The sequence below is a fragment of the Copadichromis virginalis genome, linkage group LG17 (genome assembly GCF_057382275.1).
Source record: "Copadichromis virginalis isolate Kocher_CV1m ecotype Utaka linkage group LG17, C_Virginalis_male_GT1.1, whole genome shotgun sequence".
In the NCBI taxonomy this organism is placed as follows: Eukaryota; Metazoa; Chordata; class Actinopteri; order Cichliformes; family Cichlidae; genus Copadichromis; species Copadichromis virginalis.
In genome coordinates, this window is record NC_140634.1 from 31721335 (window position 1) to 31793423 (window position 72089).

At 39.7% G+C, this 72089-nt stretch overlaps 1 protein-coding gene across 1 annotated transcript; it reads right to left on the reverse strand.

The window, feature by feature from the left end:
• Positions 1 to 32709: 32709 nt before the first annotated feature.
• Positions 32710 to 54525, reverse strand: gpr37b (G protein-coupled receptor 37b). Its single transcript, XM_085436663.1, has 2 exons — positions 52770 to 54525; positions 32710 to 39447 (listed from the first exon to the last, which is right to left on the reverse strand). The coding sequence occupies exons 1-2, from the start codon at positions 53829 to 53831 to the stop codon at positions 38629 to 38631; spliced, it is 1881 nt and encodes a 626-aa protein (XP_085292789.1). The 5' UTR covers positions 53832 to 54525; the 3' UTR covers positions 32710 to 38628.
• Positions 54526 to 72089: the final 17564 nt, after the last annotated feature.

A 72089-nucleotide genomic window follows, 5' to 3' on the forward strand; every position in this document is an offset into this window, starting at 1 on the left:
TTTGGGAATGTTATCAGAAAAGCTTAAATAGCCAGTTTAAAGGTTCCACTGCTACTACTTTTTGTTTCATGTCTAATAACTACCACTATAAATACTGCAGGAACGCGTGTGCGTTTCATATTTAAATTATGATGTCTGATTGTGTTAGGGCTTCGGTTTGCTCAAATAGCACACACATTGGTGTTGCACAATGAAAACAATGAGAAACAATAAATTAAAAAATACCCCAGAGACAATATATGCTGCAATAGATGACTCATTGTTTAACTGGGAGAATTGAAGAAAAAAGATTAGAAGACAATACTGTGCTTAGTCCCGGACTGCTGACAATAAATGTACACATGTAATGAGTAATTATAGTGAATTAAAAATTTGTAAGTCTTTTTTCTATGGGTGACCTTTCTGTCACACTCACAGAGAGAGTCTGAGACAGATGAATGCTGATCCAGAGGGGGGATAGAAGCCAAGGTCACACCGAGGGCACAGAGAGAAAAGTATGTGGTGAGAGTGCATGGTTGAATGACTAATACTGCTGTATAAGTGCATACACAACTGTCTAGGTGTGTTTCAAGCACCTTTCCACTGTACTCCGCTCCAGTTGTTATTTTTTTTAATTCTATCTTAAGCTTATATTAAGCATAAAACATACACCTAACAAAAGGGATGAACCACTGTTATCACTACACACATAACAAACAACTTAGGGGAAAAAAGCTATTTGAAATGGAATCTTTAGGCACTTTGCTACCAGCAACCTGCTCCAAAAACATATAATTTATATAGTTTAATTTATATAGAAGCAATTCACAGCAACAGTTGTCTCAAGGTGCTCAATATTATATGGTAAAGACCCAATAGTATTAGAGAGAAAAACCCAACAACAGCACTCAGAGAGCGAAACTCCACCCAAAGAGTGAGGGCTATAATAAACCTTGCTTTATTATGTATTTATTACCACATGCTGACATCAGCCTGGTTTAATTACAGTATGATGTCCCACAAGGTCTAGTATATTGTTGTGATGTTTGAAGACAATCCATGGAAAATTGTGTATAAAATAAAATTTACTGATTTTCAAATCTTGTGCAAATTTGACCTTGGCCCCAATTTTCACTCGAGTTGTCATTGGTATCTACCATCACACAAAATTTGAAAATGATATCTTAAAAACTGTGGACGCTAGACTGATAACAAACAGACAGGGAGGGAAATATGCACAGGTGAGATTATTAAGTCAGACACCATCCATGTTTCTGACCTGTGTGGTGTGACTGATTGCATGTGGGTGAAGTGATTAACATTTTGTAATGTTTTGCAAACTATATTTAGGGTGCACACACGAAAATGATTTTGCAGGAGTAGACATCCACACACACTAGTTTGTTCCCAGCCTGCCTCTGCCTCTACAAAACACCACACACACCGACCCCGGAGACAGAGCTCAGCAATACTAGGTCAAGCTGTCCATATGTCATTAAAAATGGATAACCATTTGACTCACTGAGCCGTGTGTGTGTGGGCGTATGTGTCTATTGCTGTGAAGTGTTTTTTATTGGACTGGCACTGAGGAAATAAGAAAGTCCCTCATTCCCTGATCCATTTTCAGTGAGTCATATTGGCAGGTACGAACAGGAGATTAGACTAATGCGTGGGGGGGAGTAAAAGCGTGTGTTTGTGCGTTTGCGTGTGAGTGTGTGTGTGGATTACACGGACCTGTGGCGACTTAAAGTTAGAGGAAGAGAACCTGAGAAAACAAACAGGAGGTTGAGCCGTTAAATGGAGTTTTGAATATGTGCCCAGGGGGAAAAAAACAGAAAATACAGGTGGGTTGCAGAGAAGATAACTCGGATGAGGAGCAGCCATTAAAGTATGTTAAACTCATATGTACGTGTTTGAGTGTTGTTGGATGCCAATAAGCATTATTAAGATGTAAAATTCTAAGCCCTTTACAGTGTCCAGCAAGGGTTCTAATGATATGAATGTCTCGTTAATTATTACTGTGCAGCCAAAAAACATTTCCTTTATCTTAAGACTAGCATAAAAACGCTTGCTGCTGAGGTGGCTAACATACTGCTTGTCATTTGCATTAATTAGTTGTATACAAAGCACTTTTACATGCGCTCAAGGTCCAAATTATTATCCCCTGAGAGCCAAAATACATTTAAATCTTCCATTCAAGTGAATATTAGAAGGGTGTCAACCACTCTGGAAAGTAAATGCTTGTCATGCATTAAAACAACTGTGCAGAGTCTTTACTTGATTTTGTTGTCTGATGACTGCTCTTTGTATTGGAGTTTGTCACACATGAAGTATGAAGTATGACTTTTATTTCACCCAGAAAGACTCCTGGTCTTTTGATTGACTCGATCTCAGCCTTTTTTTGGTATTGTACTGTAACCATGTAATGGAAGGTAACCAGTCTAATGTACATGTAACTGAAGAAGGCCAATTATATTTTATATGTTTTTAGTATTTAAATAATTGTAAATGACTCAGTGCCCTGTAATCTGTCAAATATAATCGCAGGGATATTTGCAAAGTGAATTATTTTCTTATTTCATATATGACCTTTTGATAAATCCAGTTGACAGCCTACATTGTAAAGAAGGATATTAGACATTAAAACACACGTACAAGCATCAGCAATCACATTTTGGTATGCCAAGGGCCGTTTTAGAAGTGAAGCACGGGAACTATATTAGACTGTATTGAGTTTAGCTTGACTGATATTGGTTTTTTAACACTGATACAGATATCAATACCAATACCAATATCCGATACTCTCAGGTCAGCTAGTTGTTTGTGACGTTCCAAATGTTTTTTTTCTTGCTTATAGACAAGTCTCTACTGTTTCCTTTGTACTTTAGTTAACTAATAATAATAATACATTTTATTTGAGGGCACCTTTCAGAAACCCAAGGTCACCTTACAAAAGAAAAAAATAAAAGGGGCAACAGTTATAAAATACGTAAAATAAATTAAAACTGCAAATTAAAATTAAAAGTGTTTTTAGTTTGGTTTTACTTAACCATAACAGCCTTAGATGGCACATTACAGTAGATTTAGTAAACTGCCAATTTTGAAATGGCCAACAGAAGATAAACCATTGACTTTCTGCACTGAGATAAACCACTGTTTGTTTCCTTTGCTCACTGTTAAATTTAATGAACATTCTCTGGGAAGTTTGGGCTGCACTTTTGTTTCAGGCTACGTTCCAGAGGGATCAGCTAGCTACCAGGCCTGCTGCTCTGACGCTTTCATTGCATTGATATTGTCCAAGACTTTCAATAATATAACACAGTTTTTTTTGTGATTCAGTCAAAAACATATGCGGAAAGAAAATGCAAACTATACAATAAAATATGTAAAATAGCACTTACCTTCATAAACGCCGGTTGTTATGGATGAGCCTGGTTATATACTTCAGATAGTTTATGTATATCCCTCTACTCTGTTGCCCACAGTTCAGCTTTAACCTTTATTTATCAGCATAAAAAAGTAAACATAAGAGAGGCAATGCTGGAAAAAGGCTCAGAGGCCACCACTAAAGTACACTCATCACATAGAGGATAGATCCTAGGCTTGGACCTTTGGGACCTTTCCAGAAAAAAAAAAGAGGATCTAAAAATCCTTGTCACGTACCTGCTTGTAAGCCCAGAATATTGTGGATTTTGTTAGTATTCTACTCACACATTGACCCTCCAAAACCCTTAGGGTTAATTTATTTTGGTGCCAACACTGCAAAGATGGTATGTTTTATCCAAGCTACAGTGGTAATTTTCTTTTGTGTCTGTTACTGAATAGAGGGGATGTGGCTGATTTTCCAAATAATTTCAGTGGACTGTGACAAAACAACAACAAAAAAAGAGTCCGCGGTTTTGTAGCTGGCATCAAAATTATAATCAGACTTTTAATTGGACCTTCATGGTGTTTTTTAATGCGCACTGTTTATATTTCTTGACACGTTAATTAATCGTTGCCCACACGGGACCTGAAAGGAAGATTGTGTTTGCTTGCCCTCATTCTGCTCCGTATTATCTTTTCTACTTTCTAAAACATTAGCAATAGCACAATAACAAGATAACAGGCGGAAAAACTAAGCAAAGTGAGAAATGAAAGGGGCAACAGCAGAGTAGCAAGACGGAGACAGTGAAAACAAGAAGCCTGTTCAATCACCGTCTGGAACACACAGCGTCTGCAGGCAGCGCAGCAGGGTCATGCATCTCTCAGCTAAATTTAAATCAAACAGAGTTGTTTTCGAGTTGAAATCAGTGTCTACTGCAAACACTGCACTGCAAAGGAACTTAGGTCTTAAGAAAGAATATTAAAAAAAAATACAGCCTACCTCTTCATTCCTCTAGAACTACGCAAGCTTGTGTCTGTTCTCAGAACAAAATAACCATTCATTATAATGATCTGAGGGGAAAATCAATCAAATGGATTATGCAACCATCACTCATGACTTACATGCAGGATTATGGGAAGCCTTATTTTTCTTCCCAATATGAAGAAAAATATCTAATCTTATGTAATAAAGATAAAACAGCTGACAACACAAAGCTGATCAGTTGGGAGCTTTGTTTCTTTTATCTCAGTCGCAACAATGAAAGTCCACCAACTAGAAACATTGTTAGTTTGAGCACAAATACACAAATTAGAAATTTGTGTATTTATTAAATGACCTGACCGTTTTACCGTATATATTTTGATTAATCATAGCAAGGAAGAGCACTGGTATAACTATTAGCATAAATAACACCCTCAATTCACAACAGCTTTGCTAGTCAGACACAAAATTAGTTATGCTAGGAATGCATAGTACCTGATGCTTAAGGTCCATTTATACTCTGTTCTTGCCCTGGCAAATGTCGCTGTATGACAAAAGCGGCGTCACATCGCCTGGCACAAATCGCACTTTGGTGTTGTTTGGACTGGGTTGAAGACACCAGTGAATAATTTTTATAATATATAAGTACAAAAACATACAGATTATACAGAGGGAGATGTTACAAAATTAGAAAATTTGGAAAAATCCCTGAAAAATAAAAAACGAAACAAAAAAAGCAGCAATTTCTTCACTTCTGGTTTTGACTTCTTCCCCCTCTTGTGTTATCGCCAATGTAAAGGTTTTGTCTGAGCGGTGACACCTGTTGTTTGAGAGAATACTTCAATGAGTCTTGTGCTTTCAGTGCTGGTATAAATGGCACAGAGATGTAAGAACGCCGCCATTTGCTGTGAAACGACCAGTGCAGCGAGCATAAATGGGCCCTTACTCACTAAATGTCCCAAGTTTTGGTGACATACAAGCCAAGAGATCAGTCGATCAGACCCCTAACAACCACATGTTCCTCGGGAAAATGTATGTTCCCCAACCAGTGAATGGTTGCTTGCACTTGCAAGGTGAAATTGGTTGGAAGTAGGCTTCCACTGTATGTTGCAAACTAATTTATCAAATCAGGGTGGGATAGAACAAAGATCCAAACTTTCTTTTTGAAATTTTATTCCAGCATACTATATGTATTTAAATATAAAGATAACCAGACGATACGTATAATCAATAAACTATTTTTTGCACCTTTAAAGTTGGTATTTTTATGGTCTTAAAAATTATACATCAGTGAGTTTCATTTAAAAGTTTTGATCAAAAAATCTGAAATTTTTGGCATCCATCAAAACTGAAAAATACTACATAGCAACATAGTTCAAAGCTGTTTTGTGAAATACAGCAGTCACGATCTGTAATCTACTGATTTGTCTTTGATTTGGGACACAAATACAATCTTTCACTCAGTATTTAGGTATGAACACAAAGCTGACACCACAAAGCAAAGATGAAAACCAGCACAAAAAGACTTTAAAACGATTGCCACAGTGATTCTACTGTAGAAACATGAACAGGTAAAAACAGAGGCTCAACCTGACTGCTTGTCAGTTTGTTACCTGTTGAAGTTCAGGGTCTGGATGCTGGGCTGGGGTTGGCATTCACTCTGCTTTAACATCCCTCTGGGTTCTTGGCTAGCTTAACGTTAGCATCCTGTCTGTGCAAATGCTTGCAAAGAGCCAACTACTACTATGGATTTAGTACATTTTAAGGGCTCACGTTAAGGCACACGTTATGAAACTACAAAGTGCTGTTTATATTTTATGACTTTCATGCCATAGTGAACTTCTAACCTTTTGTGACACACCTTTGAAATATTCAGTTTGTCCTGTGACCCCCGAGCATGTGAAATGTCAGGCAATGATAACAGATTTAGATGGAAAGCACAAAGGCAGACAGCCAGTGAGGTAGGGGAAACCAGAGAGGCAGACAAGCTTTGTCCAAGGCACTGACATTTTAGGGAAGAGAATGTGAAATATTGGCTGACATTTGTGGTAGGGCGAGTGTGTGCACGTGTGTGTGCTTGTGTCCTTGTCGGTGTGCACATACGAAGACAGGAAGCCTGGAAGCAAAGAGAAAGAAAGAGCAATGAGGGAGAAGATACAGCAGACTCGATTGGAGGCAAAGGCATCCTGTTCCTACATGTATGCTGTCTGAAAAATGCAGCTATCGCCCCACTTTGTGCACATATTTTTGACAATTTAAGAGGTTCCTTGTCATGTTCATGGTCCACTGAGTTGTTTGGAAGCTCAAGCAATGTTTGTAGGGATTACAGCTCAGCAGTAAAGCAGAGTACTTCAGTAAGCAGTGCTTTTAAGCTTGTGATATTTTGACATAAAGTTATATTTGCTTTTTACTCTTCTCTTTCAGATACCATCTTGGTAATGTGTAACACTGAGTTACTGTATATTAAGTCCACACTATTATAAAGATAATGACAAGAATCAGTACATTATTTATCAAGAATAAACAGCTGATCAACATGAACTGTATCTAACTTTTAGTTAGTTATAAATATAGTTTGTAGATTGTTTACAAAGGTAGTTACTTAGAGTTATCCTAACGCCTCGTTTACACAGGCCTAAAGATCAACCTGGTTGACCCTCTAACAACCACATGTTGCGAGGGAAAAATGTATACACCCTAACTGATTGGGGAGTGGTTGCTGGAGGGTTTTTGGCAGTTGCAAGGTGTTGCAAATTTTGGTTGGTAGCAGATTAACACAGTCATCTGTAGATTGCACAGAACACACCTACATGTCTGCAAACACTTTGAGCTGTAAAAAGTGTAAAGAAAAAAAAAGATTTTTTTTTTTAAAGTGACACAAACTGAACATGGAGACAGTTAACTTTCAAAGTAAAATGCACACTGTTTAAAACATTATTGGCAGCTGCAAGGGACAGCTTTTACTTTGAAGGCAAGGATATCATCATCTTTGAGGACTTATCATGCATTTATATATTTACTCTGTATAAAATGAGTTTTTAAGTTAATTTCATCTGTGGTGTTTTATACCCTTTTGTGAATAAAAATAGTACTTCAAAGATAGGAGATGAATGTTAACATTTCAGCTATTCAGGATGGCTATTAAAACTAGCTTCTAAAATTAGCTTTCCATAAAATCTAGAATTATAACAAGATAACCCAGAGGACATTGATATTGCTTTGAATTCAATATCCCTATGGCATGATAAATGTAAGAAAACATCCTGACAGGAGAGAAAAAGATGGTCACTGTCCCCTTAACAATGGGACACAACAGCCTTCTCACCTTCTTATAGAAATTACATGCATACAAAATGCAAAACTCTTCCAGGTGCCAAAAGAACAGCTCAAAAAATTGAGTTTTATGATTCATTTTGATGTGTAAGTGGATTAAAAAGCACTTATCCAAATTGAAGTTGAGTGTCGCTTCATGTTCTGCGATGCATGACACTGCATATAACACATTACAATGCAGGAAAGTGCTGCAGGGGTGCCGCAAGGCTTTGTGGGATGTGTGAGAAAACTAGACAGGCTTTTTCTCAAATACCTACAATCTGAAAGGTAAGATTTTGATAGAACCTGACCAACTATATTAATATGTGAAAAAACAAAATTGGTGTAAAAGAGCAGCTGTAATAACTGATTGCTAATACAGGAAACAAGTTAAAATAAACAAGCTTTGTGGTTAATTAAAAACTGTTGAAGCCCTGCAGGCTGTGCTGAAAATGGGGACAGTTGAGCAGGACAGTCAAGGGCAATCCGGTGTAGTCCTCAAAACACGACTGCAACACAAACCAACAGTGGAAAAGAAACAGCCCAGTGCAGTGCAGCATAGCACTGCAGTGAGAAACAGTGAGTCTGTCAAGTGCATTGGCGGTGTTTTGGGAATTTTTTCTTCCTACCTACTGGCAGGTTTGCCTTTCTTTAGGAGATTCTGTATGCTGGCAAGAACAACAAGAAAGTATGTTTCTCTGACAGGGAAGGCAGGGATGGGAAGAGAGAGGGAAAAAAAAGGGAGGGAGATATGGAAGAACAACAGAGAGGAAATCTTATGGGGAGGAGAGGAAAGCAAGGAAGAGAGATGCCAAGGTACCCTGCTGTTTTCTTTCTGACTAGAGGGCACCTGCATTTCCTCTCTATATGCTTCTGTTTTATTACACACACATACACACAGCTTTGAATAGTGGTTCGGTGGAAGCTACTGTAACCTGAATTTTTGACTGTAAAAAAAAAAGCACACACAAGTTCGGAGCCAATGATCGCGTTGTTTGATTTCAGTTTTGTGTTTGTACAGGTGAACCTCATGGACAATTCTGATAAGCAAAGGAGTCCTTACAGTCTTGAGATGCCCCAGTATGCTACTTGGAAGAAAAAAGGGTAAAAAATAAGATAAGAACCAGAAAAACACTGGCTCTTGTCTTATCTTACCCTAACCCTCCATATATTGCATTATCACTGCATAAGCTGATATGGAATACTTGTTAGCAAACAGTTTCCTGTTGTATCATCCTGCAGACACTGCAAAATTTCAAATTGCATGGATAGCGACTAAACATACAGTAATGTGCAAAACTATTGAGCCACCCTTATGTATTTATATTTTAGTACAAATGGACCCGACTTTCTTGTAAATTTTAAAGGGCTCTTGAGCGATAGTTCTTCAGGGTTTTTGAAAGTCAAAATTCAAAATTTTTGTTAGGACATTAGCTCATTTTTCACTTATTTTCAGTCTAGTCCTTGTACTTGAGCATATTCAGAGGAATGTTTGTTAAGCCACTTTTTACTGTGCATAGAAAATATCTTGATGCATGCTCAATCATCCAGGTAAGCAAATCCCATAAGGTTGATTCTGTTCATCTGGACATAGCATTTTTTTTTAACCACTGAAAACACTACATCCAGATGACAAGAATCAACCTTTTGGGATATGAATAGTAAAGGAAACAGGGATGAATCAGTTTTGTGCTCACACATAGCAAAGAACTAATTTAAAATTGTATCTTTTGGCACTTTTGTTACAAGTACCCTGCAGCAAAAACACACCGTTTTTCTTTAGTTGAATCTATTGAAAATGCTAACTGTCATGTATGTTTCCATGTAATTTTGTATATTTCAATAAATAGTTTCACCCTTTTCCCATCTGTCTTGAAAAATAAAAAACTTATATAGAATTGCACTCTAGTTTTTTCTTACTGTGCTCAGTCTCCCTAAGTGAAATATGTACCTCTTTATCTGCTAAATACTTTGCTGTGTTCACCATCTAGCCGGCTAATTGTCCTTTTGAGATTGTACTACACAGTTGATATTTAGAAGACGCAGTTTAAAAAACAAAAAACCCCCCAAACAAACGGGTTTTCTTACAATATTTATTCAGCCTTTACCATCATAGCCTCTTAATGGAGATTTTCTTGGTGCACCCGAAAAGGGAAACACCGTTTTTTCAGAAATGCTTTCATGGGTTGTTTAAGACATTGGGAACAAACAACCAATCGGATCGTCGTGTTTGTGGTGATAATCGAAATCAGCTGCCTTATGCAAGAGGACATGATACTGATGAGAAATTTAATTGAAATAGCAAAGCTGAGCTGTGAAACCAGAACAACAAGAAAGGAGCTGAAAGCTGAAAGGAAGAACTAAAAGGAACTGTGGAGTTTAATGTGTTTGCCATGCCATGTGTGACCATTTACTGCTCTTAACATGCCATTGTGGTTATATATATATATATATATATATATATATATATATATATATATATATATATATATATATATATATCTGGAGGAAATCAAACAAGTGGATGGCACAACATAGAAGTTCCACCTCATCGGGCCAGGACTTTGCAGTCTATTTACACCTACAGGCCATTGGACACTGTTTCAGTGATGGGGATGTACACATCCTGGACAGGGAGGAATGCTGGTTTGAACGGGGAGTCAAGCAGGCCATTTACGTGAAAAGGGAAAGACCATCTCTGAATCAAGGAGGGGGGCCTAAGGGTACATCTGTCGCCATCTTACAATGCTGCGATTGCCTCTGTGAATGGTACTCATGGCCATTGATCAGTGGCCTTTGATCAATGGTTGTTGATTAGTGGTCATGAGAATTTGCATAATTATGATAAAAAACCCAGACATCCCAGCCCATTGTTCCTTCAGTGGTGCTAACTTCAGTCGTTATGCAAATGTACTGTTTATAAGTTTGGGGACACCTGCAGTCAGCTGAGACTGAAGAGGTCACTTGGATGAGTGAGGAAACGTTTCTCCCACTGAAAATGCTACGTCCAGATGAACAGAATCAACTTTTGGGGAACTGTCATAATAATTTCACACATTTCTCATGTAGTTTCATGAGTCTGTGCTATGAGATATAAAAAAAATGACATCACAAATCCTGAGTTTTGCCCCTTTCTTTCTATGGTCCTTCCCTCGTCCTCTCCTTCTGGGGCAACGGTGCCATTCAGTTTGTCCCTCCATCAGCCTCTATCTATCACTGAGGTCTCTGGCTGCCACAGCTTGCAGTCGAGTGGAACAATCATGAAGTCACACCTCAGGAACAGAACGGGCCCCCTCCCGGTCGGCGGTGTCCTTGTGACGCAGCAGGTTAAAGCACAGAATGAATTTTCAGGAGGTTGAGGATTGGAAGCTGGCTTTGTTTGATCCCTTCTTCTCATGCACTATAAGCTCACTTGTTAGAGCAATTAAGCTAAACCCAACCAGCCTATCTAAAAGGATGGTGCTAATTGATGATCAGAACTAGGGACATAAATGTTCCAGTGATGGCAGGAATGACAAGTTCTTGTTTGTTCTCTGAAATAAAGGGGGTAAATTACCCGTTTTCAGATTTGGATCTAAGACTCATCATTAAGTTTACCAGCATTATTCGTGAGTGTTGGCATGATGGTTTTATTAGATGCTGTCTCTGTTTCAGAAAGGTTTTCAAAACCCATACTTTTCACGTCTGTGGGCTCTGATTAGCCGTCTGTCAGACTGTTTATTTCCTTCTCTTCACGTCTTTCTGTCTCAGCTGCAGTAAAATTCTAATCATCCTATTCTCAGCTGCTTTTACCTGCAGATTTGCAGCCTCATTCCTTTCTTTCCCTACCTCGTCTTTTCGGCAGCCGTATCTGTCCACACAACTCAGCTTCCCCCTTATTCTTGATTTGCCTCCCTTTTGTCATTGTGAATTTTGTTTCGGTTCAATCACTTCTCTCCCCCTCGCCTCTCTTCCCTCTCCTCTTTTATCACCAGCGAGTATGTCTGCATGTTAGTGTATATATGTGTGTGTATGTGTGCAGGGAGATGGGAGGGGGTGACAATGTGTTCAGCCTTTCAGCCAGTCTGAAGCCAATCAATGGGAGCTTATCAGGGTGCGCTCTGCTCTGCGGCTGTCTGCAGCCAAATCCGGAGGCAGATAGGACTGAGCTGGGTCTGTCTGGGCTGGACTCTACGGGGGGCGGAGGAAGAGGAGAGGCTTAATAAGTGTTTGTGTGTGCGTCAGACGAGGCAGTTCATTCGAATGCATGTGCTGCCGGATGTCACCAAGAAGAGTAGAGGAAAGTGTTTGTGTCAGTCAGGCAGAACATGGGTTTGATCTACAGTCTGTTTATTCTAGACTCAGGTAGATGCAGTGTGCATTACAACACACTGAACGCTGGTGCTGCTAAGCCTGACAAGCTTCATATGGTCCCACAGCATACTTTCAGTGCATGGATGAAAAAAGAAGTCCTTCTGCTTTGACATGTGAAACAAAAAAATGAAAGCTAGCCATGCCGAGATGGTGGATTTAGAGTAAAATGTGCTTAAATTGTTCTTTTTATGTGAAGCAATTATTTGGAAGTATCAGTTATTTCCAGGAGACCTGACATCATCATGAGAATTCTCAAATGAAGGGGGAAAAAAGGAATCTTCTTTCTTTTTACTTCTCTTGAGTTTCTTTTCCAAAACTGGCACTTAAATCAGATGCTACACAATCAACTGTACAATACATATCAGTGCACCAATACCTACTTCTTCACAGCAAGCAAGAAAATATTGGATTAGATTAGATGCAGTAATTCATCAGGTTAACCACCACTGTCCTATACAGCTGACTATGGTGAGAATAGAAGGATGAAATAATATAAATCACTCCTCCTTAACTTTCCAAATCCAAGCAGCATTACTGACCAATTTGAAATGAAAATACAAACAAGCTGTCTGCACTTGTATAAACTATAAAACATATCTGATTGGAATTTAAATGCTGTCATTGGTGCAGTACGTGGATCAGACATGTCCAGTGCCTGGAGTTTGTTTAAAAATCTTTGTTCTTCTTCTTTTTGAAAGTTGATCTAAATGCCTTTGGCTTTAAATAAATGGACAATTTGGCTTGCTTTGCTTCTTTAACAACATTAACCTCAAGACTCTTTATATAATAAGATAAAATTCTGGTCATTCTAAAGTCATACGTTTCACAAAGGAAGATTATTCACATTTCATTAGCCAATGAGTCTGTCTGGTCAAAAATCTACAGTATTTGAAAACAAAACAAAACAATGGTGTTTTGAAAAGTCTCATCTGAAGGCATCAAAAGAGGACGTCTCTAAAACATTGCTGATGTCGTGGTAACTATGTCCATCTTTTTCATGGTCTATGGTCCCAATAGTGTTTTGCCCTTCAAAGCTTCACATAGATATTGTGGCTAAAATGTTAAATGCAAAGAAGGGCCAGTAGTTATTGTGCGCTGAATGAATGTATGCATGTGTGTGTGTTTCTTTGACTTTGGGGCTGAGACAAGCAGCTAATTGTAAATCTTAGCCATACTGATGGGACAGGGTGAGGCTGAGGTTCTTAGAAACACATAAACACACACAAAACACTTTCACTCCCTGAATTTGTAACACACTTCCCTCCTTCTCCATGCAAAGTGACTCCGCCATCACTGTGGTAATCGCCAAGGCAACAAGTTGCCTTAGCGACTTTTTGTTGTTTTGATTGTGTTTTCCTATTGCCACAGCTTCCTGCTGTTAATTTCCAAAGCAGACTGAGGCAGATTGCTTGAGTCAATTATAAACGTTCGCAATAACAGGCTGTTTCTTGTCTGCACTTTTGATTTACCACCCTGAAACGTTTTATTAAAAGCCAAAGTAATCACTTCAGAAAAATAACCTTGAGATGGAAATGTGATTTTTGCAAGACTGGCTGCTCCCTCGGCATACTGACGTCCACAGGAGACTAATTGGGGTTTCAATTAAAGGTCTACCGCACCAAATGGCTCCTCCTCCCTTTCTAATTAAAACCTCCAACTGGGTAGTAATTGGATGAGATGGAATGGTGGAGGGGTGGAAGGAGGGGAAAGGAGGCAGATGAAGGGATGGATGGAGTATAGGCTGGGAATGAAGGGAGGCTGTGGTAGGAATTGAGAGAGCCAAGGATGGACGACGGGGGAAGATAATAAAAACTGATATGAGGTCTAGAGGTACAAGATAAAATGGAGAGTGGGAGGGAAGGAGAACTATTACAGGCAAACAGGGTGGCTGATGAAGGGAGAAAGAAGATGTAGGGGGAGGCAGAGAGGAAGGGCGTGATGAAGGGATGGGTGCAATTTGCTTGGATCTCAAAGGAAGGGTGATGGGGGTAGAAGAGGACACAGAGGAGAAAAATCACTAGACTCTAATGATCACTCTGCAGGCTCCAGTGTGTATATGCGTATGTGTGCGGAAGGGTGTTGGGCAGTTTCCATGGCGATAAGTGCCGCTCGTTAGAAACGGTCCATCAAGTAGTCAAGCAGCAGGTGTCCATCTGTGGCCCAGCCCCAGACACAAATATATATCAGTCAATCTGTAATTGGTCACAAGCGCGTTATTAGTGTTACCTGTGCCATGTCTATTTTTAAGAGACCAGTAACTGTGAAAGGAAAGAGGTGGAATAAAAAAAAAAAAAAGAGAAGCACTGGTGAACACGCTCCTTTCAAGTCATCTGGGCTCTCATTACATAAAGCCCTTTAAGAGAAAAGGGGACACTGAGAGTGTGTGTGTGTCTTTGCGCCCAAGTGTGCTAGTTTATAAAGTACAACACTGCATTGCTTGTACACTACTTTTTAGATTCAGGGGATTTAAAACTTCCAATCGTTTTTAGTTGCCATACAATCTCTCAATCTATGCTCCCTTCAGCTTACTGTGTATCAGTTATGCTTAGCAACTTGTCTCAACTGTGTAGCCATAACCAATAATCAGCATAATGGTTATAGATACACATTCTTACCAATATTAAAACCTTAAAAATTAGAGAAACATAAAAAAATAAAGAGCTAAATTGGTCACTAAAGATAATGACTGTTTGTTCATTCAAACTTCTGGCTACAAATTTCAACTGTATATAAATTTTAATCTCTTATGCATTCCTTCTCGTCACCTATATTGTTACTATTTATCACTTTTTTTGTGGTTAACTGTTAACTTTCTACTCAGACCTATTCAGGTTCACTTCACTTCATATATATATATATATATATATATATATATATATATATATATATATATATATATATATATATATATATATATATATATATATATATATATATATATATTTTTTTATCCACCCCAATATTAAAGTGTCAGTGCCTGTATTTTAGTAGGGGTGTACCCTGCTTCATGCCCATGACAACTGGGATAAGCGATTGACCCTGAGTTGGATTGGAATAACATAGATGGAAGGACTATAAGAGTGTCATGATTCCTAGATTGGATCTTTGTTTTTGTTTTTTTACTTTCTTAATATATATTATTTTTGGCTTTTCTGCTTTCTAGTGTTTGAAGTTTTGATTTGAAAGATTTGTAGACTGAGTGTTGATTCTTGCCCTGAGGTATTACATTACTATAGCGCTTTTCTACTCTGACTGAGAATGACTGAGTGCTTTTTTACTACAAGCCTCATTCATCCGATCATAGATAAAAGCATTTATACAAGCACAATCTGCGCAAGCATTCATACAAGTTTATTTTAATATACCTGAACACCTTGTGCAGCATTTACATGCACATCATGGGCAACTAAGGATTTAACCTTGCCCAAGGATACTTTGACATGCAGACTGGAGAAGCCACCAGACCACCAACCTTCAGAATTGCAGACAATCCACTTTAGCTCCGGAGCCAAAGCCGCTTCTTTCAGTCTCATAATGCTGAGATTTTAGCGGCGTACATATTGCAAGTGATTTGCTCATTGCACATCACTTTGCCGGCTTGTTTGCAACGTTCCAGGCTCCGGTTGCCTAGGTGACCGTCTAATGTATTTACTACCAGATCATATGCCAATCACTCTCATTGGCAGTTGCTTCAAATGCTTGTCTGAAAGTTGAGAAAAGTTAGTTTTGTGTCCCACCCACTTCCTGTTGTCAGGGTTTTTTTTTTTTAAATTTATTAATTTTTTTCATTTTACACACAGTCGCTTGAATTTATACCGAACTTGAACTGCACTGTATGAGTTCTTGGTACTATTTAGTATTTATGCAGTTTAGAGGGTTCAATATTCTAGGGTTTAATAACTCTAGCTTTGAGTTTTTGGTCCATATTTAGCTTCATCTTACATTTTGAGTTTTTTATTTCAATAGTGTTTAATTCCCTGTGTATTTCCCAGGCTTTTCCCTCCTATGTCATTTTTCTGTGTTCATGCCGTCATCCTCCAGTGCTCCCTTTCATTTCAGTCTTTTTATTTTCACACTCTGTATTTGAGTTCTCTCTTCACCGTTGACTGTGACAAAAGCAAAGAAACGTTTAATAGAAGTATTTATTTATTTATTTATTTATTATTTTTGTTTTAATGCTCATTTTGACAAATGCCAGCAGTCCAAATTTGAAGTCGTGTTGAGCGTAATGCCAGCTTCGGTCTGGCTTGCGTTCCACGAAACAAACACTCCAGAACTTACACAATACAGAAGTCTTTGCCAAGAGCACAATATTTGTCAATGCCGAGAACATTCCAAATATGATTCACTTTTGAGGACTCTGCCACATTAAAACTGACAAAAATGTAACATTTAACGTGCCATCATGTCTTCAGCTTCTCTGTCTTTAACAGCAGGGGGATTCTTGCGAATTTGTATGCAATCCACATTGCCCAACTTGATTTGAAACAAGGACAAAAAAGGGAAAAAAAAGAGACAAATGCAGATTGACACAAGAATACCCATTTCTTCTTACAACCATGTCCTATTATCTTGGCAGTTCCTGAGTGGGTGGACTAGTTATAGTCTGAACTGCCCCCTTTCAAGCGAGATCAGGACGGCCTTGTTATTTGATCCAGCTCAGTAGTATAACAAACAAGAAATCCCAAACATGTTATTTTGCAGTGAGTTGTCGACTCTATTAAAATAAGTGCTTTTGTGCTGCTATTTGAAGCAGCCCGTTTCCCTACCTTAGCCTTTGTGAAGCCGTGCTTTAAGAAATCATATTCTTAGAAAAGACCTCGAACAACACTGAATATCTGGTGAAACTTGTTAAAAAACTAGAGTAAATGCAGTTCATATCTATTTTAATATATAATGTAGTTGTGTACGCTACAAGTGCAATTAAAGATGCTCCAAATATTACATTATTATTATTAGACTCATAAACACTACTTGCACAGCACCCAAAGAAACTAACAAGCTCTATCTTCAGTTCATACAACACATTCGGTCCAGTAAACAGCAGTAGCTGTTCTTGCCATGTTCCACACAAAACTACAAATGCTTCTTCCAATCAGAGAACAGTGAACACAGGAAAGAACACAGCTTCTTTGTTGTTTCTGTACCTTCTAAGTATAGAGCAGAAGGATGATTTTTCAAGACTAGTAACAACAATAACACTGTACTGCTGTGCCGATGCAGTGGTGAGAGAACAGCCGAATGCCGTAAACGCATGTCTTTAGGGATGATAAAGTATCTACAAGGAGTTGATTTTCTACAACACAATATGATTCCCACTACTTGAGTGTAATTTCAAGCCGTATATTCCAGTTCCAGAGCTCCATACTGAAGGACTAAGATGGTGTGCCTCAAACAATAAATGCAGCAGTTTGTCTTAGTGTGAAGATTTATATTAGGGATCAAAGGGTAAGATGACTGAAGAAAACAAAGTAATTACCTTTCAGAGATATGAGTGTGCTTTCTAAACAATGGTGGTAATTATAGCTGCACGTATTTCGGATTTGCACTTTGCAATCTCAGTGTTCTTTCATGCATGAATGTCTGCTTTAGTTGTTCATGCCTGTGAGAATCCTTACTTTTTAGAGGCACAGTGGATGCTGCAGAAGGGAACCAAACATAAGCATGCCATAAGACAGCTGGACAGAAGAAGACATCAGTACTGATTACAAGACACTGTGAAAACTGCTAAGTCAGCGAAGACAGAGCTGTGTGTATACCTGCTGCTTAAGAGGTAGTGAAGCCAGTAAAATCTAATCCTGTGGGCCTTGTGTGAGAAAGTGCTTTTTTTCCCCTCCAAATGTTTTCAATTCACTGCAACCCAATGATGCGGCAATGTGGATAGAGTCCGTGTTTGATGTGCTGACAATTTCAATACAGCATCCCTTCTACCTATTGTATGCAAGCCTCGATTTATCTTTAAGTCTGGTTAATACATTCAGTGATTTCCCCCGAGAAGTCTAACTGTGAATCAAACAAGGAGTCTGACGGCTTCTGAAAGCAGCATATTATGACTGTGACAAAAAATAATGAGGTAAACACTTAACTTTTGTAACGACACTGGCATCTTTTGCTTATAGGGCATGTTTTTTTGAGCAGTAATTTTGGTCTTTTAACCAATTTACATCTTTTGCTGAATGCCTTCTGTATCTCACTGTGGTAGGCTCACATTGCTAGGTTGAGATGGCTCATTAAAACTTGATCAGAAGTTACAAAGCAGAGAGTGCAACTTTTTTTGTCCTGTCAGCTGGCATCGTTCTGCCAACAGCTAACTGCTAATGACGCCATCTCAGCTCTCGCCTCGGTGGAGGTTGGTTTTTAATGCTGTGGTGATTCAGTACAATTTGACGCGGTATTCAATTCACTTAGCGCTATTCACCTGGCAGTTATGCTAATTGCTAATTAGTAAGCTTGCCTGGGTGTGTGCCGTTCTGTACACAGGAGGACAGAGGAGCAACAAGGGAGGAGCATCAAGAGAAAGTAACTCGTGCATGTAGGCCTGGAGAGCACTGAATCATAGCTGACATTAATAACAAACAGTGAAGACTTCAGCCTACCATTACTCGTGGGAATATGTGGATGGATATTAGCTGAACAGTACTAAATCATAAGATTTGGCATTTATTGCATTTTTATTTTTAACTTTTTTAGAATTCTGTTTTTCCAAATATAGTAGCATTTGCTACACAATGATGATTGAACGTATTAAGGGTAAAAACCTAATTTACATTGCCAGACTCTACTAGGCCTTTCTAAAACCCTCAGAGGTTCCATGAGTTGTGGCAAGTCATCCAGGTCCTTTACACCAGATATAATTAGATGCAAAGCTTCCAAAACATTGCATTTTTGTCTTGTACGTTGTTGAGACAACGCCGGTCTCTGCGATTCTTTTGGTCCTGTTAGAGATCACGCTGAGATGTTTCCATGTTTTACACAATCCTTTTATTGCCCATTATTCTTACAGATGCATCTGGAGATCAGCACACTGCATTCCTATGCAGTCCCATGCTAAAGGCTGATCTAAAGAACTCCATACAACAGTTACAGTTATAACCTATGGTCTCCTTCCCCCTACAGGAAACACCCCCACTATGGAAATACACTAGTACAGTGGCCAAGGGTGCTGACACCCTGACCCCCATCTCCTTTTAAGGCAGTGTCCGTTTGCCCTTTGGCTGCCCCTCACCCTCAGTAACTCCTGCTTCCTGCCCTGGGGGTGGGGGTTAATTGTCCTTCTGCCCTGCACTCCAGTTCTTTGTTCCCATTCCAGGCCTATTTTCTATTTTGTATACTTACACCCATTAACCGCAATATTATAATGTTGCAAGCAATCGCAAACTATATTCTTGTTAACTCTGATGTATAATAAGGAATCTATTCTCAACAACGCCCACAGAATATTTCTTAAATATTTTTTTGGATCATCAAGATTTGTGTTTTAGCAAATATGACCCTAAATGTTATTTTTGGTCAGCAGTGGGTTTTACCTCAGAAATCTCCCATTGATGCCATTTTTGCCCAGGCCCTTTCTTATTGCTGAATCATAAAAACTGACCTTAACTGAGGCAAGTGAGGCCTGCAGTTCTTTAGATGTTGTTCTGGTGTTCTTTGAGTCATTGATGGACTCTTGGAGTAATTTTGATAAGTCAGAAACTCCTGGGAAGGGTCAATGCCGTTTCGTTTGTGGACAGTGGATCTCACTCTGGTTTCCTGAAGTCTCAAAGCCTTTGGAATTGTTTTGTAACTCTTTCTATGCTGATAGATGTCAAAGACTTTGTTTCTTATCTTTCTGTGAGTTTCTTTAGATTCTTTGAGATCTTGTAGCCTACTTGACTTTGTGAGTCAAGTCTGTTTAAGTGATCTCTTGGTCTGGCAGTAATTAAGCCTGGGTGTGGATAAGAAAACTGAATGCAGATTTCCAAAAAATGTTGTTAATTCATGATTCAAATACAAAACTGCATGTTGTATTTACTTTGGTTGTCTTTCACTGTTAATTTGTTTAATAATTTGAAACATGTTAGTATAGCAAATATGGAAAACAAACAAAACAACAACTTTAGCAAAGAACTGTAAATATTCACAAGTTTAACAGTTTACATTAGTTAATAAACTAACCTACCACCTAAGACCTGTGGGAGGAGGTCAGTTAAGGCCACCAGACTGGTAGTATACTGGCAAAAACCCTGGCTTTAGATTAGTACTGGGTCAGTTAACTTTGTGGAAAAGTAAGCAAAAAAACAACAAACTTTTAAATAACTGATTGTTCAGGCAGGAAGCACTCCCTGCAATTCCTTAAAGGGCACTCATTCTTTTTACTACATCGATTAAGTGGTTACCAGCCTGCGAGTAACTAGATTATCAAACAGTGGCAGCTGGCGTGCTGTCGACTCACCAGGTGGAGTCATGCTGCCAAAAGGCATCTCTCACAGCACTGTGAGTCATCGCAGGTATAATTCATGACATTAATAAGCATGAAACTGGAAAAACAAATCAAGCACTTCAGTTTGTAGAACTCGCAGTTCTTCTAAAAATGGTCTATTGAGGCCACCAGATAAACATTTATTACTTCAGCGTTTCTCTAGGCAGAAAACCCCTCGACTGTCACTTACTTCTAAGAGGATTTCCAGAATCTTCTCTTTTTGTCTTGAGACACTTAATGTACAACCTGGAGTCTCTGACATAAACCTGGGGGATATTGGAGGAGTTTTGCCTCTGATCTCTTAATCTTGAATAGGACAGCCTAATTGGCGCTAAACCCAGACAAAGCTCTCATAGTGCCTGCCCCTCTGAACTAACTAAAGATAATTTGCCAAAGGAATGAACATTTCAAGGTAATTTACTTTAGTCCAGCTTGGAGAAATTTTGCCCTGCTCAACAGCTGTTTGTAGTCCAGAGTAAAATCATTTTATGAGCACCTTCAAGCTCAAGTCACTCTGTCTGGCCTAAGTAACAAAAACACCCCCAAAGTTTGAGGATCTTGGGCTTTTGTTTATATAGCATGAGACTGACAGACATCAGCACTAAGGTGGGCCGTTGTGGTTAACTTTACCCAAATTCATGGATTGAGTTATGTCCAAAAGACTGATGAGGTAAATACAAGTGGTCAAAATGAGTTTTCCCCACAGAAGAACATTAGAGACTAGATAAGGAGTTTAGAGCAGTGTTAGACCGTCATGTAGACTGGGAACTGACTCAAGAGAAAATACACTTACTATGCTCTCCCCCACTCTAACCTGAGTCTGAAGTGACAATCAGTTATCTTATTTTCTAATCACTGATAATCAAATATCACAAATATTACATTTTTTTTAATCACCTGTGAGCATCTCTGATGCACACGCAGCACCACATTTGGTTTCATAGTTGTATCTCCACTTTCTACAACTGGATGAATTTTATGAGCACTGCAGAGGAAACATTTCCCGCAAGAGCAGGAATAGCATGTTTTAAATTGTTTTGTTTTGCACAAGATGTGAAGTCATAATTGACTCTCCTTGTTTTGTGATTTTGGAGTGACTTTTTTTTTGTCAAATGATGACATGAGATGATTTGCCTTGATTTGGTTTATATTTTGTAGTGACAGTCACCTTGAAATAGTTTATTATTTTTCAGTAAATACCAAATTTTGAACTGAGGCTTTCTTGGTTTGAAACGACTCTGTAACAATCCATCAAATCTTGGATCGGAGTACAAATTCAGGTATCTCATTGTTTGCTGTGAGCCAAGCCATTATAAACTGCTGATTTAACATGATTTAACAGCTTTGCTTTGATGGAGCACTGAGGCACAATTAAACATTTTAAACTGCATTAAGCAAATGTTCATCACACAAGTAATGTAAGGCAACACATCACTATTTGATTTTAACTCTTCATTAAGAGTTAAGTTCTTTATTTTGTTTCCCCCCCAAAAAAATATGTACTTAGGATATCGGTCCTTTGTGTGCCACATCAAAAGCTTAGACTCTGTAATACCAGATCATGCAACAGTCAGGTGTTAGCTGCATTAGCAGCAGATCATTTAAGGCCTGTAGCGACCATAGATCAGACTTTACCTTTACTGCTTTATAGTTTCTTCCTCCTTGGACCACAGCCAACAAGAAACAACCCTTGCACTTTTGGAGATCCTTTTGACTAAATCAAATGTTGCTGCTGCTGAAAGCTTACACCCATCCATTTCTTCTACATTTAGTATGAAAACCAACACCTCAAACATTTGCTTTTTTTTTTTATCTATAAGCAGATATTATGTTTAGGCACAATGCTGTATGTGTAATGGCACATACAGCATTGTGCCATTGCAATTAATTATTCGAAACAGAAATTTGGTAGAAGCTTGCTTGTTGCTAAGACACACCATCTATCTTTGGCTAAATAAATTGATGCCACTTCAGACAGCTGAAATTGGCCCATATTCCCACTAGATGTTACCATTTCTTGATGTTGTTTCCATACTGTGATTCACTTCCAGCTCTAACTGTAGTGTGATTGCCCTGCACTTACAGTGAAGTGAAACAAAATCCTAGCTATCATTTCAGAATTGTCACTCTTAATGCATCAAGTTGCGCTTATGGCAAATGGCCAGACAATGACAGCTCAATAATAGGTTGTTGCCGTAACCACAGCTCTCTTTATGTTGCTTGATCATTTGACTCATGGCACGTGTGATGTGTGCAGAGTCATATGGTGACACAGAGATGAGGTCTTTTTCTCAAGCACTACGATATGCTGAATGCTGAAATTGAACGTCGGGAGTTGCTGTGAATAAGCTATTAGGAAATGCAGTGCCTAAACACACAGAACCCTTCTGAACAATTTTTAACCCTGTAGTGCCAAGTGTATCATATTTGATACGTGACTTTTTGAGACCTCTGGCTCAGGCATGCTGAATATAAAGCCCGGGGTCCTGAATCAGCCCAGCAAAAACTGGATAACTTGAAAAGATGCCGGTCAGCTGCAGAGCTTAAACAAAATATTGTCGCAGCTCAAAAGCTTTGAGTTTTGAACAGGTAAAGAAAGGCTGCTTTTTATTTCTCGGTATGTGCTGAGCTTGAGACGTGGAAACTGAAAAAGCTGAACGAGTAGTGCAGAAATTTCCGTGCATATGTGCGCGGGTGTGTGTCTCTTTTGAGTTTTTGGGGCAAAGGTTCATTGCTTCAATGCACACGCATGCATGCACACATACCTCACACACACATGGGAAACAGCAATGCAGAGATCCTTCAATGAGCACGTCTCAAGCTCAGCCAAGCATTCACTTCTCCCAGTGACCTAGAAATGAATGGCACGACAAACAAAAGCCACCTCACCAGGTTTATAAATTCTATCATCGGTCAGAAAGTGTGTAACGATAAGAAACAGGTATTTGAAGTTTAAGGAAAACATTCAGAAATGACGCACTTACCGTGGCATTTTTTGAAAAACTCTAATGAGTCATGGGTCCACTTTTTAGTCAAAAGAGAATATCTGCACTTCATTTCAGTTAATTTATCCAGTGCATGCATGTTCAAATATTTATACTCCAGTTAAATTTCAGTGTAGGCTTGAAATATTGTAACGTAATGTCATGCATCCAGCCATCAAACAAACACATATTGCATCTTTTTAACTTTATATGCAATCTTTACATGTTTTTCAAAGACTGTAGCGTCAGTGGGTAAATACTGATGGAGGTAGTCAAGTGCAAATACACAGTATACCTTGATGAAGCTTTTTACATGTGGCAACTACGCCATAGATTGTTATATGAAACTGTTGGGACAATGACATGGCGAAAAAGAGAAATCTATGTGTATGTGTTGAACAAATCTAAGGTTTTAGTGATTAAAGGGAAATATACAAGTGGGTTACCTATGAATGAGACAGACAAAAATCAGCTACAGAATGATGGTGCAGTCTTGTTAGCACGTTGTCTTCTGCAAACATTTGTGCCGTCCTGCATGTTGTACTAATGAGCCGAAGACAAACTGTTTTCACCAAACTTCCTTTTTCATACCTTTATGAACAAATTAATAAATGCTGACAATCAATAATTAAATTCAATGGGAAAAATACAAACTTTTTACCTAAAAGGTGTAAGTTGAAGCTTAAGTTTATCACACCTACACTTTTTATTATACATGAAAACACCAAAGACGATACGATATTAAGAATAAACACTGAACTATGAAAAAAAATTCATATGGTAATTATACTATACCCATTTTTTATTTGTTTACAACCTCTTTTGATCATTTTGCAAACATTATATAGTGGACAACACAATCTTAATTACAATTTTATAACATTAAGAAAGCGAATGACAGACTTTTTAAAAAGTGAGTCTTTTAAAAAATGTTCTCAGTCAGACCCAGAAAAAAAAATCTTTAGCTGAGCAAAGAAGACGATCAAAAGTCAGAGAAACAGAGCGACATAGCATGCCCTGCCTCTCACCCGTGTTAACTTACATCCGGTTGACGTGTCGAGTCACAGAGACTGGAAATGGCTCGGAGATGAGGTTTCGACCCACTGAGTCACATCTTGACTGGTTCTGTCTTATGCATAAACATGATCAACCACAAGTATGTGTGTGATCTAATCTGACTTTGTGTGTGATCGTCTGAGGGAGGGCCTTGGTTTTTCATGAGCATATTAAATGCTTTCTGTGACATAGAAGGGGGGTTTTCTTTTTCAAAATGTGATAGTTTATATTTTCACTTTGCAATGTGATATTTTTCTTTAAGAGAAAACTATGCAGCACTTACCTAAAAGAATAGAAAGAAGAATGAAAACCTCATTTTCTCTCTCATCACTGATTAAAATATCAGTCTATTAGATCTGACACATCATCATATAGCATCACTGTACTTTTTACTCACATTTTTAGAGATTGTAGTGATAATAAAGTTATCTTCAGCACATCGCCTTGGTACTGACTAATCTTTACTATTAGCATATTTATTAAAAATAAGTTTGCCAGGCAGGAAACTGCAGCTCATCAGCAATCCACTTTCGTTAGTTTTCCTCGCTGATGATTTTCTTATGCCCCTGCTTTTCTAATGATGCTTTAACTGGATTTGGTTTAGGAAAAGATTTTTGGGGGATTTAAATCCAGCCCTCCACATTAACCTTGCATGCTGAAAAATTCACATCAAGTGCATCCATATACGTGACGATTTGGGAATGAGAAACCACCACTCTGTGCATCAAGGCACAGGTGCCAAAGGACTCAAATAATGAGAATCGGCTGCTTCTTTCCTTCTTGTTGACTCCCTCACCAAGAGAAATGACTTTTCCTATTCATATGTAACTCGGTTTCAAATGAACAAACGTATGACATTGCAAGTAAGTGTCATCACACTTACATGGTGAAAAGATTAAGCTTTGCTCTCTCTAGAAATCTAAACATGTCAGTTAAAAGCTAATGCAATCTTGCCCCTGTGCCTATATTAACAATTATATCACACATCAAGCATCTCGTCATGCTAATAATATTTGTTAATTTGCAATTAGGATGATAAGTAGCAACCAGGTGCTGCTAATCCAATCTTGCCAGGAGAAAGCTGCTGAAAGAATACAGCAGCACGACTTAGATTTCCAAAGTTACATGTAAACAAACCACATCAAGACTTCTAGAACACAAATGGGGATCTTTGGCCATAATGTGTCAGTGTGTGAATGTGTGTGTGAATGAGTGGATGACTGGATGTGTAAAGTGCTTTGGGGTCCTTAGGGACTAGTAAAGCGCTATACAAATACAGGCCATTTACCATTTACCATAATGCACAGCATGCCGCTTTCTTTTAATTGATGCCCAGTTACACTAAAGGAACCCAGCATGCCGCTGTGCATTATGGCCAAAGATCATGTGGATGGTCAATGGATGGCCAAGATATATGCATGGCTGTAAAGGTGACAAAATCCGCATATCAACAGAAACACCTCATACCAACTGTCCAGCAGGTGTTTTTATGGGGTGATGATTTGGGCCACAGGATCTGGGCACCTTGCAGTCACTGAGTCAACCATGAACTGCTCTTTATAAACTTTTCTGATTTGAGGCTATTAAAGCTTGACTGAAACTGGGTCATGCAACAATGATCCCCAGCAAATCTACAACAGAATGGCTGAAAAGGAAAAGAACTAAAATGTCATAATGACCAGAAAGTCCATACCTAGTCCATACCTCCTTGCCCCTCATAGGAAGTCATAGCACGCTTTTTTTTTTTTAATTATAATTTGACTGTATCCCATCTGGCATGGGAGTGCCATGGGAATCCCCAGCATCAGGTGAAGGACATGAGTGTGGACAAGAATAAAAGATGTCTGCAATTCCCTTCTATCAGCATTAAGCTAATCAGCTCTTTTTTTGTTCCTAAGGTTCATCCTTTTTTCATATTTATTGTGTGGTTACTGAATGAACAGCATCATTTTAATCCTCTGAATACCCAATGTTTTTTCAAGCAGCTTCCATTTGCTCGCTTGCCAGCTAAGAAAATGTGACCTGTGATGAATAGCCATCCAACTATTTCTCCAGTGAATAAAAATGACTGACGAGCAGTGAACCTTCTTAAATTAGAGTTGGTGACCGCACTCAACTCACCGTTTCTTCTCTTACTAAATCCTGTCCTCCCCATTCTTCAGAGAGTGAAATATTTATCTTGTCTTTTCCACAACGCTGAACAGTAGTTGACTTGTGTTGCTAAATTATGTATTTATTCAACATGAGCTGACACATTTGAACGTTTTTTTTGTTTTGTTTTGACCACTCGGATCAAACTGCTGCCATTAAAATGTATGAGAAGCCAGGGTGCTCAGGGAAGATGAGAAAGAATGGATATGGAGGCAGAAGGCAGAAAGGTATAGAAAGTGAAGGAATTCCTAGATAGATGTAGATACTGTGGAGTTGGATAAACTCAATATATCCTTGCAATCAAATTCCAAAATCTAATTTAGAAAGTTGTCAAATGCCATATTGGTTTAAAGCTCCAATTCCTTTGTGTATGTGTGTGTGTGTGTGTGGATGTGTGCAGGGTACAAACATCAGTGCATCGTATGGCTGACTGACAAAATCTGCTGATGTCTGTACAAGCCCACTTACAATTGTAATGATAAAAGCTATCATAAAAATAACATCATTTTTCTTATTTATTTGGCAACCTGCAGTTTTGGTAAAGAAAATTATGCATCTGACTAATTTTTCAGGTCAATTTCAAATATATGTTAAGCTTACTAATATACACAAAAGGTTAAGCTTGCAAACTAGAAACTCAAATATTTAAGGTTGGTGTTGCAGGGAATTTAACCAAATTTATTTCACTCCACAAATAGAACTCTACACAATATCAGTTGAGCATGTGTCATGGTCCCTAGTTTTCATCCTTAATGTCTGTATTGAATTCAAAGTTTTATGTTCAGGTTTGGTCTTCTGTTGAGGCTCTCCTGTTATTCCTCTGTGTAAGTTTAGATTCTTCTGTCCTCTGTTCACTCTGTTATTCTAGCAGCTTTGCAATCCAGTGTGTTGGTTTGTATCTTAATGTTTAGCAGTGCAACTTCCCTCAGTGTTCCCAATGTTCCTCTCTCTCGTCTTTTTGCTAGCCTCTGTGATGTCTGGTGTTATTCTTCTTGACTCTGTTTAGTATTTTTCTTTTATTTATTTCAGCTTCTACATTGAAAGTTACTTTTATTTCATGCCTTACACCAATTCTACTTTCTCTTTCGTAACTGTTGATTGTCTTCATCTATGTCTCACTCCCTAATGGGCCCAGTGTGTATAAATAGTCCTGCAACCCTCTGTTTGTTAATATTTATCGTTGTGCTTGTTATATTCTTTTTTCTTCTGTTTTTTTTTTTTTTTTTTTTGGGGGGGGGGGGTGTTTTCTGGATTATTTCCATGTACAATATAAAAGATAAATATAGCTACTGTGATGACACAAATTGGTTCCTTAAGACCTGTTTTGCCATCACCATCTTGCCTTGATAGAAAAAAAAAAAGGAAATGGGGGAAATTTAGAAAAGATGGTAACTTGAATCCATGGTTGCCATAGCAACCATTCATAAAGCACAACCAGAAAAGCAACCTTACTCTGACTAGATTGCTTGGCTGAAAATCACCCCCCCCCCTCCCACACCTCCTTTTCTTTCTTTTAATTGATGCCCAGTTACACTAAAGGAAATAAAAAGGAAAATGTAGGGGTGTGTCTGGAATACACACTAAAAGATTCAGGTGAACTTTAAACACTGACCAAACTAAATACAAGGCAGTCTGGTAGGAAATGAGATCTTGGTGAAATGTGCTGCTGTAAAGAAAAGACCTTTTACAACCCAAGACAAGGTGAGAAGATCATTTGAAAACCATGTGTTTTCTCCATAAATGAAGATATATATTGATTTACACCAACTGTAAATTACAGTGTTGCCATCTTAAGAAACACAGTTGTTACTTTGAAACAAAACCAAAACTAAAAACTAATAATGAACTTAGATACAAGCAACCCATCACAAACACTGGTAACAATCTTACTCTATTGTCAGTGTGCATTTCTCTCTGAGCTAAAGTTAATTTTACATTTACTGCAACATTGCAAACTAAGTGATCTCCTGCTATCTGTTTGCAGGGAAGATTTAGCTATATCTGAAGCAATAATATAAAGCTATATACCATGTTGTATATGTGGATGGATTGACAAGTAATATCAAATGATCCTGATGTCTGATGTCAGCCACAGCCAGAGGTAAACTGAGAATTTCCCTTACTGGAAGAAAACTGTAGAAACCTTACAAATCTGTAATGTAAACCTACTTATAATGTCACCCTTAAGTGATGTCAGTAGACTGAAACATTATGCGCTGACTTACCACGTGGTTAAAATGATACAGTGTATTATATTTAGTTGCAAAAAAGAGAGGCAAACCAACAATCAAAAGAAAAATAACTAAAATTTTCCAAGTCACAAAATAATCAGTTATTCATTAAACATTTCTGTGTTGCATAACTGTCCTATCAATGTAAACAGTGTAACTATACTTCTTTACCTCATTGTGTTGCATAATCAATCCCCGAATGGGTCCATTAGAGCCTGAAATAGAACTTAAAAAAAAAACTGAAAAGAGATTAAAAACAGTCTGTAAAAACTGGATCAGACCTTCTGTGTGATCATGAAAAGGCTTTGCTACAGTAAGAAACTGAAGGGGAAAAGCATTTGAAGACAGTGACATAATGAGACAACAAAAAGACAGATAAAGGCATTCACACACATCGAACACACACACAGACAGAGTGACTCTCACAGTCAGCCAGGACTGCAGACACTTTAGAAAGTATGTTGCTGATTGAGGCTGATTGAGCCTGAGCAAGTGCACTGGCAGGAGGCCAACTGTTTTGGGGGGGAAATTACCAAGCTGAGTGGCACATCGCCCGTCAGCTTTTCTGGGATGAGAAACCCTCCCGTAATGTAGACAGACACACACACACCCGCATGAACATGCATTGCAGAGCTTCTTCTGTGAGATGAGGGAGGAGATAGATAGTGGTGGGAGGACAATACATAAAAGCCATCTCAAAGTGAACAAATCCTCTTGCTTTTTATCAGACATTTAATTTCTTGTTGTCTGCCTTGAGAGATAAATGACAGATATTTAGTGGATTTGATTCAAAGTGCAAAATGAGCTGCTGATTTCATAATAATGGACTTCAAATGAGATCTTCTAAATGCATTTTAATTACTTAAAATAATGTTTCAACTGCTTGAGACATTTTAATAATTTGTCTGTGCACCATCAAAGCTCTGTTAGAGTGATTTATTTAGATCAGATTTGAATAGGTGAGTTGTGTTCTCCTTTCTCTCTTCCTGTTCAATGTCACAACAACCTGCTGTTTTTAGCAAACTGAAAGACATCTACCTTCCCTACATCTCTCCAGCCCCTAGCTTTGTTTTGACATGAGACTGCGTTACATAAAGAGCAAAAATGAAAGCGACCACCTCCTCACAACAGTGGGAGTGATCCACGTCCTCTTGGGGACTGAGCAAAGACGTCTTGGTTGGTGGTTCTGGAAGCTTTCTGGCATTGCCGTGTGTTCCAACACGACAGCTAATTCTGTTACAGGAGGCATAAACAGTTCTGTTCTTATCGCAAACACAGACCCGGGACGTCGGCTGCTATCGTCAGCGTTGTATAACACTTTGGATGCAACAGACAAAGAAAAGGCAACAGAGAGAAGAGAGGGAGAGAGGGTGTGTAGGATGTGTTGCAGCACAGTGATACATCACTGATGAATATTTTAAATGGTCCCCTGTTATGTGAAGAGGAAGAAAAATGAAGACAGCTTTTGCTAGAGTACAGCAGTAGTAGGAGGATCTTACAGAAATCAGAACATGGGGACACAAAGTTTGTGAGTTACCCCAAGTAGCGGGAGAGTTTGGAGTAATTATTTCCCTATTTCCTAATAGTGTATTCCTACACTTCAAGCTGTGTGCCCAACTCCATCCATCGCAAAATTTCAAACAGTGCTAAAAATAAGGTGAGTGGCTGACTGAGAAGGAGTTGTTGTAGGCCACAGATAAATAGAGAGCAACACAGAATACCAAGGCACCTGTGGCACAGTGGGCTCATTTGAGGTAAAAGACTTTCCCCTTCAAGAATTCCCTGAAGCAGACATTAGGGTGGTGGAGGACCTTGGCTCTCCTTTGCCATATCAATTTAAGCTGTTGGCTCCGGGCCCATTCATGCCCGAAGCCAAAACTCTCTGAGGTGAGGCAGTGCATTTGCAAGAGAAGAGCTGATTAAGTCGAGGGATTGTCCATCTTCTGCCACTGCTGAGCCAAAAGATAGAATGACAAAGTGCTGGAAACATAGATGTGACAGCATCACGCAGTTGATGCAGATTTGTCAGCTACACACATACGTAATGCAAACTCCCTGTTCCTCTACATCCCAAAGTGTTACACTGAACTCATTGTTATGTTCAAGAAGCCGGTTTGAGATGATTTGAGCTTTGTGACACGCCATATTATCCTGCTGGAAGCAGCCACAAGAAGATGGGCATGGCCAACAGCAATATTCAGGTAGGCTGTGGTGTTTCAGCAATGCTGAGTTGTAGCAAGGGGCCCAAAGTCTCGCAAGAAAATATCCCCCACTTCACTACACCACCACCAACACTGGCCTAAATTGTTGATACAAAGGAGGATAGATCCAGGTATCTGATAGAGATGAACCTGCATGCATGACTATGTGAGTCCAAGTGAATTTTATCAGACTGTGAATGCAATGCTCTATAGAGATGTATGTGTAACTTCCAATTTTTGATGCTAAAATAGAATAACTATTTATCTTTTGTGTCTGCAGCTATCGCAACAACTGCAATGAGTGTGTATGATTACAGCTTTAGACTATTTCTACTTTAAATGTATAAAACTCCAGCAACTCAAGCTTTTGTAAATTTGAAGTTCTGAGGCTTAAGCACACGTTCAGCTCTTTCTCTTCATGTCATTAACAGTGATATAACAACCAAACTTTTGTATACCTTTAAAAAAGAATGTCGTTTTAACATTGCAAACAGCTATTTATTACAACATAATAAAAAAAATAACTTTTGGTCTTGCTAACTCGATGAAGAACTTTTAAAGTCTTAAATGCTGGACATGAGATCTTCCGTGATTTTCATAATGTCATCTGGGCAAGTTGCATGCCAGACCGGGGTGTCAGTTATTTTACGGCTTAGGAGATAAGGAAGATAAGGTGACGTTTCGAGCGTACATCACAGTTTCCTCTACACAATAAAGTAATGCTACTACAGTTAATGAAAAAAATCTGTCAACACAATTCTTTGGGCTTAAATTTTAAGAAATTATTGGGTACAATTAAAGAAAAGTTTCTCATAGCTCATAACCCCAAACTATCCTGTAATGATAAAACAGAATGTTATATTTATTTTAGACCCACCCCCCATTTTCTTTCATTAAATTATCTTCATCCTTCATTACTTTGGTATAGTATGAATGAGTGTGGGGGAGGTCTTATTCAGTACAACAAGCTCTAAAATTTATGAAAATACAGTTAAGAGACCAGAATTTATGTCCTCCTTACATTTTCTAACGTCTTCTGGTGGTCCTTGCTGGGATAACTCTGGCCTTATGTTTGACAGTCCTGCACTGGACCATATGTTCCAAGCTAAACGCCACAAAAGTGTGCCACTTGAATGTACACAGCATAAACTGAAGTTTAAAATGCATGTGAAAACATCCATCCAGTGTCAAACTGCACATACAAAATTTTGTACACTGGAACTGAAACATTCAAGAAATTAATCAAAAGCAAATTATTATTTGAGCTTTATTTTTGAAAACTCATATCATGCATGTATATTTTCTGAGCAACTTGAGGGAAGCAAATAAGTTTATTTTACTCAAAAGCTTTTCTTTTGGCTGGTTAATACTCTGAGTCAGAATATGTACTTTAAAGGGAACGCATTATTACAGAATGTTAATTCAGCTGTCAAAAAAGGCTCTCTTGAAGCCCCTGGGGAATTTATAATACTACTTATCCTGAATGTATTAGGTTGCTTTATGGGGATTCAGTGTTTTGATCTTATACGCATTAAATGACAGGACCTTTCAGCCTTTGTTGCTTTGTTATAGCTTTCACATCTCTCCCAGCACTCACAGCTATTGTAAAAACAAACAAAATACATCAACACCACTGTAATAGTACATTTAGCAATTTAATATAGTTCTCAAGATAAAGTTCTTTGATAAACAAAGGGACAGGTTTTTTTTGGCTATATAAAAAGCTATTAGAAACGAGTGACTAGACTTTGAGACAAAAGTGGTTGTGTGCTTACATTTTCAGGTATCAAATACAGACACGTTTTGCTCAGAGTGAAGAGGATACTCACAAACTTCGGAATAAACGTCTCACTGACTGATTTACAAGACTTACTTCATCAAGTTTCAACCACATCACTACACACTGAGCCACTTATGAGCTATACTTCCAGAAATATGCAGAAAAAAGAGAGTCAGGTTTAGGAGTCAGTTTAAATCTAAGTGCCATCAGATAGCAGGAGATAAATGGGAACTTTCAGTCATTAAACGAGATACCAAACCATGCTCCAACGTGCTTTTAAATTGATTTGAAAGGGAAAAACTGGATGGTGGAAAGCTGTAAAAAAGGGTCACACACTGACCTACAATACATAATAGTGATGTAATAATAAAAACTCTCAAACAGGCTGTAGGGTGTTGATTTGCAGGCAGCATCCCTAGGAACTCATAAACTGTTCATTACAGACAAAGGGCCTGAACTGATTTCAATTTTCTAGTAATATTCATCTTCCTGTAGTGATGGCGCTTAAAGTAAACTGGCCCCCATGCTGAAAGAGACATCCAGAGATAGAGTGCTACTACCACAAGAGCACAAAAGACAGACAGAGAGAAAGAGAAGGTGTTTGGCAGTGCAGTCGTATGCAAAAAAGTCATCGCAATATACAGTATACCAATGACCATCACACCTGGGTCATCACACAGGTCACATAGGTTAATGTTAGTTTTCAGTATTTAAATAAATGGAACTTTTGATGTTTTACAGATACAAACATTATTTGGTCATCTCCCACCCTCTGGATGCCATTCCAACTTCTAAACTTCTAAAGCATACACTTTCAATAATATAGGATATATTTAGGGTTTTATGTATTAAGTCATTCATAAATTTGACAGGAGTAATAAATGAGATTGATGTTCGAACCTTGTTTTGACCCAGGTCTGATTAGTAGGATTAAGAAAACGGATATACAGTACAATACACTTGAAATTACACACTGTGAAAAACATTTCATTGGTTCTCCTTAAAAGCTCAAGTAATGAAACTGCAAAATGTATTCGAGGTCATGACACTTTATTTGACTGGTTGCTAGGCCCCGCCCTCCTTACGGTTGTGACGTTACTGGTGGTTCCCATTACATTTGCAACAATACTGGCATTTACCATCAAAATGTTTACTGAGTTCTTGATTTCAGAGGTAGAGATAAACATGCTTCTCATATTTTCTTTAACCAGCTGCTACCAAGCTTTCACCTTCTACTGGCAATAAATACTAACTATTTGTCAAAGTTGCTGGCGTCTCTGAGATTGTACAAAGTGGCAGAGAGCAAATGTCACTGTGTGTCTGAACTATAAAAACACATTACAAGCCATCCAGGACACTGTGGTTTGTGTCTTGTATATATGTTAGTTTAGGTTTGGGATAGCGGGAATGAGGATCAGCACCTCCAAATCTGAGGCCATGGTTCTCAGCCGGAAAAGGGTGGAGTGCCCACTCCGGGTTGGGGATGAGTTCCTGCCCCAAGTGGAGGAGATCAAGTATCTCGGGGTCTTGTTCGCGAGTGATGGGAGAAGGGAGCCGGAGATCGACAGACGGATTGGGGCTGCAGCTGCAGTAATGCGGACGCTGCACCGGTCCGTCGTGGTGAAGAGGGAGCTGAGTGTAAAAGCGAAGCTCTCAATTTACCGGTCGATCTACGTCCCTACCCTCACCTATGGCCACGAGCTGTGGGTAGTGACCGAAAGAACGAGATCGCGGATACAAGCGGCAGAAATGAGCTTCCTCCGAAGGGTGGCTGGCCTCTCCCTTAGAGATAGGGTGAGAAGTTCGGCCATCCGGGAGGGGCTCAGAGTAGAGCAGCTGCTGCTCCACATCGAAAGGAGCCAGCTGAGGTGGTTCGGGCATTTGACAAGGATGCCCCCTGGGCGCCTCCTGGGTGAGGTGTTCCAGGCATGTCCCACCGGGAAGAGGCCCCGGGGCAGACCCAGGACACGCTGGAGAGATTATATCTCTCGGCTGGCCTGGGAACGCCTTGGTATTCCCCTGGACAAGCTGGAGGAGGTGGCTGGGGAGAGGGAGGTCTGGGCCTCTTTGCTTAGGCTGCTGCCCCGGAGACCCGGCCCCGGACAAAGCGGATGAAGATGGATGGATGGATGGATGGAGGTTTGGGATAGGGATATTTCTAGTGACTGACTTGCTACCTATTAGACTATTCAACTAATGTTTAAAAACATTTAAACTGAGCACATGAAGTTGAACGTGAGCCAAAAACAAAAAATTTGTGTGTTTTAGAAATCATATATAAAAATGACGTTCCTAGTTAATCAAATCATGTTTTGAATGTTCCTAAGCTGTGCAGCATGCACACTCAGATTACTTTGCTGAGTTTGGCTAACCTTAGCAGCGCTAGCAGTAGTAGACTTGGTTTCTTCCATATGGATACATCTGGCTTCAGTTGCTTGATTATAGTTTCAGTTTATTCTGACAAGGTTTACATACAACTATCTCCCCGCACCTTTTTGCAGTGTTGCAGGACAGCGCAGGTTAGCATGGCTGTCATTTATTTACTTTCCCCTTTCCTCCTTTACAGCTTCCACTCAAAGTGCATCATTTTATTAATATAATTGTCGTTGTTCACTAAAAAGATATTAATAATATGTTTTAGCAACCTGTCAATTAGCCACAAACATCCCTAATTCAGGAAAATTTTATGGTTTGGGTTCAAATATGTCTCTTTACAATCTTTCGTTGTATACTACTGCTAAACGGTAGCCAGTGTGACAAAATGTCACACCAAATGGATCACAAGTTAGAAACGGTAACAGGGCTCACCATTTACAACTGCTACTGTAATTAGCAGATTAAAACTGGTGCAGCTAGCTAGCTCAGCTAGCTTAACTAAGATGTTATTGTAAGTAGCACTAATTGGTTGAAAATGCTGTCTTCAGCTTCCTTCCTGATCATTTTAATGAAAAACTGCTGTCCTAACTATTAGCTGATCTTGCTCTTGCTAAAAGACTAAACCCAAAAACACACACTGCAGGCAAATAAATCTTTTTTTTATTATCTTAAGTGCATTTAAATAATGAGCATGACTATAAATAGTATAAAACATGGACGTAGCTTTCATATCAGAACAATTAAGCTAATACGTAAATGGCTGAAACCCTGTCTGAAGGCCATCAGAGGGATAAATCTGTGAAAACAAAAAAGCAAATTTACAGTCCTACAAAAGTGTGGGGGAAAAGAGCTGTGTGCCTTGACCTCTGTAACACTTTCCTGTTGAATTTATGGGCTCAGTCACTCATTCTGAGTGATACTGAGTGAAAAATTAACCCTATATTTTTCTTTATCTTGGTCATACTATGTTTAAAAATGGGGGGTTATCTGTGGTATGAAACTGAACAACCATTAGCTAATGAGCTGCCAATCACAAGTAATTAGCCCAGTGAGCCTTCTGCCCTCTTTGTCACATCTGGATTTTTGCAACCAAGGTAACGATGGCAGAAACATTCAGAAACCAACAGGTGATACTACAGTAGCTACACCCATCTTTTATCTGTTGCCAAAGCTCAAAATGTGTCTATTTACAGATGCAGAAGTATGACTGGACAATTACCAGTCAGGGTAGGGGGTTTAGCCAGTGGTCCTGGTCCTGCCATAGGGTTAATAGTAGCACTTTGTTTTACAGTTCAGAAATAGTAAATAAATAACCTGTAAATAAATAACAAAAGGCCCCGGGGCAGACCCAGGACACGCTGGAGAGATTATATTTCTCGGCTGGCCTGGGAACTCCTTGGTGTTCCCCCGGATAAGCTGGAGGAGATGGCTGGGGAGAGGGAGGTCTGGGCTTCTCTGCTTAGGCTGCTGCCCCCGCGACCCGGCCCTGGATAAAGCGGATGAAGATGGATGGATGGATAAATAACAAAAATAAGAGCTGCTTTGTATTTACTATGACCTTTGTAGTTGTTGGTGCAAATGTATACTTGCTTCAACAACAGTTCCCTAGTATTTACAATGTTTCACTTATTTTTTTTTTTAAATAATATGGTGTTATATGGTTTAAGTATTGAATTATTGACAGAAAATTATTGCCTTTTTTAATATCTTACATAATTAGTTATGTGTTATAAAACAACAATGATAAAATGTGTGCACTAGTTATTTATTGTATCTACCGAACTGTACAGTGTTAAGTAACTAATATTTTGATTCATCTGTAAACACCAGTAAGGGCTACACTGTAAAAGAAAGTGCCACTATATTCTTAGTTGTGTCACTCTGAATAAAGGTAGTAACTGAATGTAGCAGCTCGGTGATACTCTTTGTTGATTTTGTTCATCTTTTACATTATTCAAGAGTCCCAGGTAACTGTAATCCGTCTTCTTGACCTGAAACAAAGTATGCAGCTAAATTTCTTGTGATTCTAAGTCGAACCTATGGATCTGTTGTTTACAGCGCATTCATCATAAGAGCACCAAAGAAAGTGTACAGTATATATACAGCCCAACGTGTAAGGCGTAACATCATACAACAGTGTAGTGCAGATACTTCTATCTCAGTCCACTTCGTGCCGAGTCCGTCCCTTTCAGTTACATTTCACGGTGTTACGTTCCATTAATTTCCGGTCTATTCGTATTCAATTCAGTCTGCATTGTTTCATTCAATCCCATTCCACTTCATGCAACGCTAATTTGATTTCAATTAGTCCACTCCCACACGTCCGTGTTTGTTGTACTCTGAGACCAGCCCAGCTTCGCTCGAGTCAAGCGGATATTTTTCAATATACAATGTAAGTGTGGCTGTGTACATTTGGATTCTCCAGTGAAACCTCCTCCCTGTGTTTTCCTTTCGCAAACTACCATTACTGCTGAGATGGCCTTTCCTAGTTTAATTATCATAAGCCTTGTTCCCATATGTGCACCATTACACGAAGCATAAACTGACACCTGATGTAGGTTGTAAACTTAGCTGTACTTCTTATGGGCAGTGTGAGCCTACATGTTTAGGTGATACTGCTTAGATGTTGTGTCTGAGTTACTATACAAGGTGCACTTCATGAGTAATTAGCTAATTCTCTATAATTTCAACTATGACTGTACAGTTGTGTACTGTATTTATTCTTATTGTATTCTAATTTTTGCCTCATAACTTTTGCACTGTCCACTTCCTGCTGTGACAAAACAAATTTCCCACGTGTGGGACTAATAAAGGTTATCTTATCGTATCTTATCTTATGACATATTTGGGAGGTGATTAGCATTGATTATTTTCTTGGACGTGTTTTTGTTTCGTGGTTGCCAAATCCACATTGGTTATCACAAACAACTGAAAGACCCTACTTGTTGTGACGTATTTACAGTGTAAATACTCCAAATTAGATTATTTCTTTAACTTGTGAAGAACCAGGCCTCAACTGGTTAGGAGGTCATTACAACTGTCCCAAAACATTTAGCTAAACAAGGCCTACAAAAGGGAAGTGAGTAAGTCTTAAAGGTTTCAGGCAGGACTGCTAAAAATAAGTACTGACCAAATTTTAGAAGCACCCCATGGCAAGAGTGGAAAGACAACTTTGCCTTTTCTTAAATGTCCTGGAAAAACAGTTATACAAATATTGTAAAGTTGATGATCTTGAATAACAGGATGAACATATTTAGAGCACCCAACTTCCTTCATGCACCCATTTAGAGATGTAAGTGGACTAGGTAAGGCAAATCTCTCCTAGCCGAGTCTTGAGAAACACTAGCCACAGGCAGATATCAGGCTAGTGACATCACCTTCCCTGATGGTAATGTCAGTCTAGCAGTTGGACCCAGCAGGTGTGTAGTTACTCAGCTCCCTGCGGATGGTGCTGAACGGCGACAGCTCCAGCTCAGTAGTGCACTCGTGTTCATTGTCGTCACTCGCTGTGGCTGAGGAGGGGGCGTGGTTACAGCAGCAGCAGCAACAGCAGCAGTCCAGGAATGCCCTGCCTAGCGGACGACACAAGAGGAGCAGCAGTGCCGGCGTCACGGCGGCCCGACAAAAGAGCAGCAGCTGGGAGAGGAGATGGAGCACGGACATGGTATGCTCAGGAACTCCGGCCGCCATGTAGGCAGAAACTATGTTGCAGATGTTCTCAGGCACCACGCACGCGCCGTAGACGATCGCCAACGCGACGACTGTGCAGTTCATCTGGCTCTCTAACCGGATCTGCTTCTTGTTGCTGCGCACGCTGGCCTGTTCTGCATGCCGAATCTTGCGCGCCGTCACTAATGAGCACCCGATTGTAAAGAGAGTGGGGAGACAAAAGTAGCAGCCAAAGCACCACCACAGCCGAGCACCCTCGTACGTCAGGCCCAGCACATAGAGCATGTCAGGCAGTGAAGTGGATATCCTGATAATGCAGCGTTCCACAGGGGGCTCATCTGGGATTCCCGTGTCCTCTGCCACAAGCTGTCGAATGAGGAGTTCCGGGAGTGCCAAGAGGAGGGCGCCGATCCAGATGACGGCTAGCTTGGCAGTAGTAGATGTGCAGTTCTCTATCATCTCGTAGTACATCTGGACATTGGTGGCTGCACGGAAGCGGTCGATGCACAGAGCACACAGGGTGAAGGTGGTCACACCCAGGGAGGCCACCTGAGCAAACAGACAAAGAGAAGCCCTTTAAACATTATTCAGAAATTAACATGACACGTAACACTGCGTATATCCAGAGGCCTTAGCTGACTAAAATGCATTGCCTCAAGAGCGTTGCTCATATCTTGAAATTGTGCATCAGCACAGAATGCATGAGGGGGAAATTAGGATAAAAGAGCTTGTGCTAACACTGGCCTTACACAAGTGATTATCTAAAGTCATTTCAACAGGCGGATGGGCTTATCTGTTTTCAATTCTGATTCGCCTGTGACACTCTGCAAAGTTATACTCACGGCTGCCAGGCTATGGAGCATAACAAAGAAAAGATACTAAATTATCTTAAATGGAGAAATTATATTTCAGAATCTTGAAGAAGGGCTGCTTCGTGTAGAGTAAACAAATGTGTTTCTCTGCATCGCACACAAACACATCAACTTTCACCAGCTGAAAAATCAGCCGCCACCAATAGAAAGACAGCAGGACAAAGTGTAATGGTACCGGCTGTTAGGTACACCTGACAGTGGCACAATTACATGCAGTGGGGCAGCAGAGGCACAGTGGAAGGCTCTAAGCTGTGATTAACACTGTAGTATCCCTTGATGCGTGTGTGTGTGTGAACTGAAAGCAGACAGTTAGACACCACACCTACATATCAAGGGAGGATTTCGAAAAAAGCTGTTGTTGCTGGAGTCACTCGTTCAAAAGAATCTTTACACCTAGTGTTTAATAACAATCTAATTAGCAAACTTCCAAAAATATTATGCTTTCCTGTTCATTTCTCATTCAAAATCTGCACACAACAGCTAATTATTTGGCACTACGTCTGCCTTTTAGATATGAGAATTGTCAAATTTCGCCAACACCTGAAAGCATCTGTTGGATTAGCCATCGTTTTGGCACAGTGTGGACCCTGCAAAATGGTCCTCTGCAGCTGGAGCATGTGCAGCCTTAACATCCCCTGACCCTCTGTCCTTCCTCATACAACACTGCTTCCACTCCTGCCCCTTCATATCCAATTTAATTATAACAGCCAGCTTCCCAGATGGCCCCTTTGAGCTGACTTTAATGTTCTAAACACATATTTCCTGGATAGATATAGATGTTCAAACAGGAACACGCACACACGCTGACCCTGATACACATGGAGGTCTAAGCAGGCTCATAAAGGGTCATAACCATGAGGGAGGTGTATGCTTTCTGAACAGTAGCTGTGATGAATGTGACTGCATTTGGGAGCTGGGGGTTTTATTACTTGTTGTGCCAAAATATTGCAACTGCCACTGGTTTGTTTCTGAGTGTATTTAGGATGTAGTGAAAGACGTGTTCCTTTTAGAGCATCTTGTGTATGATTTCTTGTCAAACTCTGAACCGATTAATCCATTAGTTGGTTTGGTTTGTCAAATTTTGAGCACACTTGGCAGATGTCATCTTACACTTAGTCCTGCAAGTTTTTATACAGCACAACTGTCTGCTTCTTGTAATAGAGATGAGCGTCAGTCTGGAGCTGTTATAGCAGTGAAATTTAAGCAGGATTTGACAGCCCCATGCTGTTCATCTACAGCATGAACAAAATGCAAAAAAAAAAAAAAAAGCACACCCTTCAAATGTTGCTGCAGTACAGGCACAGAGCGACTCTGCTCGTTTGATTCATGCGTCACTGTGGATGCCACTTACTGAAATTGCATTCTGCTATTGCCCTACTGCACTCTTGAGTGTACATACTATGCAGGGATGCATGTTAGGCATAAAACACGATGTTTGATGTACAGGGTGGGCCATTTATATGGATACACCGTAATAAAATGGGAATGGTTGGTGATATCAAAGTCCTGTTTGTAGCACATTAGTATATGTGAGGGGGCAAACTCCTCAAGATGGGTGGTGACCATGATGGCCATTTAGAAGTTGGCCATCTTGGATACAACTTTTGTTTTTTCAATAGGAAGAGGGCCATGTGACACTTCAAACTTATTGGTAATGTGACAAGAAAAACAATGGTGTGCTTGGTTTCAACGTAACTTTATTCTTTCATGGGTTATTTACAAGTTTCTGACCACTTATAACATGTGTTCAATGTGCTGCCCATTGTGTTGGATTGTCAATGCAACCCTCTTCTCCCACTCTTCACACACTGATAGCAACACCGCAGGAGAAATGCCAGCATAGGCATCCAGTATCTGTAGTTTCAGGTGCTGTACAACTCACCTCTTCACACCATAGACAATTGCCTTCAGATGACCCCAAAGATAAAAGTCTAAGGGGGTCAGATCGGGAGACCATGGGGGCCATTCAACTGGCCCATGACGACCAATCCACTTTCCAGGAAACTGTTCATCTAGGAATGCTCGGACCTGGCACCCATAATGTGGTGGTGCACCATCTTGCTGGAAAAACTCAGGGAACGTACCAGCTTCAGTGCATAAAGAGGGAAACACATCATCAGGAAGCAATTTCAAATATCCAGTGGCCTTGAGGTTTCCATTGATGGAGAATGGACCCACTATCGTTGTACCCCATATACCACACCAAACCATCACTTTTGTTGTTCCAACAGTCTTGGAGGGATCCATCCATTGTGGGTTAGTGTCAGCCCAATAGCGGTGGTTTTGTTTGTTAACTTCACCATTCACATAAAAGTTTGCCTCATCTCTGAACAAAATCTTCTGCGTGAACTGAGGGTCCTGTTCCAATTTTTGTTTTGCCCATTCTGCAAATTCTGTGGGCCGATCTGGGTCATCCTCGTTGAGATGCTGCAGTAGCTGGAGTTTGTAAGGGTGCCATTTGTGAGTAGCTAATATCCGCCGAAGGGATGTTCAACTAATGCCACTCTCCAGTGACATGTGGTGAGTGCTACGCTGTGGGCTCTTGCTGAATGAAGCTAGGACAGCCACTGATGTTTCTTCATTAGTGATAGTTTTCTTGCATCCACATTTTGGCAAATCCAACACTGAACCAGTTTCACGAAACTTAGCAAGCAGTTTGCTAACAGTAGCATGGGAGATGGGTGGTCTCGTAGGGCGTCTTGCATTGAAATCTGCTAAAATTACCCGGTTACTGCGTTCACCAGATATCAACACAATTTCGATTCGCTCCTCACGTGTTAACCACTTTGACATGTCAATGGCTGTGAACCAATAGAAACTTGTAAATAACCCATGAAAGAATAAAGTTACGTTGAAACCAAGCACACTATTGTTTTTCTTGTGACATTACCAATAAGTTTGAAGTGTCACATGGCCATCTTCCTATTGAAAAAACAAAAGTTGTATTCCAAGATGGCCGACTTCTAAATGGCCACCATGGTCACCACCCATCTTGAGGAATTTGCCCCCTCACATATACTAATGTGCCACAAACAGGACTTTGATATCACCAACCATTCCCATGTTATTACGGTGTATCCAAATATAAGTGGCCCACCCTGTAGAACAAAAAGGTGTTTTTGCACTCAAATAATAGCTGATTGCATTTAAATCCACTATTTAACATTTGAATATGTTGTATAGATTATTTTTCTTTTTTCTTTCTGTCATATACTGGTTACAGTGGTGGATGCCCATATTAAACATAGCCAGAGGCCAAAGGTTCAGACTTCAGACTCATCTAAATGCTCAGTTTCAGAAGTCTGTGAGATGGTATATTCCTAATTGGTCATCTCAGGCGCACACCTCTGGCTTTGAGTCCACCAAACTGCTGTTTAAACCAGTGTTTTTCTCCATTTTTTTCTACCTTTATTATTGTGAAACATCATATTAGTCTCTGTGTCTGACCCACTTCTGACAGACACAAATATCCATCGCGTACACAAGAACAGGTAGTTGCAAATGCTGAATATTTCATAAATAGAACAACAGGCCTGAAATTGGTTTTAAAGGCAACCAAGCTTTGATCAGCATGTCAGGGCGGAGAGCAAGGGCAAGATGAACAAGCATAGCTTTGTACCGGATGAGAGAGAGAGAGAGTCCAACAGTCAGGGCGGGTGGGGGTGGAGGGTTTAGGGGGGTGAAGCTGTCAGTGTGTTTGTGGAAGGGGGAAATGCAAATGAGAGAATGAGAAACAGAGGCAGAAGAGGAATGGAAAGTAAAGAGGGAGTCAGAGAATGAAAGGGAAAGAGAGAGAATGAGAGCTGAACAATAGCAGAGAAACACGTCAGTGAGTCTAACTCACTGAGTGACAGAAAGAAAGAAATAACCCACGACATCCTCAGAATGATTAACAATGTTAATGTGGCATTTATCCCAACCAGCAGCATTGACCTTGTCATGTTCAGTTTACCTGCAGGCAAGACAACAGGTCTGTTAGCTTCAGGGACAGAAATCCTGCAACAGTAATGCTCTGAAATAAAAAAAAACCCAAATAAATAATATATGTACACTCCTGTTGATTTTATACCTCCTGTCTCTTTCTAAAGGAATAGCTTGAGATTTTTAGAATCATAGTTATTTTTTTTCTTTTCTTTCCGATACCGAGTATCAGTCAAGCAGAGGAACTCAATAAAGATCTAAGAAGGACAAATCACAAGTTGAAAAAGTTTCTTAGATACATTTATAAATAATTGGAGATTCCAAGATTATAGTTCAAACAATTGTAAGCAAGTACAAGTTACAGATGTTTAACCACTTTGCACAAACCGTCGACCTCAAATGAGACAAAATTTAGGATAATCAGGAACAACCCAGGAACCATAACCTGGAAACTGCTGGAACACCAGCGTCACTGTCCATAGTGAAGTGAGTTGTACATGGTCATGGACTAAGAGGGTGCCAAGCAAGAAAGAAGCCCCTACTCCAAAACTGACACCTTCAAGCTCGACAAAAATTTGCAGCTGCTCAAACAAACAAGCCAAATGCTGTCTGGAGAAAAGCTTTACAGTCAATTGAGAACAATAAGCTGTTTGGTCACAATGAGAAAAGGTTTGTTTGGAGGAGTAAAGATGAGGCATTCAGTCCTCAAAACACTGTACAAATTGTTAAGCACGGTGGTGGTAGCGCTGTTTTGCTGCCAGTGGTACTGGTACATTGCACAAAGTGGATGGAATGATAAAGGACGACTACTTCCAAATTCTTCAAGTTCATATCAGCTAGAAAACTTGCACAGAGTTGGGTATTCCCAGGAGAATGAACCACACATCTGTATACTTTTGCCCTGTGCGGATTAGAGAAAAATCCAAGAGAAAATCCAAAATAAATTCAAACTTATACATTCTGTTCTTATTGTGTAAGTCATTAAAGATGCATGCTGAACCATCTTCACCCTGGAAAAGAGCAGTTCAAAGAAATTATTAAAAGCCCCAAATTAGCATTTTAATGCACATGATGGGAGTATGTAGACTTCTGACCACAACTGTATTTAATAATAGAAACAAAAATTGACTTTATGATTCCCTTTAGTTCTGTGATTGGAACCCCTAACTACCAAATAATACCAAATATCAAATAATATTAAAACCACCTGTTACCACCTGATGATAGACCTAATTTTATCGAATTTCCCAGAGGAACCCACCCGAGGGATTAATAAAGTTCTATCTAATCTAATCTAATCTAGACAATTTGCAAAAGAGGTCAATGCAGTTTTTCCACTTTACATGATGAATTGCTTCTCAACCTTGGACTTCAAGAGCTCAGAAAAAAAAAAAACAAAGCCATGAAAAGGCCTTTCATCTAAAACACGTGTTTTTAAAATTCTGGCAGTCCATCTGCACAGCAGGTGAGAAAGACATTTTCCCCTGGTGCTGTTTTTTAATAACGGCCCATTAAGTTGCTGATTAAAGGTCTTGTGAGCTGGTGGTACAAAGGCTCAAGTTATTAATTGGCTCTTAACAAGGACTGGTGGAGCATTTGGGGCCATACTGTGACTACAGCCACTGTCAGAGGGTAATGGGTGTTATCAAGTGATGAATGGGCTAATGTCGAAACACAACAATGCGCAAACACAACCACACACATAGACAACCAGTCTGGTAGTAATGAGCCAAAGGGTTATTCCACCTGCATTGCTTTTCTCTTACAGGAGTGTGTGACCCAGTGCAGGCTCCAGAAGACCATAACTCTAACCAGAGAAACCCTGCCAATGACAGCAACCATCCATCAGGTGGGCTGCATGAGCAACAGAGACAGTGGATAGATCAGGGTTAGAAGGCAGGTCCTCATGCCCATGTTTATGCTGAATTTTTGAAATTATCTTTCTATATGGTTGATGTATATGGAGGGTAATAGCAGACAAAATCCAACCTTGTGGACCTGCTCATGCTAGCAAAACAAAAACAGCTTCTGCTGTTAAATATCTATTGCTTGTTTTCTGTTATCTTCCGTGAGTCCATCCATTTTCTTAAGTTATAGGTGACTGAAAGCTATCCCAGCTGACTTTGGCAGACAGACTGGTAACTTGCGTTGGGTGTACCCTATCACGGGGCACATAAAAAGAGACAGACAATCATTCAGGCACACTAATGTAATGCTAATGTAGAATCATCACTTCATCTAATATGCACGTCTTTGGACTATAGTGCCTTGACTGTTGTTGTGATCTGGCGATATACAAATAAAACTGAACTGAACTGAATTATAGGAAAAAACCTAACTAGCCCTAACTTGACAAAATCATTGTAAACACACAGGCAGAGGCCGGTGACGCTACTGTTACCAGGTAATGTGTTGCTAGCCTCTCAAACCAAAGGGGTAACACAGTTTGGAGGAGGAAATGCAATAAATATAATAGCAAAAACAAAATATTGGTTTTATGAGTTCTTTTGTCTTTGATAGGATTCAACACACTACATATTAGTAGATTATTTACAAAGCTGTTCTAATGACTGTCTAGTCTGTCAGGACCAGTGTGGCCGTGCTGTCACGCCACTCCCCAGCTGCCCGGTGGGGTGACGACAATAAATCATCAGGATTCATCAAGAATGATAAAAGTGTGCACTGAAAACTTTACGGTATGGGTTTCAACAGAGTAGCTACTGTAGATTTAACTTGCAGATGTTCCAGCACTTCTGTCCATATAGTGCAACTAAAGGCTGGACGTCTACTTATTCTTTATTAAGGGTAGAAGTTATATCAACAGAAATTCAAATATCATCCATGATATTCAGCACTGAGAATGCTGCAGGAGTCCACTATTCATGTTGAAATCCATCTTGGGTAAATGGAGTTCAGCGGCACATTGGGTGCTGCAGGCTGCCGTAGTCAGCTGAGGCAGTAAGGCTCTGCTGGAGCTCTCAAGCTGCTACTCAGTGGTGTTCTGCTATAGAGTTGATGTTAAAACAAGCTAACTGTGCTGAAAAAGACAAGTAACTAGTCACTTCTTCATTTAGAAAAAAAGAGGAAATATTAACAAAGATAATTATTTCGTACTGTGTTTAAGTCATCCTTTTAAAAGTAGCGAGCAATTAGCACGTTATGTTTTTTCCAATACACTATGCTGTGTATCTCACTCTTATGTAAAATAGAGTGGTGGAGAAGGAGCAGTTCATTTTGCCAATTATCACTGAATATTGCAATGGCATTTCAGGTTGTTGCAGAGACATGTTTTGAATAATAGCACATTAGCGTGGAAAAATAAGGCATTAATTTGATGTAAAAGGCCCTGCATTAAGGAGGACAGCAGCCCATCCTCCAATGCCCTCTACTGCCATTTCCTACAGACTGTATGACTGGTACTGGTAATCTCAGTTTCAATAAAGTAATCTTTAAAAACAGAATAAAAAAACATACTTCCAATGGTTTATTAAAACAACAACAACAAAAAAACATGTGGTCCATTTATGTTTCCAAAGCTGTCGTCTGTGGATGACGTTGCTCAGTAGTTGTGGCTTACACGATTTTGCTCTTGTGATGAAAGAACACGTGTTCAAAAGCTTCGGAAACAAATATATAAAAAGTGTGTATGTGCAATACACTACATTGTGCATTACACATGCACAAAGAACGGGAATGAGTACTTAATGGGCTGCTTTGTATTTTTTTTAATTACATTAAGAGCAACAGTGATCTATGTCATTGCTTTCTTTTTTTTTTCTGTCTGTTTCTTCCAGACAATAAATTTCTCTTTCATTGAATTATATCCTGACGTGTGGCAGATTTACCCTGGACGCAAAAAAAAAAAGAAAAAAAAGAATGCTCTCATTCTACAGTGGCGACTGGAAAAGTCCTGTTCCAGGTCATTGATTCCTGCCTGGAAGTGTTACACTGAAAGCAATACAAAACAGAACAGCTTTCATGTTCTATTCTCTTCTATGAAGCCTGATTTTGTGCTGACCTATTCTATGTTGATGTAAAGCTGATATGCTGCTTGTTTTCACTCCACATAATTCATAATGATAATCACCCAATGAATATTTCATTTACATGAGTAATTACCAATTTAGGCAACTGCGTCCAACGGCAACCCCGATCTTTGCTTCATGCTGTTATTTGAACTTGTCTGAACATACAAAACACCAAATCTACTCATCCATGGACAAAGAGCTGGCTGAATGGACTCACCATTATGCATAATGAAGAGCTTCTAATCACATACTCTGAATAATTCAAATACGTATACTCCAATTAACAATTACTCGCATGCCTGACAGGCTGAGAATGCAAAGGGCGCGAGATCTAGTTTGTGTTTGTGTACTTAATTTGTGTTTGTCAGTGTCTACGCGTTGTAAGTGTACATCTGCATTTCAGTTTATATTAATGTAATATTCATTCTGTCTCTAAGTGTATGTGAGTGTGCATGTCCCAAGGCTTGTTTCTAATCACAGATAGCTGATGCGAAGAGGAGAGGGGGGAGAACAGCCGCAGGCAGTGATCAGTAGGGAGAAGGCCATTCCACCCATATGGCGAAACACCACACCCTACTGACTTTGTGAATGTGTGTGTGTGTGTGTGTGTCTACAGGCTAGATGGTTACCTAGATTTTAAACCGACATAGGCTTGGACACATATAACTGTAAATAGTAAGACATTCCTATTTCATGACCTCTGGTAGACCTCTAAAGATCGAAACATAACGGTATGGTAAATGAAGATAAATATTTTTGATTTCATTAGCAAGGCTATCATTTTGGATTCTTTCTTTAGAAAGAAAATCATAATTGCAACTGACTTTATATTCCTTCCTATATTCCACTACTGTACTTCATACAGCAGACATAAAGAGCAGACCAAATTCTAATTCAGTTTCCTGAGGGTCTGCGGCTCAGTCTGTGCACGGTGAGTGTGTATATGTCAAGCTGATGTATGTCCTGCCATTATCGCCAATTTCGACACTGTGCATTGTGGCCCTCGGTGGGTCCGTGCAGCCCTGTTCACTCTCTCCTCATACTCAAGCTTTCTCTTGCACTCTCTTTTCCTCCAGCCTCTTCAACGGTCTATGTCTGCCTGTTGAAGCCCCGACTACAGAAAATACCAACAAGGCCAAATACACAAGGCACAAACTAAACTAAGCCTAAACTGAAGGATGATATTGGCCTTATAGATTTTTATATACTCTGCTTAGAGTTAGAAAGAAGGAACTTTCAATGAATTAGATAAGCTAGAACATACTTAATGTATCCCAAAAGTTAGGAAATTCATGATAGTCAGAGAATCAGTTTTGGTCAAAATATGAAAGACTGAAAACAGGTTGGATGAACGGCAGTAGAGACAGGCAATAAACAGACGGATCATAAACGATTCTTTTTTTTATGAGCTAAAGTCCTGTTACTGTTGTCACACTCAAAGTTCTCACATAAAAACACTTAGAAATGTATATAGTAAATAAAAGCACAAGTTGTACATAGCAAATATAATCAGTTCAGGTTCTAATGGCTCTAAGCAGATGCTATATGGCTACACTAGTATTGAGATTGCCAGTATCACACTAATTACAATGCATCTTTAGGGAGATGTATATCCCATGATGATGATTACCAATCATCTATCTGTCTACTAATGGGAGAAGTCATTAGGCTGTTGCATATGGGTTCAGTTGTACAATACTTGCATGACTGCTTAAATATAAGTGTACAAATTTTGTGTGAGATCCAGTTAGTAGGATTTTGCATTTTGGTTGAATTTTGTCCATCAAACCATGTGCCTAATGCTAAAAAGTAACACAAAATCACTCTTTTACAAAAGCATAGCTTTAAATCAACCTTGACAAATGACTTCTTTTTCCTTCTGGCTTATACAATGCTTACTGCTCCATTTATTTGTTATTTTACTCTAGTTTCAGGTCTTATTCTAATAAACTGCCAGGTGCAAAGACCCAATTATTGTCCATTAGTTTTGCCTTTTTTTGGGGCTCTGTCCCCTTACTGCCAAGAGGGGCAGTGTGCGGTGTGAACAGGCACTGTATCTGAAATGATGTGGGCTGGCAGACTGGCTCACATTTTTATTTTGTGCAGTATTTCCCTCCGTGTTTGCTCACATCTCACACCAAAATTGCTTTCTCTTTGAGGTTTAGAAATTCCACACTCGACTAAGCACTCAATAAAACAAGATTTACTTAAAGCAGCTCCACGGGAGGCTCCTCTCTTTGCACAGACACTCATGCATTATCTATAGAATCTCCTGATTTGAATACATACCTGAATGGGGTTCTGTGTCTGTCTGTGTTGTGTATTTATGCAGGCTAAGTGTGACTGAGACTGTGTCCTTATTTCAAATAATAATATCCCCTGTGACTCAATTTGGGTTAAGTGAAGAAAGAAGTCACTCCATAGGGTGAGTGTGTGTGTTTCGCTGAATGTTCCACAGGGAAAGATTGAGCCCTGGGCTGCATTACTCACAGCCTGTTTGATACATGCATGCACAAATACACACACGGAACACAGACAGCGCCCTGTGCACATGTCCTGATACATATGTATATTAAAACACATCTTGAAATGAAGCAATTAAGACATGGAGACAGGTGTGTACAGCTACTTCACAACAACATATTCTGTATTAAAAATAACCATTTGGTCTGTGCGGTGGATATGTGTTAGTCAGGTTATTAAATATTATCCCGTGGTCCCTGGGAAGCTCATATGCAATAACACAGGTAGGGGGCCTGTTTCTCTTTGATCCCCCAATAATTAAGACATATGCAGTCACAAGGTGTTTGCAACACGGTGCACAGTGGACTGATATTAAATATGAGGATGTTATTATACACTAAAGAGTAAGTATGCAATGCTAAATATAATCTCTACTTATTATTGATCGTTTTTTTGCAGCTTCTGCAAAAAATGTAGGCCTAGTAAAGTGCAGAGCCTGACCGATACATCAGCCTATATTAGCCTTTTGCTGATATATATTGGTATCGGCATTTATTATTATAGATGAGATAAGATAAAGATAAAGAACTTTATTGTCATTGTAGTTATACAACGAAATTTGTTTGGTAGTTCACAGAGGCCAGCAGCAATAAAACAAGAAGCAGCACAGTAACATAATAACCATAGTAAACGTAGTAAAAGTATAAAATATAAAGTAAAAAGAAGGCACTTAGCACAGTAAATAAAAAAAAAAATATAATAGTATTTACAATATGGTATTATGTTTTGAGTGTTGAAATTACAAATTTTTCCACCAAGGAGCACTCTGCAGACTCACAGGTTTTTTTAAACTCCATTATCATATTATCTTATAAAGGACTTTAAAAAATCTGCTTATGTTTGTGTGTCTGAATATAAAAAAACAAAATACCAGCTGATATATCAAAATATCGGATTTTTTAAATCACCAAATATCGGTATCAGCTTTAAAAATTCCATCAGTCAGACTCTAGGAAAGTGTGAGTGGACCTTTACCTTTATAACTTCACTGAACAAATAATAGCCAGTGAGCATATGTGACCATAAGCTGACAATTGAGCTAAAATGAAGAAAAAGCACCGACTGGTCTTTGATTTAGAAGCCCATTGTACACTCGAGCATTGCCCTAGAAATTGGCCTTCAGCTCTGTCTCAACACCCTTAATTACAGTTGCATGGAAACTTCATGAAAGCAACGGAAACTCTTCAGAAAGCTAATATAAGATTCACCAATACCAATACCCGACATGCACCACAAGCCCATGAACATATCTTCCTGGGCTAAATCTGACCACTTTAAAAAGGCGACCCCTCTATCTATACATTTGGTTTAAATGTAAAAGGTGAAAATTTATCTTCTTAGGGCTTATTTTTTGTTTAAAAGTGAAAGTTTAGGAAGCAAAGGGGACTAGGTCTAGGTTTAAATCTGCCAATTATGTGAGGAGTTTGTAGAGTTGTTGAAAAAGAGTGACCTTCACTTTTAAACCAAATTTAGACATAAAGGGACACCGTTTCAATGGCCTGAACAGATGGCCTTTCAACCAAACCTTAGTGTAGATTATACATCAGGCATAGGTATCTTTAACATCTCAACAGGTTTTTGCTGTATGGCTGGTAAGATATTATTAGATAACAGCTCTTCCTGTTTGCAGGCTCTGTAGCATCTGGAGGGAGGAGTTGAAGTTAAATTCTGATCACTGACTCTGGCTTCTTGCCCGGTTACACAATCTGACATTTACTCTTATCTTTCTTTCTACCTTTGGCTGCAAACAAAATAATTCTTACATAGTCATGACTCAGACGGGTTGCCCACAATTTCTCCGTCTTCAAATCAAGCATCTTTAAACACATATGTAACCTCCCCCCTTCATGTTCACTTGAGGCGGGTCATGCCAACAGCCATTCAAAGCAAGCTTAAACTGTGCCTGAGCTGGAATCCCCTGTTTTACACAAAAGACATTGCGCTTGTGGGTGAATCTGACACTGGTGTAATTGCAGTAAAAACACAAAGGAAAGGTATCAGCATACTACTACTGCTTATGAATGCTGGTGCATGGGAAGGGGAGGGTACAAAAAAGGCAAGGAAAGAGGCTGACTGAGTATATGTGCGTGTGCAATGCCTTCCTCAGGTGTATGTATGATGAAAGCAGCGGTTTATGAGCCAAAGTAAATGGCAGATAGCGAGTGGCTGTCAAACATGTTGGTGCGTATCTGTGCTTGTTTGTGTGTTTGATGCCTCCAGGGCTAAGTGAGATTCCTGTCCAGTTGCAGCAGGTGCACAAGTGCCAAACAGATTGCCTTGTTATTGGGTGAGGTGTCATCCTGTGACTGTGTGTACTTTCAGGTCTGTCAGTGCTTTGAAAGTGAAACCAAACTCTTAAATTAAATCTCTATATAGGCAGGCAACGAAGAGCATGACACCTAAATGACATTGACTGAGCCCCTTCATCATCTGATATCACTGAAGTGATCAATTCAAAACATTTCACCTACGCATGTGAGAAATCTAAAGCAGAAAAAAGACACAAATGAAAGCTGGGCAGAATTACCTCCACATAGGGCACCACTTTGCAGGCAAATTCTCCCAGCAGCCATGACTTCGTCAGTTCGTGGAACACCACCATGGGCAGGCAGAAGAAGATGAGCACAAAATCCCACACAGCTAAATTTGCCAGCAGAGAGTTGGAGATACTCTTCATGTAGTAGTTCTGGCACACGATGCACAGGATGGCAATGTTTCCCGCTATGCCCACCAGGAAAATGACCCCGGAGACGCACGTGATCGCGTAAGCGCCGTAAGTCTCACTCGTCACTGGGTAAAAGGGGTTCTTGATCTCGTTCTCGAAATCCTGCGAGCTGGGAGGGGTGATCGGCGTGGCGTCCCAGGGGTTCTCCTCTCGGAAAGTGAAAAACTCACTCCTCCTGGTGAAGAGGTCAAAGGGCAGTTCGGTGGAGGTGAGGGCCACCGGTTTGGGCATGGGTTCCCACGGTGACGCGTGAGGTTGAGCCAAAACTACAGAGCTTTTGTTCAACCGGTTTCTCCCCCTCTTCCACGCTTTCTTCTGTTCATCTTTTGTGCCTCTCTTGTGCCTCTCGCCCTCCTCGGGTCCCCCTCCTCCGTCTCCCCAACCCATTGAAGATGGCTTAGCCGCATTGTAGTGTCCACCTGCTGGCGTCCCCGTACTACTAAACCCGCCATTCAACTTTATCCTCCTATTATGGTGGCGCGTCGAGTCCCAATGTGAGACGGCGTTGGGATCCTCCACGGGTGTCAGAGTCCTATTGTAGTCGCGTTTGCTGTGTCCATTTCGCCGAATTTCTTCTGCAATTACCCTCTTCCAGGGGTGAGTGGAGTTAAGGGTCCCTCTGATAATTGCCCGCTGTGCCTGCAGCTCTGCCGAAGACGCACCTGTGGCGTACTCGGGCAAGAGCGCACGGTCCCGGGCTTTGTTTTGATGACTCTCCCGGAGAGACCCCTGGAAAGTCTTGCCAGAGTACGCGCTGCTGTTGCTCTCATCTTTAATCCGAACTCCTCCATTATTTCTCAAAGATAGCAATACATGTATATGGGCCAGTAACACGAATAACGTCCTAGGCGGCAGAATCTGCATGATCCAGGAAATTACTGAGCGCAGTTTAAATCTTCACGAGTGCATGATCATCACACCTCTATGGAGCTCGGGGGATAATCTTCTTTTTAGTCAACACCCATGTTGGAAACCGTACAATAAATAGCACAGGGTTACATTCGCTCTGCAAACTTGAAAGTATCCCACTGTCTTCTTCTGCACTATTTGCACTGCAGCTGCAATAATCTCCAAAACGCCCCCTCCTCCTCGTTTTCAAAGTCTTGGCATTAGCAGGACAGCGAGTCAGTGTCCGGATCCAGAGAGAGGGAATTGTTGCATATGCACGCACAAATCAGCACAGCATCCAGTTTCTAGCTGTGCGAAAACCCAGATCCTCTGCGAGTATGTGAATGATGTTAATTCATTGGGTTGGGTCGGCAGCAGCAGCAGCGTCAATGCGGTGCAGTCCGGGTAAAGCCCACCAGGCTGTGATGCACGGGAGTAGAGAAGAGAGAGAGAAGGAAAGAGGAGGGGTAGAAATCGGTCTCTTCTCTCTCTGTATCTCTTCCTTTCCTCCTTTGCGTCCAGTATCTTTCCTTCTTCGCTTTCTCCTTGGGTAGGACCGTGCGCTGGAAGAAAAATGCACTCCCCTGGCGGCTAACCCCGATCTGTCACTCTCCATCCATCATAGAGCATCTAGCAGCCCCGGAGCAGGCTACGGTTACAGCAACCCCCCGGCAGAGAAGCCTGCCACGCCCGACAAGACGTGCTAATAAATATATTTCCCAGTTTTTAATTTTTACGCATAGGCGGCGCTGTGATATCAACGCACATTTAAGTAGATGCCTTCCAGTCTAATTAGTTTAGACTCAAATAGGAAGCAAATTGCCGCTGGGTAAAATATCTATACTTATTTCAAGAAGAAAAGCAACTTTTAGAGAAAAATCCCTTTCATCTAAGATATCTTGATTTGATCCGCCCAGCTCAATTTATCTGAAGCGCCTCCCCGAGGCATTTTTTAGTTATGTTAAAAAAGAAACACTTTCAGACTAGGCCTACTACTTCATGAAGATTAATGATTCATGCTTTAAATAATTTCACTTGTAAAAGTTGCTACCCGTTAAAAGCAGCTCTCACAGTCAGTATCGTCACCTCTCCACCTTGGCCCGTTGGGTCATTCGGATTCAACCTTCACAATTTCAGTGCACCGGGCTGCAAACTTCACTTTCATCTAAAGCCTGAACGGATCACTGTGGACAATATATACAGTAAACATTGATTGCCACTTGTTTTACGACTGTACCACAAATCATTCAATATACCTTTAAAATGATATTTGACTCTGACCCTAAGCTTTACTCAGAAGCTTTAAGAAGCACTCCAAACACTCGGATATTGTAAGAAGTGGCTTAACCGAGAGGAAACGTTTCCCTCGTGGATTGCAGTGTTAATTAATGGAACATTTCTTGAGCCCACTTGCTATGTTAATGCACTCTAATTCCACTTCGACTTGACTGTTCTTATATGTCTGTCTTCTCTAGCAATTTCTTCATTTTGAGTTAACTACTTAAACTGCTATTGTGACCATAACAGGTATAAAGAGCAGTGACTCCAAAATCAGTGTATTATGAGCTGCAGTATGCTTCTGCAGCATCATTTTTGGGAGAAAATACATAGAAAATGTAGGGAAAACCCCTTAGTATACTTGTGCTATACCAATACCTCATGATTTCAAAGGATCATCATTAGTTTGCAAATTCTGAACACATTTTAATGACAACTAAATCGCTTTTGAATTTCTGCAATAATTAGTCATACAACAAAACACACCTTTCATCTTTTCCTGTATTTTGAAATTGATTTGGTGGAGCGTTGGAATGTGAATGTGTCTGTCTCTAAATCACTTTGGGCCAGTGCTGTTGTTTCAATGGTTATAAATAAATGTAAATATATTAATGGCTATTAAAAGGCTATAAATCTGTTTGCAGTATATTTTTTCATTTCCAAAAAGTCGTTTATTTAACACAGTTAAGTAAGCTGCATACTGATCTTTGAGGATTGAAATAAAGTATTAAACCTATCAAACTAGTATCGATGTGATACCGATACCAACTCTGGTATCGATACTAACGATATTTGAATTAAATTCCCCCCACCCATCTCTAATAATTAGCAAGGTGTTGCAAGTAATGGAAACCCAGTTTAAATAATTAAAAATAGGCTAACGGATAAACCTTTCAAATGATAACGAGAAAATACCTGTTTTTATAGTAATCTGAAATGTTTGTGGTCATATAACAGTGTTGTTGATTGAAACCAAACCAAAAAAGGCAAAAGTAGGAATCTTTCTGATGGCAAACAGGGGGCGACTCCACTAGTTAAATGGATAAATGGATAAATGGATAAAAGAACATCATCTCCTCCGCCATCCCAGACACCACAGATCCGCTGCAGTTCGCCTACAGATCCAACAGATCCACAGAGGATGCCATCGCCCACGTCCTACACACCACTCTCAGCCACGTGGACAAGAAACAGGGTAACTATGTGAGAATGCTGTTTGTTGATTACAGTTCAGCGTTTAACACAATAGTGCCCTGCAGACTGTTCACAAAGCTGAGGGATCTGGGACTTAACAGCCGTCTGTGTGCATGGGTGTTGGACTTCCTCACTGGCAGAACTCAGGTGGTGAGGGTGGGCAGGTGCTTCTCCAACAGCATCACCATCAACACAGGAGCACCTCAGGGATGTGTCCTCTCGCCACTGCTCTACTCCCTCTACACTTCAGACTGTGTGGCCACCCATGGCTCCAACACCATTTTGAAGTTTGCTGACGACACAGTGGTGTTGGGTGCCATCTCCAACAACGATAAGGCGGCCTACATGGATGAAGTGAAGAATCTGGCATCGTGGTGCCAGGACAACCACCTCCAGCTGAACGTCAGCAAGACCAAGGAGCTGGTGGTGGACTTCAGAAGGGGTCAGCACAGAGACTACAAGCCCATCATCATCAATGGAGCTCCAGTGGAGAGGGTGCAGTCCTTCAAGTATCTTGGTGTCCACATCTCCTCAGACCTGACATGGGCTGCCCACATTCAGGTCCAGACCAAAAAGGCTAGGCAGCGCCTGTATCACCTACGACAACTGAGGAAGTTCAGGGTCTCTCCAAAGATCCTCAGGATTTTCTATACAGGCGCTGTGGAGAGCATCCTCACACAGAACATGACATCGTGGTTTGGGAACAGCTGTGTGAAGGACCAAAAAGCTCTCCAGAGAGTGATCCGTACAGCAGAACGCTGCTGCAGGATTGCTCTCCCCCCGCTTCAGGACACCTACACCAGGAGATGCCGGACTAGAGCAGCGCAGATACTGAAGGACCCGTCCCATCCTGGCAACAAACTGTTCCAACTTCTGCAATCTGGTAGAAGGTTCCGCATCATCTGGGCAAGGACAGAGAGACTCAAGAGGAGCTTCTATCCCCAAGCCATCCGTGCCCTAAACACACACACCCGCCCTCTCACATCATCTATAATTGACTGAGACAGGACTCTCTTCCAGACACTCTAAACCAAGGCACAATGTACATTTCAATTCCTTTAATTTTAAATATGTTTATATTGTCTATCCTGTAAAATAGTCAGATGTCTATTCATATTAATGTACAGAATTCACCTGCTTGCTGCTACTACTGCACATTCACCCAGTGTATATACTATATGTCTGTATATATATATATATATATATGTATAATGTTCTTCCTCTACACCCCCCCCCCCCCAATTTTTGCACATGTCGAGGAGCGTGTCAGGCTACATTTCACTGTGTGTTATACTTGTATAACTATGCATGTGACAAATAAAGAACCTTGAACCTTGAACCTTGAAAATCAATGAAAACAAAAAAGTTTACTTCAGTAATCATTTACCTAATGAGTTCATGGTCACTACATACTGTACATATCTTATTTATTGCAGCATAACGTTTATGTTGTAAATTACGCCCATATTTAATTAGAAGATAAATGACTAGCTTCTACAGTATGGTTTCCTTAATTTCTCAATCACAATCATGCTTTTTTTTCTTGCTTTTTGTTTCAAAGATGCTGATGGCTCATATCTAAGGCTTCAGAAGGGGAGCTGACAAACCAATGTGTGACGTCATGCTGGCTACGTCCATCTTTTATATTCAGGGTTTGATCACAATTTCTGATTTAAAAAAATGTCTGTCACAGAATATTGAGGGTTATGCGGCTATGGCAAGTAAATACACCCTGATAAACAAACACATGCACAAAAGCATGACCTTTCATTAAGCATGTCCAGTAGCTCAGTCAATAATTCAAGAGCCTTTAGAGCTAAATGAAATGAGCCTATTATGTCTCAAGTACCCTAAGTACTGTTAATGGACTCACCCTGCTGCAGACACTGACTGCATATTGCAGCCTTGTAGGAAAAGAGAAAGATGCAGAACACATGGGCAAACTTAAGAATGCTCACATGAGTACACGCACATATGTAAGCATGGAAATAAATGGCACATTTAGAGATTTTAGATAAGAAAGTGTATGCAAATGTACTATCCCCCCCAAAAAGTTAAGATGGTGTGTAAAATTAAAATAAAAACACAATACAGTGATTGCAGTCCCAACTAATTTGGCCTTATTTTTCCCTTTTTCCTTCGATATGTTTTCTCCTTTCTATTGTGAATAAAATATGGATTGATGAGGTTTGCAAATCATTGCATCCTGTTTTTTATTTACATTTTACACAGCTTCCCAACTTTTTTCGGAGCCGGTGTTGTCCAGTTCCCAAACAAGCATATGGTTCTGAATATTTACATATCTACAGTCATGCTTACTCTCTGTTTGTGTTTTCCCCAAAAAACATATGTTGTTTTCGAGAGGATCTGAGAGAGTGGAAAGCAAATTGGCAAACACAGCGGACTCTAGCAGGTGACCTTCTACATCAAATAGGTGAGTGGAGCCAATTCCATCCAGGGGAGCATGCACGCACACATAATCGCACACTCGTCCAAGTTTCACTCGGGGGGTAGAATGCTCAGGATTGATCACTTGAGTTGCTGATGCCAGAGTCCTCATTTGACATTGAGTTGGATTTATTAAAAAAAAAGTTTTGGTTGTTTAATAATCCGTGTAGCAAAAGTGAGTCAAATATGATACCGTATTAAATCAGCTGGGAGTAATGCTGTTTGCTCAAAGACATGCAGTGAAGAGGAGGACAGGATTTCTTATTCGCTTTTTAACACATGGGTTTATTAGGATTAATTGAAGCGTTTTCAGTTAAAATGTGCAAAAAGTTAATAACACAGTAAATGCTCAGCATCTGTCAGGCTTCACAAGTTAAATACTTCAAATTAAGCAGTGTGCGCGACCTTGAGAACACCACAACGTCACAACTATTTTAATAAGCTGGAAAGCAACGCTTCATATCTGCTGTGCATGTGGTCCATGGAGACTCCGCAAGATGCCGTGTGTGGGTGGAGATAAAGACGAGAGGTTCTCTCACAGATGTAGTCATGCATGGAAACGATCAATGGTTCAGACGCAGAGGGACATTAAAGGGCACACAGCGTGCCTGTACACACATGAAATACAAATGAAGGCTTCAGTGCGCACATTAGCAGCGGGAGCCATGCACTCATGCACAGAGGGGAGTCTGGAGTTTAGTAGGGCATGAAGTCAGTCAGACGAACATGCGAGGGCCATGAAGATTTCATGGAGTTAATTACAAAATCCACTCACATACAAATGTAAAAAGTAGAACACATGGACAAATCCCACAGTGCATTGACCCTCCAATGAATTATAGAAACATTTAGTTTGATTTGGTTTGATTAGAGTGAAGGAGAGTGTAAACAGGTTCCATACTTACATACTAATCTGAATAAGTTACACCTCCACTTCTGTGTAGAGCACTTTGGAAGAGCCATTGTTCTAAATGAGCAGCTCAGTGAGTCAGTAAGATGTTGGAAGACTTTATTAGGCTAGAAGTCTTTAGCTTTAATATGTAAAACCACACTGCTGTGAAATTATCTTTATGAACTCAAGCTGTAGGAGGGTGGAGTGCTATTCAAGGAAATTGCTTTTTAACAACATTTGACTTTGCATACTTATGTTTCTGCTCCTCTGAATCGTGATTTGCTCTTGAGCAAGGTAAGGCTTTTATCATGCTGATTAGAGCATAACTCGATAGGCTGTTGTTTCGAGAGCTTTTCACTAAAGTCATTATTGTGCTTTAAGCTTAGTCTCATTCTGATGAATAACATTAGCTTCTCATTGTGTCATCGCATCATCAGGATGCTCTTAGTGAGGATTTCTGCCAGGCTGTAATCATGATAAACTAAGAGGCCCTCAGCACGTGTTAATGTATAGCTTAATGCTGCCATCTAGTGGTGTTAAACAGAATTGCAGAAACACAGGTAACTGGTAAATACGTTCTTTAGATCATTTTTCTCTTGTTTTGTACTATATATTTAAAAAACAAACAAACAACACACCAAGCATACTGATGTGCTATTTCTGTGGAGTCTCTTAACCACTTAGCCGGAGCGTAGCTTGCTTACAGGCAGGGATGGAGAGCCAGGTCTATCATCAGGTAAATCACAGTATTGCAATCAGAACCAGAAATGCACTAAAAAAACAACAAAAACAACAACAACAACAACAACAACAACAAAAAAGTTTCGGCCTTCATAAATATGAAGCAATAAGTCTGAATATATAAACCCCACTAACTTTGTCTCTGGCACTCCTTTTTCTCTGCCAAGCAGGTAAATAAGTAAATTGTGTTGCTTTAGACTAAAATAAAAGGAAGATGATGTTTGTTTCTTCAATATTCTTGCAGTCCTGCAGTTGTATGTAGTAAGATTGGTCAGTTTCAGCTTATTTGATGAGTTCAGCTGGTTTCCAGTAGCCTTGCTCTTGGAGACCTGATAAATGCTCCTAGAGTAAACATCTCTGTGACTGGCCACTTTCTGCTCAGTTCAGTTCAGTTGCCAGTGAGCGCTGGATATGACTGTGTGCAATCGACAACTTATGAGCAGCTGAGTTGGTGATCTGAAGCTGGCTTGAGACTCAGGTAGGGTTTCTTTTCCATCAGTGTTGTGGCGGCCTGTGCAGATTTCTCTGTGAGGCCATTGCTCTGGGGATAAAATGGATTGGTGGTTATGTGAGTAAAATCTCATGAGCTGGGCGAGACAAACACATTTCAGCTATGATGACTGGCATGGGTGAGCGCTCATAGCTGAAACTCGTTCTTCTTGTTTGTTTTCATCTTGCGTCTTGCCTCGCGTACATTCCACCCTCACCTGTGCCAGAAATTGGTTTTTCCAGTAGTGAGAATGCACCTGACAGGGACTACTGCTGTGTGCTACATGTGAGAAAGGACAACCTTACATTTTCATGTGTGAAAACAGCCTTACTGTGTGTGAGTGCCTTTTCTTTTGGTGTTCAGAGCTCATCTCATTTCCTCTCCCTGCCCTGCTATATTTAATTTTGCCTGCTTTCTTTCATTCTCTCATTTCTCTCTTTCAATATTCTTTTGTCCTCATTTTTTTTTGACAGAGTCTCTTTTACTTCTTCTTCTGCCGTGTCTTCCTCTTCTTTTTATCCAAGAGTTGCTCTTTCTAATGCAGGAGCAGACAAATTACCCTAGCGTATTTCAAGTCATTTTCATAATTTCATCTTAATGTGTTTTTGTTACCTATGACTAAAGTTCGCTCCATTCTTTCTTTCACCTTTGTGATTAGTCTCACGTTCTCCCTCTATTTCTGACCGAGAACACAATTGACTCCATTATGACTCCATTAGGTGGAAATGTGATCTTATAAAGCATTCATAGTGATTATTTCATTGTGGAAAAAGAGCAAAAGAGTGAGAAAATTTTTTATATGGATGAGTTTTGAATGCATCTTGATAAAACAGATGGATCAAAAAAAGAACTTCAGACTTTATCCACATAAACCAGTGTGCTTTCACATCCATTTACACACAAACATTTAAACATAAGGCCACAAGCTGCAAAAAAAGCAAAAAGTTCCTCTCGCAGCACAGTAGCTGCAGGATATCCATTGTTTGCAGGCTACATTAACTAAACACTCTGCTATATGATTGCAGTAAATGACCCCATACCGAGATACAATTACAGTAAATTGTCTCTTCTTACTGGTACTGTACCTAATACGCTGGAAGTAGATGAATGAGCCTCACAGGGAGGCAAGATGCAGCAATTGACTTCTTGAACCTAATATTTAATTAACTAACACCCCATTGACGATGACTTTCTAGAGAAGGGTTGCATAATAAATTCATGAAATCATTTTAGACACTAAATACGAGAGATTTCTTTTTATTTTGTCAATGATTTGATTTGAAGTTGTAGAAACCGCGTCTTTTAGGAATGCCTGTTGCTTGCTGCATGTTTTTTTCCAGTAAGAGATGAAATCAATTTCATTTTCAGCTTTCACTGTGTCATAATGACACTTTAGACCCCTTGTGGTTTCACTCTACCACATCATTATCAAGTCCAGCAATCAATTCTTCCAACCTACAATTGACACACATGACATGTTCACAATTTTTATGCATGTTGCTCAAAAACTGATCATGAAACCAAAATGTGTTTCTTAAGGCTGCTGTGTGTTAAATAAACAGTAAAACAAGATTTACTAAATGCAGCTTTGTAGATATAGTAGACCATAGACTGTAATCAAAGGATCGAAATAACTTCAGTTAAGTGAATCCTTGTGCATGCATTTTGTTTAATAGCCAGCAGGGGGCAACTTCTCAGGTTGCAAAAAACAAGTGTAAAAGCTGATGGGCAAAACAGCTCGTGACTCACTTTATCTATGACCTACATTTCCACTTTCATGTTAAGTTTATGGTCCTGCTATTTTCAAGTCTTATTAAATTAGAATGAACAATAATTTTCTAATATTTGTTTCTAATTTGCTGAAGTAAAAAGGACCTATGGCTGTTCAGTTTTATTCTTTTTCTGAGTCAAAGCAACCACTCACTTGACACAGACTCTGTGATGGGTACAGCCTTCTTTAATAGAAGGTCCATGCCCTTGTCTAACCTGGATGTGTGTATTTGTGTGTGTGTCAAAGCGACACTGATCTCGAGCCATTAAAACATGCTTCTTTCAAAGAATGCCTCCGTTGACTGGTTTGCAAGTAGAAAACTCTTACAGTAACACCACTTCATGTCATGGAAATTGAAGCTGCAGTTGGATTAATAAGGAGTGTGTTCTTTAGGAGCTGGTTCCTCTATGGTCAGAGTCAGGGTTGCTAGAGCCAGGCTTTTTTGGTGATGTGAGTCCAGGTGAAGTTTTGTTATCAAGTACAGACGGCCTGGCTCAACAAGAATATACTTGAAACACTAGAAAAGGAAAATGAAATCTTTATTGAAGTGAGGTATCAACTGTTGACAGGCGTTATTACATTTCAGGCAGTGATATATGGACTGTCAGAGGATATTGTATAGAGGGCATGAAGAAATGGGCTATGCACACAATCCACAAGAGGTAATGACATCGGCTTTGGTGGTTGACAACATGTTATCAACATTTAGTGCTTGAGGTTTGCTGAAGAAAACCTCTGAGATCCTTAAAGTGCTTTAAGGAGTTTAATCACCTGATGGCACTGAAAGCAAAGCAGAAATCAATGATAAGTGGTTTGTTATGAGGAGTGTCTAACAGTTGTATAAGTGAATGCAGAAGGCAAGCCACTACATCATTTGTGTCTTCGTTGTTCTCCTGCGGATACGCTGGAGGGTTTGCGGGAGTTTAGTGACAGGTGGTTGAATTATGCTCAAAACCGCTATCAATTAGATGATAAGTTGGTTTTGCAGTCATCTTCATCAGTCCTCTCTCTTTTGTACATGTCTTTAAATTTACACAGTAGTATTATCCCTGCATATGCTTTGCAGTGATGTTGGAGCCAAACTACTCATATAATTATGATTTGTTATAAGAATTAAGTTATAATCTATTCTATCTTTTAAAATTAGACCATGTTTTTTAAACCACGTTTTCCATACATGCATGGCATATATAATGAGCCATATAACTTCATTCACTTTCATATATGATTTATACAAACTTTTGCACCCCCATGAGTTGCAAAAAAAAAAGGAAAGAAAAAGCCATATGTAGAAAATATAATGCAAATTAAAATTGATATGCAAATATATACCATTTTAATTTAATTTGCATATTAATTTTAATTTGCATTATATTTTCTACTTATGGCTTTTTCTTTTTTTTGCAACTCATGGGGTGAAAAAAAAAATCACACAGATAATGTCATATACATATACACACACACATATACGTGTGTGTGTGTGTGTGTCAGAAAGTTCAAAGAGCAGTCCAGTTATAAAAAAGGAATTTTTTGGCAGTTATTTCATGATTTAGACTTTAAAGCGTTAAATGCATTCCCACATTTTCCAGCAGCATTTTAAAGCAGACACTTAACCTATTTGTTGTGTTTTGATTTAGCAGTGATGTGATAGAGCAATTGTTTTGTTGTTGTTGTTGTTGTTTTTAATTCAGTTTGCTGGGGGATAAATGCTAAAATAATGTAAAAAATATCTAAACTGATCTTTTCTTTGGTAATGAAGAAACCACGTCTTTGAGTTTAAACTTCACTTTTGCTGTCCGCGAGTGCATCTGAATGTGATTCTTCGGAAATTAGAATTCAAATTGAAACCAAATTGAAAGTGAAATTCTTATTCATCTCACATGTCCCTGCCTTTATTACTTGGGTACAGTTTGCTGTCTTATATGTCATATAATCTAATGTAGCCATAATCAGTGTCCCCATCGCCACCTCTCCTCCCTTTTGGAGCCAAAATTGCAGTATGAAATGAGAGGTTTCACTGAAAGACTGGTGCATTCCCTTGTGTCCTGCAAATATATGTGTGTACATGCAGCCAGTGTCTTTTCCTTCACAGTTCAGTCATGCTTTGAATTCCTGTATTTTTCTCATTATTCATGTTTTTCAGAGGTGATCTTTCATGTGGCTCAGGTCACCATGCCACACACCTGGTGCTCTTCTTCCTCTCGCCATCCTTCCTGCTCTGTCACCTGCTGGTCCGCCTGGCACTGAAGAAAGCAAAGTTGCTTTATGTGTCCAGCTACATGAAAGGTGCAAATTTTGATATTTTCCTCAATGTGTTGTTTCACGCCTGCTCAGCAGATGTCACTGTGCTACAGAAAGAAAAGCAATGACAGAAGATGAGGGAGTGATTGTGAAAGACTGATCATCTGTTTTCTGCATAATTGTTTCAAAACTATAACGAATCACAATGGGTGTACTGAGATTGTGTACGATGAAGGTACTGACAAGTCTTTAAGCCACCCTTCATTTCTGCATATTCACCTAGTTATATGGGAAATGGGTGCAGCGATTGAAACATACATGGAAATAGAGTATACAGGTCAAAAACCTTTGTATAGTTCTGAGAGTCCTCAAAGTTCATATTTGGTATGACCACCTTTATTCTTCAACAAACCCTGAACTCTCCTAGGCAAGCTTTCTTGTAATTTCTTTAAGTAGTCTTCAGGAATTGTTCTCCAGGGTTCTTGGAGTACATTTAAAACTCTTGTTGTCATGGTTCTGTGTCATTTTGACCCAGCATTTTGAGTTCTTATGTTTTGGTTTAATTTTGCATTATGGATTGTTTTCTGATGTTGTGCTTTGTTGATTAAGAATAAACTGAAACATAAATCTATGTTTCAGTTTATTCTTGTTACGGGATTAGTTCTTAGGTTTTGTGTCTCATGTTTGGTGTAGGTTTAGTTCAGTGTCAAGTCTGTGTCTTTGTGAATTGTTCTCACTTTATTTTGAAGGTTTATGTCTCACATCAGTGTTTCTAGTTTCACTTCCTCTGTCTCGTTAGGTCTCATTTCTGCCAGGTGTTCCCCTTCTGCCTCTAATTCCTTGATGACTTCCTCAGTGTATTTAAGCCCCGTGTTTCTTTGTGTTAATGTTGCATTGTACCCTCAGATTGTGCCTGTGTGTTTCCGGTCTCAGTGTTCATTGTTCTGTTCATTGCCAGCAATAAAGCTGTGGTTTTCAGTAGGGGTGCAACGATATTCGTATCGAAATTGAACCGTTTGATACAGTGCTTTCGGTTCGGTACGCATATGTATCGAACAATACAACATTCGTAATTTATTTTATCAACTTTCCTTCTGACGATGCTGTCTGTTCAAGGTTCAAGGTTCTTTATTATTTGTCACATGCATAGTTATACAAGTATAACACACAGTGAAATGTAGCCTGACACGCTCCTCGACATGTGCAAAAATGGGGGGGGGGTAGAGGAAGAACATTATGTATATATATATATATATATATATAGTATATACACTGGGTGAATGTGCAGTAGTAGCAGCAAGCAGGTGAATTCTGTACATTAATATGAATAGATATCTGACTATTTTACAGGATAGACAATATAAACATATTTAAAATTAAAGGAATTGAAATGTACATTGTGCCTTGGTTTAGTGTCTGGAAGAGTCCTGTCTCAGTCAATTATAGATGATGTGAGAGGGCGGGTGTGTGTGTTTAGGGCACGGATGGCTTGGGGATAGAAGCTCCTCTTGAGTCTCTCTGTCCTTGCCCGGAAGATGCGGAACCTTCTACCAGATTGCAGAAGTTGGAACAGTGTGTTGAGCGCTCAGTGAATCTGCGTTCGACTACTCCGCCTAGGCTGCACTGTCGAGCGCAGATCCACTGAGCGCTCAACACAGACAGCATAGTCAGAAGGAAGAGCGCAGGGCAAGCTAGCAAGACAGAAGTTAAGCTCTCCTTGCAACATGGACCTCCCCCACCCTCATTCAGATCTGGCGTTTGGAATTATTTTGGTTTTCATGTGACGTATGACCCTGAAGGTAAGCGAGTCATGGACTAAAGTAAAACAGTATGTTGGATGTGCCATGCAATGCTCAATTACATGGGTGGGAGCTAGTGTGTTAGCGCAGTTAGCTCGTTAACGTGTTGGCCGTCTAGCCCCATGCACGGGGCGATCGGCGGTAGCTCGTTAACGGAGATTTGCCGTGTTGTGGCGTTAAGGTTATTTCAACGAGATTAACCTGAAAGCACTAGTGGGAACACAATGAATACGACTGCACATTTACGCCGACATCATCCTAGTGCAAAGACAAAAACAACAAGCATGCTACTAACTTTAGCCGAGTCATTTAGACAGCTGTTAGCACATGATTCTCCTTATGGGGACCTGATATGTTTAATATGCTGCTGAGAATATAGCCCAGAAGAAGCGGATAGTATAGCTTTTATTTTGGAAAGAGACATTTCTCTGTAATAAACTCTCTTTTCCAAAGATGAGTGATTCCTCAATCAGATACAGGGCTCGCAATATCGCTAGCCCGACGTCCTGGGGCTAGCGATTTTTTTCAGTCGGGCTACCAAAATCTATCTCTTCCCTGCCCGTCGGGCTATTGTAGGAAGGAAAAATATATGTCAATGCTTTTGCATTCTTTCGGAAATGTAGCTGGGTAATTATGTCATTGGCATTGGTGAGCTACTGTCAATATGTGACATATTGAAATCGCGTTTGAATTTGCGCTTGTTTGCAAGCGTGCGAACTATGTATAGAGAGCGACAGCACTGATCTGTGAGTGATGATAATTTGTGCACCAATTCCTCTGACATCGTCTTATTAATCGTTAGCTTACTATGCAAACATGACAAGTGAAATCTCCCGCAGCAAGCTTAAACATGTGAGAGGTTGATCGCGCAGAGAATCGCTGAGCTTATGTGAGTCCGTGTGTAAAAGGAGCAGGATATTTATTTTAGTTCTGCTGAGCCAAATAAGACAGGTCAGGGTGAAGAAGTGACAGCCAAAGAAAAGCTTACCAAAAAAAGGAGAAGTTATGACAAATCAGACTATAAGGCAAAAAGAAAGTGCAGCTTTATGGTTTCATGGACAAAATAATTTCTGTGGCTGCAATATGACGAGCTAAATAACCAGGGGTGCACATAAGTGGTCCGCAGGTGCGCATTCGCTGTCAAAATAAAAAACACACACAAGGGTTAGGGTTAAATTTAAAAACTGTACTTTTGAGTTAAAATATATATTTATAATTTTAATAAATGACAAATTAAAAAGGCATGAACATTTTTTTTGTATCGAAAAAATATCGAACCGTGACACCAAAGTATCGAACTGAACCGTGAATTTTGTGTATCGTTGCACCCCTAATAAACATATATAAATAAAACCACTTTTTTTTTACATTAGTAATTCCTTTTGTGCATAATTTTATATTATTGTTAATAATAAATTAATTAAAGCAACAAAACAATCTGAAGAGCCGGTTCGGAGCTGAAAGAGCCGGTTCTCTAAAAAGAGCCAGAAATCCCATCACTAGTTTCAATAAAAGAAGTCAAGTCAAAGTAACAACAGGTTCATGTAAGTCAAATACATTTTCATTCAACTAAATCCATTTTCTTGCAAGATGGAAAAACTGTCACGTCATGCCAACAACCCATTTTACTGCTCTTCCTTGCTGGGGACAGAAAGTGCAGTCCTGACTGCAGGCAAAATCAGTGAGGTGTTACATGATGTTATGGTGTATTAAGTGAAATAAGTTCCACATTTGCCACAGCTCTTTACAGGCTGTTGAATACAAGTGTCTGTGTGTGTGTCTGTGTGTGTGTGTGTGTGTGTGTGTGTGTGTGTGTATTTCAAATCTGGCTCCTTTCTGTGTGTTCATTTTCATCATCTCACTCTAATGACTGTATGCATGTAGGCGTCTGTGTGTGTGTGTGCGTCTGTATGTGTGTGTGTGTGTTCCCTATAGTTTCATCATTATCAGTATTCGGCTTGGTGGAAAGAAACGTAATATTGCTTGGCCTTAGGGGATCTGCTAATAAGCACCATACTCATTCTGAGACACTGTACTGTGCGTGGTGGAAAAGGGGGAGACTTATCCACTTGTACTGTATATCCATCTTGTCCTACTTATCTACTGTTTCCTTATAGTTAGTTATCAAGCCGCCTAGCTGTGCAAATTAAAAATAAATTTTGATAGGGTAACAGTTGGGGGTCTCACTCAGTGTGCATGTGTAAAAAAACAAAAAGAAAAGAAGCCTAATATTAGATGCTGAAGCGTAATAAACTCTATACAATTCCTCTTTCTAAACTGCAACAGGGTGTATCTGATAATCTGATTCTACTCTGCTGATTTTGTGGCAGGACCCTCACTGCAGCTGATTAATCGGTGATGTGAAATCATTGCTGTTTTTCAGGACTTTGCATCTGGATATACTTTGGTACTTTATTCATGTTTTTATTTATTTGAATATTACAGCCATAAAAAGTCTGTGGTCACAATTTTACCTAAATTTAATGGACAGGCAAGAAATCTTAACACTGAGACATCCTTTAGTAATATTTTTTTGGGGGGGTTTCTCCTAAGCTGCAAGGCTATTCCATCACAGCAATATCAGTTGTCCTTAAGAATCTCTTACTATTGTGTGGCAGTAAAAAGTAAAAAACGTGGAGTCAAAAAAAAAGAAAAAGAAAAGACAGAATAAGAGAAAAGAGAAAGGACAGTAGAAAAGACCTGGAGGAGACAGCGGCTCAGTGTAGCCTTGTTTGGTGCTTCATTAATCTTGCTTCCAAAGGGCTGCTCTTCATCACGCACGTGTGTTTACAGCACACCAACATGCTGTGTTGCTGGTAACCATCTCTGTATGTGTCTGTACGTGTTTGTTCATACTCTGACATGGGCATGTCATTGTGTATGCACACGTCTGTGTGCCATTCTGTATGTACTAGGTGCTGACTCTACAGCTCATTACAGACCACCAGGGAGTCCTGTGGCCTCGAACTAGTGAGGAGAAGGAGAACTCTGTGACCCAAACATGAAGGAAGACTCTGGGATAGCAAGGCTGACTCTGTCCAGGTCCCGCTGGACACAGTGTCCACTTGCTGACAGCCTTAAAAAGCTGATTCTGCAGTTCTGCCACTCTTTGTGTTTAAATTGGCTTTAAGTGATAGTTATATAATGCCTACACTTAAGGCTTAATGAATTAAAGCTATTAATTGGTTTTCAGTGTGTAACAGTTAGCAGCAAATGCTTGTGTTGTAACGTCCAAGGAGCCAGACTTTCTTATCATTTTTGTAGTGGTCTTGATCAGCAGTTCTCTGTTCTTTCTGGAGTTTGAACAAAACTATCCAAATCAAGTTGGCCATGTGTGAAAAAATAGTTTACCTCCTTAATCACAATAACTGGCTGTGCCAGTCTTGGCAGCAAAAACTGCAATCAAGCATTCATGATAACCGGTAATGAGGCTTTCACATCGCTGTGGGGGAATGTGGGCTTCTTCTTGTTGTAATTGAGCCACACTACATGGTATTTGACCACGTATGGCCTTAAATCATGAACACTGACTTTAATCAAAGTAAGTGAGACCTGCAGTTCTTTAGATGTTGTTCTGGCTTCTTTTATGGCCTTCTGGATACGTCATCGATGCACTGGAAATCCCAGTGTTAAAAAGCAACACATCAAACTAAATTAACTGAAGTCACTGACATCTGCCAGTCTGGAAAAGGTTACAAAGCCCTTTCTGAGGCTTTGGGACTCCAGTGAACCACAGAGAGAGCCATTATCCACAAATAGAGAAAACCGGGAGCAGTGATGAACCTTCCCAGAATCAGCCACCATACCAAAATTCCATTAAGGCCTTTTAGCCTACTTCCTTTTGTCAGACAGGTTCTATTTAATTAATTTCTTGATTCAGCAGATCTGCCAGTAATGAGTTGTGGGTGTAGTTAGTGAAACTGAACTCAGCTCTCTAAAATCTCTAAATTATATAAGAATTTGATTTGAAACATTTAACTCATTCACTGCCAGCCATTGGCAGTGAATGAGTTAAACCCATTGACTCATTCACTGCCATTGACGGCTATAGACGTAGGTTAGAAGTTCTTATGTTCAACTTCTAACCTATTTTAGATATCTTTCAAAATCAGATATTTGACTTCAATCAGGTATCTGCAGCGCTGCTGCCTAAAGCAAATTATCTACTGGAGCAAACTTCAAAATGTTTACAAGTTTATGCATGATGCAAAATTCACAGATTTTGGGGCATTGACATAGCCTCAGGGGAATGATGATGCTGATGAAGAAGACTCAAGAAGAAGAAAGTCTTTAAAAGCTCGAGGCAACTTAGAGAATGAGGTGGAACTCACCACAGCGCAAACTGAGATAATAGAAGCAGACATGTTATGGCAGGATATTTTGATCTACTTGAATTGTGGAGTTATTCTATACATTCTCAGTAGGGGCTATTTATTTGTACTGCAGTGTACAAATATCCCCAGGTCTCCAAATGGCAAAAACACAGTTGTTTGGAGTAAGAGTGAGGTTTAAAAGGTCACCAAAGCCTTACTGCATCAGTTTGAGGAAAGTGAGTGCAAAATAGCCCACAGGGATTGTAAACTATCATGTAGATTACCTTTTTGGAGCATAGTAGTTTACAACTGCCAAAGCTGCTCACTAAAAAAGACTGTTCTGGTGTTCATTTCTGCTGCTGAATACGAAGATATGTATTATTTATGTGTATGATAGGAGTTTGCTTTTGCAAAGCTCTTATGTGACATCAAACGGTGTGTTGGAATTAGATGCGTATGATGTACAGTAATTGTGTTTCATCCATTTTTTCCCCTGACTATTTAACATTGGAAAATTGCATGTTAGGGTAGAGAAATGTGAACTACAGTGTGTATAATAAAGTCTGGATTAAATAACCTTATGGCTGAAAGCTAATAGATTTTATGCCCGAGCAACAGTGAGCGGGGATATAGAAAAAGGGCTGGGTTCATATTGCGAGCACAGCAACAAACCAATCCCTGACTACTTCACTACTTCTTAGATTTGAGATCTGTAATCAACATATGCAGCAGTGTCTGCAGATTTCATTCATACTGAACCTAAAGGCCCGAAGGACCCATCGTCCCTCTAAGCAGAGTGCACAAGAGCAAGAGAGAGAAAGAGAAAACATAATAACACTCAAAAAAAAAAAAAAAAAAATCCCCTATTATTCTGTTTGAGGCATCTGTTTCTATAATGAAACCAACAAACAAACATGCATAATTCAGCCAGCCAGGCGTTCTGCACTGATTGTGAATGAGTTAAAAAAAAGAAATGGAGGCTAATAATTATTGTGAAGGAAAAATGACGAAGTACCACACTTACACCTAAACAGCCTTATTTACCCTCATTTGTTAGAAGCAATTCA

What these genes read in the sequence shown, in the direction of transcription:
- gpr37b (XM_085436663.1), bottom strand. Translation starts at nt 53,831, where the DNA reads ATGCAGATTCTGCCGCCTAGGACGTTATTCGTGTTACTGGCCCATATA. An exon ending in AAGTGGTGCCCTATGTGGAG is followed by an intron (nt 39,448 to 52,769) that starts GTAATTCTGCCC and finishes CTGTTTGCTCAG; the next exon opens with GTGGCCTCCCTGGGTGTGAC.